Below are 71496 nucleotides of genomic sequence, written 5' to 3'. Positions count from 1 at the left end.
CCCATGACAGAATGAGAACTGACACCTGAGGGTTGTCCTTTGACACACTCATGTGTGCCCACACTCACGCACAAACAATCAGTAAATGGGAAAGACCGCTGAGGAATACCAATATCAAAAAGTTAGGACGTTTTTTTTCTTGATATCTTGAAGTTTATCTAAGTCTAATAATGCAAAGACGTCATGACGCAGATGATCTGTATTCCTGTCGCATAAGCACATGCCAGAGTGATTTACACAGTACCAATTTTAAAGCCTCAAATATAGCAAAAATAAGAGCTTAACTGAAAGTTTATGCTGTGTTACTTAAAAACCAAACTAAAGCAAAACAGCACACACAGCATCTCACTAGGCCTGGTGGGGCACAGGGTTACAATCCCAACTATTCAGGAGTTTATAGCAGAAAATTCACAAGTTCAAATCCTGCCTGGATGACCATGACTTCAAGGCCAACCTGGGCAATTTAATGAGCCCTTTCCTCAAAATATAAAGAGAGGGACAAGGATGTGGCCTGCAGGAGAACACTTGTCTAGAATGTGAGGCTTTCAGCTCAATCCCAGTACAACCAATCAATAATAAAACAATAATCAATAATAAAAGCAAGAGCTGTCTGAGTTTATCCCCCACTGTTTTTTTGTTTAGTTTTGGCTTTTTGGTTTTGGCTTTGGCTTTGGTTTTGGTTTTGGACACATGGCTTCTCTGTGTAGCCCTGGCTGCCCTGAATTCACGGTGTAGACCAGGCTGCCCCTCAAATATGGGAATCTGCCTGCCTCCCTAAATTTTCGAGTGCTGGGAATAAAGAGAGGAGACACTATGACCAGCTTTTATTCCCCACTTTTCTTTAAAGAATTAAATGTAAATGTTCTTTATTGCTTTTCTTATTGTTCCAAAATAACAATTACATGACAGTGAGTTGCTACATATTATCTTGGTGAATGAATTTATTTCTATCCTTACCTTAAAATAAGCCCAATCAATCTAGTAAACTAGTCCATTTTCATCCAAGTGGCACGATATCCAATGGTGATTTTTCTTGGTATTCCCAATGTTGGGGGCTGAAGAGAGAGATAGGGGTTAAGAGCACTTGTTATTCTGGCAGAGGTCCAGATTGGATCCAGAACTCACATTGCCTAGCTCGGAACAAACTGCAGCTCCAGCTTTAGGGAGACTGACCGCTACTTCAGAGGGTCAAGAAAACAGGCACGCACGTGAACACACACACCCAGAGAGACACATATACATGCAAATTACATGTAAAACATTAGTAAATGAAATTAAACCTTTGCAAGGTTGGAAAGGGCCTTACAAGTAAATGAAGTTGAAATAAAGTAGTCTTGGGATCAGTTCAACTAATAAAATCGTTCTTCTATGGGTATTACTGATGTGAAGGGAAGTAGTATCCTCCATGTGAATTATATCACTGATGTAAGGTTTCATTGGATGTTACTTTTTTTTATTGGATATTTTCTTTATTTATATTTCAAATGTTATCTCCTTTCGAGGTTGCCCCTCTGGAAACCCCCTATCCCACCACCACCCCCTGCTTCTATGAAGGTGCTACCCCACCGGCCCACCTACCTACTCCCTCCCGCCTACCCCCCCTGGCATTCCCCTACACTGGGCATCAAGCCTTCCTAGGACCAAGGGCTTCTCCTCCCATTGGTGCCCAACAAGGCCATCCTCTGCTACACATGCAACTGGAGCCATGGGTCACTCCACGTGTACTCTTTGGTTGGTGGTTTAATCCCTGGGAGCTCTGGGAGATATGGTTGGTTGATATTGTTGTTCTTCTTATGGAGTTGCAAAGCCCTTCAGCTCCTTCAGTCCTGCATTGGAGATGCCATTCTCAGCCCAATGGTTGTCTGTGAGCATCTGCCTCTGTATTTATCAGGCTGTGGCAGAGCCTCTCAGGAGACACCCATATCTGGCTCCTGTCAGCAAGCACTTCTTGGCATCAGCAATAGCGTCTGGGTTTGGTGTCTGTATATGGGATGAATCCCCAGGTGGGGCAGTCTCCCCACTTTTAAAGCCAAAAATAAGACTGGATATTCTCAATTTGCCACCTTTCTAAAATGTATCTTAGGGAATCAGAAAGAAGTGACTCGAACCTGGAATTTACTTTTCTAAACCTGTGGGCAGTCTGTTGGCATTCTCAGGGTGGGTATTAATCAGAACTGGTTAGGGCACACTTCTTCATGTTACTAACATACTGTTAACACCTAGACGGTGACATTACAGCCCAAACTCACAGTAGTGGCACCATTTTGTAAGTCTCGAGTGTTGGACTTACATGAAAGTATCAGGGCCCTTCTAAAAGAGGGTGTAGGGAGTGTGTCATCCTCCCCCTCTTCTACAACATGAGGACACACCAAGAAGGAATAGACGCCCAGCCAGCACCAAATCTTCATCCTGGACCTCCCAGGTCACTGAACCATATAAAATGACCTGATGCTTCAGCTGAGTTATATAGAAGATATTTAGTTACAGACCCAGGAACAGGCTAAATATACAAATCGGAAACAGGTAGCTTTGAAGAATTATTCAAAATGAAGGTTGGTGAGGTTGAATCATTGATCTGATAGCATAGGTAGGCCATGACTTCAGCTAACATGTTTTCAAGCCTCTCTTTCTTAATTATTTATTGATGCTCATAAGCCTCTGTTGTTCCTTATAGTGTTGTCCATGTTACAAAGTCCTCTACAGTTTGGTGGTGTTTCGTTTTCTTTTCCCTCTAAACATTTAAACATCCCTTCAGTCCAATGCACGGAGGTACCATGGTCACAGCCCCTACACGTCACTTGGCTGTAATCTAAGACAGGGAGTTTGAGGTGAGGCAGATGTTGATGGGTGTTGACTGAGAGTTGAGAAGCCACTTGGAAAAAATTACAAAAGATATAAATACCTAAAAATATCAGACAGAGCAAAACAAACAGAAAACCTTAGATCCTCAACATGTTTCCCAGTGCAACTGACACCTTTCACCAGAAGGTGGCAGCAACCAAGGCAGGAACTTCTGGGTGAACCCTAGGAAAATAAATATGCTAAGACGCCTAGATCCTTCTGGGCTCTGGAATCACCACAGCCATCTCACGGGTGAGGGGGCCATCAAAGGATACTTCTTCACTGAACGAATCCCAGGATTTGTCTGCTGACACCCCAGAAAGGATCTGACAAAAGGTCTCTAGAATTTCTGCCCAGTTTACTGCAGAGGAAGCAAAGCCAAAGCACTGTGACAAAGGGGATAGATAAAACTGAATGAGTGTTTAGGCCACAAGTCACAGAATAGGGCAAGACACAAATATGACTCAAGACCAAAATAGCTGATGAGGTGCCGGTGTTGATGAACTAACCTGGGCTTCTGGGTCACGCCAGTGATCAAAGTAACAGCAACTCAGGTGGCCCAGCGGCGAAAAGCACTTAGGGACCCTGGGTTTGATCCCCTAAACCAGTGGTTCTCAACCTCCCTAATGCTAAGACCCTTTAATACAGTTCCTTGCGTTTTGGTAACCCCAACACCTAAAATTATCCTTGTGGCTACCTCATAACTGTAATGTTGTTACTGTTACGAAGCATTATGTTAAATAACTTTTTCTGGTGGTCTCAGGTGGCCCCGGAGAAAGAGTCATCGCACTCCCCCTAAAGGGGTTTCAACCCGCAGGTTAAGAACCACTGCCCTAAGTTTCCCCCTGAAACTTCACAAGCCAGTCCTCCACTGCCCGCTCTGTTCTCAAAATTCTTACCTTGCAAGCTCCTACAGAAGAGTCCACTGAACTCTCGGCAATCAATGACTTTTCTAGTCCGGAGTTACAAATTCCATAATCTGGCCAGGCAGCGATGCCACACGCCTTTAATCCCAGCACACAAGAAGCAGAGACAGACAGATCTCTTAAGTTTGAGACAAGCCTGGCCTACAGAGTGAGTTCCAGGTCAGCCAGGGCTACACAGAGAAACCCTGTCTCCAAAAACAAAAACGAAATAAAAATTTTAACAAAACTCCATAATCCTCCCCAAAACAACATGGTTAAGTGTATGACAGCAATACCCCATTTTTGGTGCCAACTTCTGTCCTAGTTAGGGTTACCATTGCTGGGCTGAAACACTCTAACCAAAGAAGCAACCTGAGGAGGAAAAGGGTTTATTTCAGCTTATACTTCAGGTAACTTCTTCTACTCCCATCATCCTTAGGTTAGATCTTCTCATGACATCCCAAATTTCCTGGATGTTTCGCGTGAGGAATTTTTTTAGATTTAACATTTTCTTTGGCCGATGTATCAATTTCTTCTCTCTTATCTTCTACCCCTGAGGATTTCTCTCCCATTTCCTATATCCTGTTGGTGATACCTGTGTCTGTTGTTTCTGTTCTCTTCTCTGGGTTTTCCATCTCCAGGAGTCCCCCCAGTTTGTGCTTTCTTTATTGCTTCTATTTCCATTTTCAGGTCTTGAACAGTTTTTATTTATTTATTTATTATTTTCCTGTATATCCTTTTTATAGTTTACAGCACAGAAGACAGACAACATTAAAAACGTGTACTTGCATGTAGGACAAGTCCATTAGAAAAGTATAGTGAGGGGTTGGGGATTTAGCTCAGTGGTAGAGCGCAAGCGCAAGGCCCTGGGTTGGGTCCCCAGCTCCCAAAAAGAAAAAGAAAAAAAGAAAAAAAGAAAAGTATAGTGAACGGATGGAGCCTATTGTATGATAAAATGCTACACACACCATTTAGTTGCCATCAGTAAAAAATTTACTTATTTAAAAAAAAAATCCAAATGCTGGCATTGTCCAGAAAATTTTAACAGGCTTATTTACAATTGTTATAAAGTTGAGCTGTTGAAATGCATTCGCTGAAACATTTCGCTTGCATTAATGCTTTACATCTTGCATTTATATTAAAAACTCACACACAAATGAACGTGGAGAAACTGCCAATACCTGATTCTGTCCCCTATGTTCCCACTCGCAATCATAAACTTAGGTACCTTTGACCCCATGGAAAACATATCTAACATTCAGAACTACTGATAACAGGAAGAAGAGAAAAAATAATTTTTAAGAATGAAATGTTTCCTCTCATAGTGGACTCTTAAGCATGTTCTCCACCTATGCGTCATGCTACCTGGATATCTTTTGGCATAATTGTTACACGTTTGGCATGGACAGCACACAGATTGCTATCTTCAAAAAGGCCAACCAGATAGGCCTCACTTTCCTCCTGCCTTTGCAAGGAAGCGCAGATCTGTTTTGAAATCCTGAGCAATTTTTCTCACCAGCCTCTGAAAGGGGAGCTTGCGAATCAGAAGTTCGGTGGACCTCTGAAAGTGTCTGATTTCGCGGAGTGCCACAGTACCAGGCCTGTAACGATGAGGTTTCTTCACTGTCCAGTAGAGGGCGCACACTTGCGAGCAGCTTTTGTAGCCAGTTGTTTCCTGGGTGGCTTTACCACCGGTGGATTTGCGGACAGTCTGCTTTGTATGAGCCATGGTATGCGCACCTCCTTACTTACCACCACCCCCACCCTTCTCCATCAGCAGGAGCTCAGCAAAAGAGAGGCGGCGCTTGGCATTAACCGCAGCGCGGCGGAAGCTGCGAACACGATCGAAAGATCCCTGTATTTTTTTGTTATTAATTTAATAATTTTTTCTCCATCTGTATTAAATTGGGTATTTCTTATTTACATTTCAATTGTTATTCCCTTTCCCGGTTTCCGGGTCAACATCCCCTTAGCCCCTTCCCCTCCCCTTCTCTATGGGTGTTCCCCTCCCCATCCTCCCCCATTGCCGCCCTCCCCCCAACAATCACGTTCACTGGGGGTTCAGTCTTGGCAGGACCCAGGGCTTCCCCTTCCACTGGTGCTCTTACTAGGATATTCATTGCTACCTATGAGGTCAGAGTCCAGGGTCAGTCCATGTACAGTCTTTGGGTAGTGGCTTAGTCCCTGGAAGCTCTGGTTGGTTGGCATTGTTGTTCATATGGGGTCTCGGGCCCCTTCAAGCTCTTCCAGTCCTTTCTCTGAAGCTGCGAACACAATTGAAAGATCCCTGTATTTTTTAAGGGATTCATATGTTTCCTCTTTAAAGGCCTTTACCTGTTTGTATTTTCCTGTATTTTTAAAGGGATTTCTTCCTTTCCTCTTTAAAGGCTTCTGTCATCTTTAAAGATTGGTTTTAAGGTCATTTTCTTGCGTTTCAGTTGTTTTGGGCTAACCAGTGCTTAATGTCTCTGAAGGCGCCATGTTGCCCTAGATTTTGTTGGTTGTGGGGTTTTTTGTGAGACTTTAGCCATCTGGTTGTCCCTGTCCCTGGATGTTACCGTTGTAGCAGATATTGGGAGGGGACCTAAGATGATCAGGCTTCTGGTCGGAATCCTTGGGCTGAACAATGGGACCCAGGGAATGGTGCAAGCCTTCAGCGTTGGTTGTGCCCCTGAGGACACAAGAGGAAGGGAATTAGGGGGTGAGGTCGGTAGAGGTGGCTGGACAGTGGAGGTCCAGGGAACAGCAGGCTGCTCCCGGCAGCTAAGCAAGACCTGAGAATTCGGCGGGTAGGGGAAACTCCTTTTTTCAATTCTTTGTTTTGTTTTTTAGAGCATGGTCTCACTGTGCAAGCCCTGGCTTGCCCGAACCTACCTGTGTAGAGCAGGCTGGCCTCAAGCTCACCGAGATCCTCCTGTTTCTGCCTCCCTAGCTCTGGGTTTAAAGACGCGTCACACCATGGCTGGCTGTTCTTTCAGTTCTTTGAATAAGCAAGAATCTGGAAACGCCTGGTCCAGACAGGCTTAACGACAGGTCCCGTTGCTGAGAAGTGGGACACTAAACTTCAGAGCAGCAACTGCTAGCATTGGACGTCACGCAGCCGCAGCCTTCCTTCTTTACAAGTTGGGCTGTCTAAAGCCAACCTCCAGCTCTTCAGTCAAAACAAGAACCTGAACGATGCATATACATCAGGTGAGAGTAGCGCACTTCAGTCCATCGCGTAGCTGTTAAGACAGGAGAAGCCAGCCTGCTGTGGCGGCCCATGCCTTATCTCAGAGGCAGGAGGCAGAGGTCAGCCTGATCTACAGCGTGACTTCCAGGACAGCTAGAACTAACTACACAGAGAAATTATATCTGATAAAATAAAAACAAAAACAGACAGACAAAAGTCAGGAAAACCCTAATGAGAATAGTGCTTTGCCGGTTACTCTTCGTGGATCACTGAAGCCCGAGGGGGGAAATTCAGAACTAGACATCAGTTCACTGGGGTAGAACCTGGAAGGTCACAGATGGGGACTCTAGAAAAATGACTCTTACCACTTCAAGAGCACTCGTGGCTCTTGCCCATAACCACCCACACTGTGCCTCACGAAGATCTGTAATTCCAGTTGTAATGGATCTGGTGCCCTCTTCTGGCCTCTATGCGTACTGCATGCATCATAGGGCACAAATAAATAAAATAAAACTAAATACATAAATCTTTTTTTAAAAAAAGAGGAACACTGAGACAGATTGTTGAAGAATTTATTAAAGAGAGCTATTAATGTCACGAAGAGACGAACAGACGGAGACAGCATGCCAGGGTCTCTGAAGAGAGACGGGTGGGAGTTTCTTCTTACATATTTATGACGATGGACGTGGTTTCTCAATGCCTGCCTGATTCCCACGCAAGTGCGAAGGCAGAAGCAGGGAGCAGGATATATGTCCACCAATACCCACAGTGATGCGAATTTACTTTCAGACAACTCCAGTTCAGAAGCACAAGAGCCACAGGTTTTTCCTACAATCAGCCCCTCCCTACGAATAAAAGAATCAGAAACCTGATCTTGGTTCAGAGTCCTGAACCAAAGGGAAACAAAGGCACAGAAAACTTCAGACCAGGTAATAGGGTTGGACGTTGGTATTTTGGGAAGCAATTATAAAAAGATGGTCGGTCATCCCAGTCCTTTAAAGTTGGGGTGGCTGCTATTCATCACTTTATGGATTATTGATATGTTGTCATTTTAAGGGATGATTACAAATAATTATGGTTATTTTTATAAATAATTATAATTTATAAATAATTATAGGGAGGAAACAAAAGAGCTTAGACTCAGGAATTTCTATTTTTCTTTCTTTCCTGTGTAAGGGAAAGGGGGTTGAAAGGAAAAAGGGGAAATATTATAATACAGAAATATTATAAAATTAGACAAATAATGAATTTGAATTTTGAACCTACTCTTAAAGGCATTTTATAGCCATAATCTTACATTGGTACAGAGTTTTGTATGTTGATACAGGTTTCATTGCTATAAATCTTTGTATATTGAGACAAAATTTAAGATTAATTTTGTTACAACATAATATATGTATGTTTCAACTCTTAAATAGGTATTGTGCCCATGCAACTCATTTAAGAGCACAGTCCTTTTAATGGCCGTTATTACAGACTGCTTAGGAAAATTAGTAATGGAGGTTAACAGCCAATTAAACTCATGGTTTTGTCAGATACTGGCCTGTATTATCACAGAAATATATACGCTGGTGTCGCGCCCACCTCGGCCGGCAAGGAAGACACAACATGGTTGGATTCTTCTCAACAGCCTTTACTGCAGGACACCTTCATTCTTGACACAGGGAGGCGGCGGTGGCAGCTCCAAGAGTGTTACAGCTCCAAGTGTTACAGCTTCAAATGTTACCACGTGCCTTATACACACAACAGTATGCTAATATTCTTTCAGGGATTGGTGGGGCACCAGTCACCCCACTGTCATCCCAGCTACTTGTCCTCCAGAGATTGGTGCGGCATGAACTGCCATTAGCATAGTACCGCCCCAGCCAGACTGACGTCAGGTGCAAGACCCCACGCATGCGCAGTACTGTTGTTCACCACAGGAGGGCGCCAGATTCACCTCATTATCATACAGCTGCCCTGACAGGGGACAAGCCTGCGCATGCTCGGCAAGTTATTCACATTCGGACAGGTCTGGCTGTCGGTGCCATCTTTACTTCGCCGCGCTGCTCCCTACATCTCCCCCTTTTTTGTTTAATAAAATGACTGGTCTAGATCTGGGTGTCACGTCAACCTTGTCATTGTTCCTGTCTTAGGTCGTTCCTTGCGATGACTCGGCCTTACCCGTCGCTAGGTCACCCTATCGCCACCGGGCCCCGTGTCTTAGGTTGGTTCGAGTTCGAGGAAAGTTGCCCGTCCCTGGATACAATGACCCCACATGACTGTGACAAAATGATCTAGGGCGAACTCTTAATCTTTCAAAGAGGCCAGCCATATATTGGGAGAAGCACCATCGTCAATAGCGGTCATAGCCTGGTAAACAACCGCTTTGTGTCTGGCATGTTCTCTTTTTAAACGGCCAATAAGCCAGAGACATATTCCGCATCCCAGGAGGACAATAGCTCCCCAGGCAAACATGCCTGCCCACTCCTTAAAAAAGGAGAAAGCATTGATAATCCATGAGGTAAAGTCTTCAATTGTGATGTGGTCCAGCCTAGTGCTGTTGAGGACAGCAATCTGCATCAGCATTACCATTCCCAGTAGCAATAGTAGGGTTTGTAGTCTCATCTTCAGGAAGACCAGAAGGCAATTTTCGAGTTAAACGCTCAGGTACCCAAATTGGATTTTCTTGATTCTGCGGAAAAACACAAACAGCTCCCCTAGATCTCGAAATCACGGGATCTGGGCCATGCCATTCATCAGTTAAGACATCCTTCCACTTTACTTCTGCATTAGTTATAGGTGTAGTAGCAGCATGGCGATCCGCAGCAGAGCGGCCATGCGCATCCAAAATTAAGAAATTTAGAGTAAAAAGAGCTAAAGAAAGTTGTTCTTTTGGTGTTCGGCCGCTGGCAATTCCCTCTTTTTGTTTTTTTTATAAGCTCTTTTAAGGTACGATGTACCCTTTCCACAATTCCTTGACTTTGGGGATTGTATGGCAATCCTGTAGTATATTTGACCTGCATTGTCTGGCAAAATGTCTGAAAGGACTTTGCAGTGTAGGCAGGCCCGTTGTCTGTCTTGAGACTATCAGGCTTTCCCCAGGCTGCCCACGCCTCTAAGCAATGGCTAATGGCATTACGAGCCTTTTCACCAGTCATCAGAGTAGCGTGTATAATACCGGAACAGGTATCAACAGAAACATGAACATATTTTAAATTTCCAAATTGAGATATGTGTGTGACATCCATCTACCAAAGTTTTAGCGGGATCAGACCATGAGGGTTAATCCCCACATGAGGAGGGTGGTGAAATTGAACACAATTTTGGCAACGTAACACCACATCACGAGTTGCAGCTCTAGAGATTTTAAATTTTTGTTGAAGAGTAAAGGCAGGTACATGAAACTTTTCTGTCTCCAGGAGAAATGGCAGTGACTCCCTGTGGGGAGGCTACCAGCACTTTTACTGTACCTAAATAATCAGGATCAATTACTCCGGGCACAATCTGTAAACCTTCCAGGGCAGAGGAGGAGCGTCCCAACAATAATCCAACTGTATCTTTAGGGAGGGGTCCTCTAAAATCTGTGTCTACAGGCTGCACTCCCATTTGGGGGGTTAGTACGAGTCTGGTGGTGGAGTGGAGGTCCAGTCCTGCGGAGCCTTTAACGGCTCTCCTCGGTCCTTCGGGTGGCGAAGGAAAGGCCAAGGCCTCTGATTGTCCTGTCCCTGTCTGTCGCCCTGTAGAGCCCCATATATTTGAGGGCCCTGGGGACGTGGGCCCCGTTGTCCGTTTTTTGGCCGTGCACCACCATATCCTGTCGCTAGGGGTCGGCCATCCAAGTCCTTCATAGATCTACACTCACTTGCCCAGTGGCTTCCCTTTTTACATCATGGACATAGTCCAGGCTGCTTTGGTCTATCACTAAATCTTCCCTTATCCCTTTCAGGACACTGTCTTCGATAATGCCCTTTACTGCCACATTTGAAACAGGTATCCATGGTGGTATTTTTCCCTAACTGTACTACAGCTGCTGCTAGGCCAGCATTAGTCAATGGTCCTCCCAGTTCCCTGCAGACCTTCATCCAAACTTCTAAACCTTTATGTTTGTATGGTGTTATGGCATTCCTACATTCTTTTGTACATTGCTCATATACCAGCTGCTTAATGAGAGGCATGGCTGTATCAGGGTCTCCGAAGATCTTGGTAGCAGCCTCTACCATACGGGCCACAAAGTCTGAAAACGGCTCTGTGGGCCCTTGTAGAACCTTGGTAAGGTTCCCGGAGACTGTACCCTTGTTAGGCAGTGCTTTCCATGCCTTGATGGCTATTTCATTTACTTGGTTATAAACTTGCTCTGGATAACCAGTCTGGTCCACAGCGAATCTCCCTAGACCCAATAGCATGTCAGCGTCCCAATGTCTCTGAGGGTCTACTCCTGAGGCCAGATTAATGGCGGCCTGAGTATTAGCGTATTCAAAAAGATAAGATTTCCAATCTAAGTATTGACCTGAGGAGAGGCAGGCTTTAGCCAGACTTCCCCAATCCCCAGTGGTGAGGCAATACCTAGCAACAGCCTCAACTTGAGCCATAACAAAAGCTGCACTGACCCCATAGGTTCTGATTGATTCTGCCAATTGCTTCATAGTCTTAAAGTCAACGGGTTCATGATATCTATGCCCGTTAGCATCCAGAAACACTGGAAAAGTTAATCCCATCTCTTTCCACACCTCTGGGCAAAAGGAAGCAGCCCCTGCTGGCTTCACCATGTTTTTATATTGAAGGTTATACAGAGGTGCTGTTGGTATAACTGCTTTCTGGCCTAGTCTCTCCCTCTCACACTGAGCAGCCTCTTCCTCGAGATCAGCCTCATCATCCTCACATCGTTTATCCTCTAAGCAGGCAGGGACCATTCGCCAAAGAGGTTTTGGTCTGGGCTTAAGCTTGCCCTCTGTGGCTTCTCTATCCCACACAAAGAAGAAAAGAAACAAAATTATAAGCCCTACCCTCAAAGGATCAATTGGAAACAACATTGCCATAGTTCCCAAACCTTTCCGCCTCTATACCAAGGCTTTTATCGTCTCTGCTTACCTCCAGAGAACTTTATTTATCTTACCTCCCTTATCTGGGAACTTTCCGACGTCGTTTGTCCTGAAGCTGAAGAGTTCTGAGATCCACGAGGATGTCCTCAGTTCCCCGTACGGACCACCACTTGTCGCGCCCACCTCGGCCGGCAAGGAAGACGCAACACAGTTGGATTCTTCTCAACAGCCTTTACTGCAGGACACCTTCATTCTTGACACAGGGAGGCGGCGGTGGCAGCAGCCAGCCCTAAGTGTTACAGCTCCAAGAGTGTTACAGCTCCAAGTGTTACAGCTTCAAATGTTACCACGCGGAGCGGCAAAGCCACTCGCCTTATATACACAACAGTATGCTAATATTCTTTCAGGGATTGGTGGGGCACGAGTCACCCCACTGTCATCCCAGCTACTTGTCCTCCAGAGATTGGCACGGCATGAACTGCCATTAGCATAGTACCGCCCCAGCCAGACTGACGTCAGGTGCAAGACCCCACGCATGCGCAGTTCTGTTGTTCACCACAGGAGGGCGCTAGATTCACCTCATTATCATACAGCTGCCCTGACAGGGGACAAGCCTGCGCATGCGTGGTAAGTTATTCACATTAGGACAGGTCTGGCTGTCGGCGCCATCTTTACTTTGCCGCGCCGCTCCCTACACGCTGGGTTGTACACACTATAGATAGCTGGAGACAGGCAACATTTGGATATGCCATGAATAGATAGATGGTCTTCAAAACCTCAGATATTCACAGAATATGGCATTTAAAGTTTTTTTTATTAATTTAAGGCTTTTTTTTTTCATTGAGACATATCAGCCCCTGGCAGCAGCCCCATTCAACTTGGAAAAGAGTGATGAGCGTCAAAGGCCTCCATATCAAGTCACTTCAATTGTGGCAAGCTAATCACTGGGCACAGAAGATGCTCTAACTTTATCTGCAGTCGGAATGCCATCCAGAAAGGACAGACAGATGAAGGGAAGGCGACTGGCAAGCTGTGCCAAGACAGGGCAAGTCCTTCGTAATTCCTGATTCACAAGAGATCTGTCAGATATTCTGGGCCAGAAGATAGGTGCTCCAGTGTTACAGAGAATATTGGGGACTGTCCAGGCGGTTGGCTGTCTCTGTCATTTCTAAGGTTTTGGAAGCTGCATCCTGTGCTTCCTGCACACTCGGGGAATAATTATTCCTTCTCAGGCCTCCGATGGGGCTGAAGCCTAAGTGAATAGACATGGTCTTACTATAATCTTAAGTTGTTTAGGATTTAAAAGGATGTTCTAGATCTAAGACGGTGATTTTAGGAGCATAATACAAGTTAGGATAGAAATCGATTTAGATACAGAACTCTGAACTCACCAGGATAGGGTAGATAGTAAAATACTTTCTCCTGAGTTGCCAAATACAATCAGACTGGGTTTTTTTTAATGTAACTTTTAGTTAATAATTTTCATAATGATTTTATAATTGTTCCTAGGTCATGTTGCTTATTACTAGGGGAGAAAGAGCCTTTTTATTTGGACAAAAGAGAGGAATTGTTAGGGTTTGGTCTATTGCTATGGATTGTAATGTTAAACTCTATGAAGGTCTAAGACCACAAGTGACTTTGAAGGATTAAAAATTAATAATAAGCCGCCTAGCTACCCAAAAAGAAGAGGTAGGGTCTGTGAGAACATGAACTTTTCGCCCCTCCCTTGCTGTACAATGGTTCCCGGAACATTCTTGCATGAAAGGTTTCCTGGAACAGCCACAATGACCCATAGCCTCCGGCCACAATGGTCCAATGGCCCTGTAAAATGTCACTACCCCTAATCACAATGTCACAAAGTCCTAAATTGTATGGGCAGTTTATGGTTTTGGAATTCCCCTCCTCCCTCCCTCTTGATCCCCCTGGTTTGTGGTTTTTTCCTTTATAAGCTCTGTGAAAATTCAGGTCGGGGTCGAACTCCTCTACTCCCTGTGTGGCGTATGAGTCTCGACCCCAGCATGCTGGCCTGAGCTCTCGTTTCATCTCGCTCACAATAAATCTTCCTCGTGTGATTACAGCAGGTCGGTGTCTGTGTCCTACTGGGTGCGCGTCTTTCCCGAGACTTGAGTGGGGGGCTCCCTTCGGGGGTCTTTCAACTTCTCATGTTTACGAGCTTTTGTTGGGCAAACTTCGTTCCTTGATTTAAAAGTATTAATTAAAGAGAATTGGCTGCAGCCAATTACTGGAGGGATTAGAGGTAAGAGAGTTTGGATTGACAGGGTTGGAAGAGACAAGAGGAGGAGGAACAAGAAGGAGAAAAGAGGAGGAAGCCGCCATGAGGGGAGAGAGACCATGAGCCTATGGCCAGGAGAAACAGCAAGTGTCTGAGGTAACCACTGAGGAGGTAGCCAGGCAAGAAGTTAGAAGAGTAGATTAGGGGTGACCCCACCCCCACCCCTTCCCCAGTAATCGTCAAAGCCAAATAAAATAACCAACCACGGTCTGAGTCTCATTTATTTGTAAGCTAGTCAGGGATTAAGCTTATACTGGATGTGCTACGTCTCAGAGTTGTTTTGATTTGCATTTTACTAACTGCTAGAGATGATAAAAATTTTAAAGATATTCCTTAGTCATCTTTATCGATTCATTTGAGAACTCAATGTTCAGAAAACAAGCCATTTTTTTTTTAATGAGCTGTTTGGGTTTATTTGTTTGTTCATTCGTTTTTATATGACTTTTTTGTTTGTTTTGAGATTTTAATTTTTTTCTTTTCATTTTGTTTTTTGGGGTTTTTTGTCATTATTATCATGTTTGTTTGTTTTTAGCTCTTTGTATATTCAGAATATTAAATCTCTGTTAGCTACATAGCTGGCAAAGATTTTCTTCTAGTCTGTGGGCTTCCTCTTAAGCCAACTGATAGTTTCTTTACCTGTCTAAAGGCTTTTAGTTTTACAAAGAATCCCTTGTCAATAGCTGGCCTTAATTCTTGGACAAATGAAGTCCTATTCGGAAAAATCCATTTCTAGGCACCAGCTGTGTTTTCTTGTAGCAGTTTCAGGTTTCACACCACACCTTTGATCCACGGAAGTGAGTGTTGGGAAGGTGACAGATATGAGCTAATTTCACTTCTCTACAGACACACACACACACACACACACACGCACGCACACACACAGGCACATACACTCACACACATACACACTCACACACACACAAACATACACCATACACATACACACACATACACACACACACACATACACACACACACACTCACACACACACATACACACACACACGCACACACACAGGCACACACACACACGCACACACACAGGCACATACACACATACACACACACTCACACACACTCACACACACACTCACACACACACTCTCACACACACTCACACACACACGCACACAGGCACACACACACATGCACACACACACACACAGAGGCACACACACGCACACAGGCACACACACAGGCACACACACGCACACACACACTCACACACACAGGCACACACACACTCGCGTGCACACACACACACACAGACACACACACACGAGAAAGATGGAAAATCTTGAGTTTTAATTGTGGTTCTGGATGACTGAAGTCAGTTACGTCATTCGCTTTCTTCAGAGATCTTACCTAACGTTGGTTTACTTCAAGACATGATATCTTGTAAAATCAAAAACATATAGAAATAAGCCGTTTGACAGATCAAATCATATGCATTATTGCTTCTATAGTTTAAGGCTAATTATTGTAGTATCTAATACTTTTAATTTTGTGGCTTATTTTATTCATTAATTTTTAAAGAATTATTTATTTCATATATATGAGTACACTGTAGTTGTCTTCAGACACACCAGAGGAGGGCGTCAGATCTCTTTACAGATGGTTGTGAGCCACCATGTGGTTGCTGGGAATTGAACTCAGGACCTCTGGAAGAGCAATGAGTGCTCTTAACCGCTGAGCTATCTTTCCAGCCCCTTATTTTTAAAAAATTTGTTTTCTTTATGTTTTTCTCTTCCTTCTACTCCTCTCAATTCCCCAACACACATCCCAGTCCACCCAGATCCCTTTCTGTATCTCATTAAACAACAGACTTCTAATGGATATTTAATAATGAAACGAAATATAGTAAGATAAAAATAAGATTAAAAAACGCATTCAAATAGGACAATACAAACATACAGACAGAAAAGAGCCCAAGAAAAGACGCAAGAGACAGGTACAGATGCACAGACATACTCATTCACATACCCAGGAACCCCCCCTTTGTGGGGAGCCATAATCTATACGCAAAGAACCTGTAGGGTAGAGAGAGAAGGGGGAGGGGGGAGAGGGGGAGGGAGGGAGGGGTAGAAAGAGAAGAAAGGAAAAATAAGAAAAGAAAAAAAGAAAGGAAGGAAATTAAGTAAAACAGAAAAATAAATAAACATAAAATGTAAAAAGAAAAGCCCAGCCTTGATGTTATCAGACAGGGAAACTCCAAAGGCACTACTGCGCTCTGTTCCCATAGGGTGAGGGCCTACCCATTAGATCAGTTTGTCACAGAGGCCTGCCTGCCACCTTGTGGCAATGAACAAGTATGTGATGGAGAGATGGGAGAGAAAGAGAAGCAGAATAGTCTGTGCTCTATGAAGAGAGGCAGAACTGGAAACACCATGGCTGTGAGACCAGCTTGATGTGAAAGGCCTGTGCTGTCACCTGAGGCCATAGTGATGTCCAAACCATGCTGCCACAAGGGCCACATATGTCCTTACCACAGCAGGCGCCTGTGCCAACATCCGTGACCCGTGTTACCACCAAAGGCCATGCAGATGTCTGTGCTCTGGGCTGTTGCCTGAAGCTATGCTGATGTCTGAGAGCTGCACAGAGCTGGCTCTGCTCCTCACCGGCCACTGCATAGGAGAGCTGACAGGCCGACCATCCCAGACACCACCCAAGCCTAGATCCGGGCCTTTGAGCTAGCCTATACCAACATTTACCCCATCTATGAGCTGCTGGAGCACATGAAGGGGCTGGTCCAAGCAGAACCAAAGCTTCAAGATCTCCATGCTTGAGGGTAACAGCAGGTTGTCCGGGAGGCATCTCAGGGAGGATCCAGTGTTGATAATGAGGCAGAAGCAGAGGCCTCGAACCAGACTGAGGGAATAAACGTTGCAACGAACATTTGCAAATAAACCTGTTTGGGCAAAGGGGTATATTGTGTGACACACCATGGCACACTGTAGCTTCCATGGAGAGATGCTTTAATTTAATTTAATTTTATTTTATTTTATTTTATTTTATGGAGAAAGATACAAGAGTGGAGGATGTATATGGAAGGACTGGGAAATGAGTGGAATCGCGATGGGCGATATGAAATTCACAAAGAATCGATTAAAATTATGCAAGAAAAAAATCAGAATAGTTTGTTTCCCCAGTGAGACTCCCTCGGAGAAAAGTAAATTCCGTTTGCAGTTGGTTTTAGTTGGAGATCACTTCTGAGTTAAGGACGAGGCGTGTGTCCACTTCTCCAAGCAGCCAGAGCTTAGCAAAGTCAGCAAGACAAAGAGGCTTGACACACATCATCAGGTCGCTGCTGCGAACCTGAGTAGACCTTAGCAACTCATAAACCTTACTCGTCAAACATATGCTGTCCCTCATTTAAAATCTTCAGAAGCTTAATGCTGATCAATGAGCAAAGACATAAGTGGTAATATATACATTGCTAAGTCAGTTCTGCTTATACATTTATAGCCTCAGGAACTCATAAGGCTTCTTTATTACTCTCTTTTAACCTTAGCAAAGATGGCTGCTAGCCATATGGTTGCTTCTATCCTAATTAGGTCATCAGCCAAGGTGGAGGCAAACCACATGGTTGCTATTTAATAATATAGATTTTGCTAAACAAGAGTTGAATCACATATATAATACATCATAGCTAATTAATAACACCTATGAATAGGTTTATAAATTATCAAGCTTGGTTACAAGTTTTAAGAAAACTTTTGGTCTTAAACAGATTCTTAAAGATCCTTGTTTTTAACCATGCCTAATGAACTTACAAATCCTGAGACAGTTTACAGCACAGTTCTAAGAGACTTGTTTTTTAGAGCAGAGAACAAATAAATCATAGAGATGAAAGGTTTTTAAGAGTGGAAAGTAGAAAATAAGAGGCTTTTGGGAGTGTAGAGCAGAGAAAATTTAGATATACGGGACTTTGGGATCATTCGTTTGTGCAGTGGTAGGAGTTGTTACCACATGACAGAACTGAAAATCGAGTGTGCCAATTTTGGTCACTGAGTTATACTGGGGCCAAGCTGTTTGCAGTAAGACAGTGAAGCTTGAAGAAAATCTCTGAGTCTGAGGAGAAAAGAGAAAGGGTCGAAAAACAGAGCTCCACCAGAAGGATGATTCTCATAAGTTCCAAGAGAGAGAGAGAAAGAGCAGGATAGCAGATAGGGATTCCTCCTGAGAATTCCAAACTCATAGAGGCTCAGGAGGGCAGAGAGGAGTTGCAGGACTTAGCGAGCAGCACATATGGGGAGGCAAGGAAGCTCCCGAAAGGAGCTGAGAACAAAGGGAAGCGAGGAAGTAAGTGTCCTGGTGACAAGAAGTGTAATCCCAAGCAGACTGAGAAAATGTCCCAAACCGTAGAAGAGAGGCATCCCTTCCCATGTGACAGGGTCCCACTGGGGCAAAGGGAGCCTCCTAGCACAGAGGTGTGGCTTAATTAAGGTGGGAAGCTCCAGGCTAATGTTTATCCAGTCGCAGAGGAAAGGAGAGGAGAGAGCAGCTGAAGAGACAGACTGGGAAAAGCTTTGGGCAAAAGGGCAGGTTCCATTAGAGAGATGAACACATGGAGAGTGTAGCAGGCTTTGGGAGCTAAACAGACACTAACGGAGTAGATGAGGAGACACAATGGTTAGAGCAGGTGAGGAGAAGAAGCAGTTCAAGAGGAGAACTCTAGAATTTGGAGTCAAATTTGGGGGGTGGCAAAGGCCAGCAGAAACAGATGATCTATACATACCTTAGGAGAGGCAAATCAGCACCTTGGTTCAAAGAGGCCATGTCCTTTAGAAGGGAACTCATAGATGCCACTCCCAGGTTTGGCATATATGAATAAGTGAAAAATTACATAAATAAAAATGAGGTCATGACTGCTCCTATGTATGGTTGAGAAGGTTTTTATTGTAGATATGAGGGAGAGGACAGCTAGAGGCATCTATATGAGTCCAGACTCACACGGCCAGCAGAATAGACTGTGTTATGAGAAGAGAGAGAGGAAGAGAACAGGGGGAAACCAAAAGGGCAAAGAGACATCCAAGAATCCAAGAGCGAAGCCAAGAGAGCACATAGGCAAAATGGCTGAGTCGTATAGGAAAGAGAAGCTGGGGGGGGGTGGGAATGAAGCCCAGGAGCTGGACGGTTTAGGGTAGTGGGTGGGGTGAGGAGTGCTGGGAGGAGCCAGGACCCTGTAGCAGGTGCTTTGTGATTCTGAGAGAACCTGGTGGCCAGAGTCCACATTATAGGCATGATGTTTCTGTGTACTGTGTAGAGATTAGCCTTGTATTATTCATATGCTGGTTTCTCGGCCCCAGATCTAGTTCCAATCTGGACATGGCGTCGTAAGTCTCACTCTAAGCATCCTCTGTCCCAAGTTTATGTAAACATTGCTCCTACTTATTCTCTTGTTTGTCATTAAAAACTGGCTAGCCAATAACTGAGAAGAGAGAATAGGGCAGAACTTCCGCCGGCCACAAGGAAGAGGAGAAAGAAGAGGAAGAGGGAGGGAGGGAAAGAGGGAGGGAGGGAGAGAGAGAGGGGGAGAGAGAGAGAGAGAGAGAGAGAGAGAGAGAGAGAGAGAATTGAGCCACGAGGAAGGGGTCTGGAGAAACGCCATGGAAAATCACCTGAAGCACAGAGAGACAGGTCAATATTAAAATGCAAGTATAATGGGAATTCTGGGCGGGAGGTAGCAAGGGTAACCTAGAGGAATAGGAAAGGTTTTATAACTGCCTAGTTATTGTGTTGTCAAAATTATCAAATAAATCTTATAGACTCTGTCTCATCCTAGGAGCTAGTCAGGGATAGAGAAAAGCTGCCACTTTTTAAAAATGCATTTACATCACATTGATATGTTAACTATCACCTCCCTTAGTCATTTGTGGGAAGGTCCTTTGAGACTTCACAACCCCACCTCCTACCCGCTCATCCCCTATTCCCAGAGTGCCCTTGGATGACAGGATATTCTCGAAGCCCCTGTCCAGCTTGACTGCCCGAACCTTCTCATTAGTTTTGAAGTTAGTCCCTTTGGGAAGAGAGAGGGGGTCAGAAACAGCAACATGGGCACGGACCCCCTAGAAGCAATGCTGGCCAGACACGGGCCCCGTTGGAATCACTGGCACCTAGCTAGGTCGTGTCATAGTCTTGCCACCAGCCCTGAAGTAAGCATTTTACAAGTGTTGACTCTTCCAATCATCATAAACATCCAGTGGTAGGGCAACCTCACCTCCCTACTTCACAGAAGTGGAAACTGAGTCATGAAGATGAGGAGGCAGAGGTAATGGTGAAGCAAGAGTTGCAACTGCACCAGGCAGACTTTAGAGGAAAAGCATTCTTTGGGAACTGAGATATTATAATATTTACGTGCGACTTTTTAAAATCTGTGTAAGGGCTGGGGAGATGGCTGTCAGTAAAACATCTGCCATTTAAGTATGAGGCTCTGAGTTGGATCTCTACAACCCATGTGAAGGTGTGGTTGTACACTTAATTTCTAGCACTGGAGACGTGGAGACAGACAGACTTCCTGGGGCTCACTGGCCAGCCAGCCAAGTCCACAAGGAGATTTTTCGGGCCAGTGAGAGACTTTGTCTTAAAAATAAGGGGGTGGTCCCTGACGTCCTAGGTTGTCCTCTGGCCTCCATACACACCCGCAACCACAACAAAAGGATGGTCCAGCAGGTAAAGGTCCTTGTCACACATGCCTTATGACCTACACTCAATCCCAGAATTCCAAGGTGGAAGGCCTACACTCAATCCCACAATTCCAAGGTGGAAGGCCTACATTCAATCCCAGAATTCCAAGGTGGAAGACCTACACTCAATCCCACAATTCCAAGGTGGAAGGCCTACACTCAATCCCACAATTCCAAGGTGGAAGGCCTACACTCAATCCCACAATTCCAAGGTGGAAGGCCTACACTCAATCCCACAATTCCAAGGTGGAAGGCCTACACTCAATCCCACAATTCCAAGGTGGAAGGAAAGAACCAATTTGTTGATTTTTTTAAAAACAAGAATCCCAAATGTTCGATTTGCCAATGGAGACTCGGGAGCCAGATACGAGGGTGAAAGCCTGCTTGCTCAGAGAGGCAGAGAAAGCACCCAGCTGACCTTCCAACTCTACAGATGTCCCACAAGGAAAACGCTCCCTCTCCGTGCTGTCTTAACTACCCTTCAACTCAAAGATCCACTTTTCTCTTCCCTGGGTTTTCCCGTGTTCACTCCCTGTCGACTGGTTGCTTCTCCTCCTATTGACCCATCAGTGACTTTACTTAATCCTGATTACAGAAAGCTTTTGAGATTAAAGGTGTGTGCTAGGGCCGAGTCACACCACAAGGTTCTTCCAGTTCATGATCTTGGGGTTCCCAATGTTATCAAATACCAATTACTTCGCCTTAAAAATACCTGTTTGTTTGTTTTAAAAAAGATGTTTTGCCCTCTAACCCCACACACACAGGCTGTGGCACACATTCCCACGTATGTAGCAAGAGTAAAGGTTTTAAGCCACAGGAAACAGGGTCTTCGGTCTGACGGTGGAACTGAGTGGGTCTTGTTGGGACTCAGGCTGTGTACAGTGTCCTGGGTCTGGGTCTGAGTCTATAGCACTGGGCAGTGGGCAGGCTACCTACAGCTCTTTCCTCATCCACAATGAATGTCACCAGAGGTTTAGGACTTTTGACAGAGACCTTTCCGGCCATGCAATGACACAGCGGACACACGTGATGTGCAGGAGTGCGACTCCTCTGCCCTCTTCCCCGGCCCTCCAGTGGAACCTCAATGTGGCATCTGCCTCAGAAATGATGACAAGGTCCTGGACATGGGAGGGTCCTGGAAGTGAAGGAAGCTTGGGCTCTGATTGGCCATATCACCTCCCTCTGCTGATACCTGCCAATCCCCCTCCAGAGAGCAGAACCTCAGCCACCCAGTTACAAAAGCCTGGAGAACAGAATGCTTTGAACCCAGTGTCCCTGGTTCCTTGCTGTGCAACGTCAGGCAAGCAACACTCCCTCTCTGTGCCTGTTCTCAGTCCTTCTGTGACGCTCTGCAGAAAAGATCCAATGAGAACACAGGTCAGAAGCCAGCATATGCTTAGGGAATAGCAGGTCTTCAGCAAAAGGAAGATCCCTTCCCTCCCAACTACTGGGAGCCTTTATTGTTGAGCTGCCCGCAGGCTCACACCAGCCTCCAGCAGGCCATGACGCAGGCTGAAGATTTTCTCCTGAATGACAGGTTCAAGGAGGCAGAACAGACGAGTACTCGATGTTCAGAGTGTGGGCCTCTCAGAAACCCGACTCTCGGGGTTCGTTTGAGAGGCCAGGGGATTGGCACGAGGTTCTCAGGTCAGCCTCAGCCTCTCCAGGAAGGGCAGCCTAACATCTCATTCTACCCTGTCCTAGGTGGAGATGTCTGCAGGGGAAGTCTTCCTGTTAACCTCATTCTCGTGCCAGAATGGTGGGAGCAGGGAGGAGTAGAGAGAGAAGAGGGAGGAGGGAGCATGGAGCAAGGAAGAGGGGAGGGAAGAGGGACATGGCGCTAGCCGGTTCTGGGCTATGCGATGGAAATAGTCGATTTGTGCTCAGCTGGGCCAGCGGGACCTGCCTACCACCTGTGTGTGGATGGTGTCTGTTGGGATGTGATTTACTCAAAGTCCCACATGAAAGCCATGTGATGGTGGCAGTGAGCTAGACTCTAAGAGGACACGCTGGGGAGGACGCTTTCCGGTGTAGCCACGACAGTGACCGTAACAACGGGGAGGAGATCACTTCCATATTTCGTTCTACAAAAGACATGACTGAGAAAGTGCCCAAGAGGCTCGTGCCACACTCAGACCCAGGCCATGTGTGGCCAAGTGCTAGAGAGCAGAAAAGTTGGCAAGGTACTCTCCCCACACCCCAACACAGTCTAGCCTACTTTGCTTGCAAATGACCCTATGAGATTGTAGTCCCCTCGCTGGGCTCCTGGCCCTGTGGGTCCTTTGTCCCAGTCTCTGATCTCCATCTGCAGGCCCTGGCAACCTGCTGTGCTCAAAGCCACCTGCCAGGCTGAAAACCTTCCTCCCAGACACACCTTGGTCCCAGAACCCCATTCACATGTCAGCTATGCCTCTTGGACAAGCAGTTGAGCTCTGTGCCAGCTGAGAACACACGGGTCACAAGGTGTACCATGGAAATGGACGACAAGATGGGTTAGCAGCAGCCATCTGCCTTCCCCTCTGCTCAGGGAGGGGCACCCAGGCACATGAAGTACCACCTGTGGGGTCATTCTGGCTCCAGCATCCAGTGTCCCTGCCTCTGACAACCCTGCCTCCAGGTGCTGTCCCTAACCACATCCCATCCCTTCTCACTTCGATTCTTCCTGCCATTCAGAAAGCCGCCTGCCTATTGTCATACACTGAGGAGTGCTAACCTTGCCCCTAGCTGGCCTTCTAGGCGACAGTGCCCACCATCCCTATGGAGGAGGGTCTGTCCTGTGACTTGAAAGGTGTGGGCAGCATCTCTGCCCCCCCACCCCCAGCAGAGATCCAGCACAATCCCAATCTTCTCCATTACGTAGAGGCAGCACTCATAGTGCCAGGCTGGTCACTCTATGTGCCTCCTGCCACCGCTGTTAAGTAGCCAGGACAACAGACACATGCCACAATGCCTGGCTCTCCAGTCTTGAGGATCAATGATCAATGCAGACGCTGCTGCTAGTAACCACTCCCGGCACACACACTTAACAGGCCAGGCCCAATCTCCTTATTTGGGTTTCATCCTCCAAAATTTCCACTGTTGTATGCAAGGAGGCCTTGGCCCAGGGAGAGGCCCATCCCAGGGAAATACAGGAAGTAAGCATCAAAGACACTGCTGCTAACAAACCAACTTTAATTGATAGTGTACACAGAGGTCCACGCAATGGAGCCTGACTGGATGGGGCCAGGCCAAACACCTGCCTGGACAAGTACCTGGTATACTCTCGGGGTTGAGGCTGGGGTCACTGCAGGACAGAAGCAAGCGCTGAAGCAGTTGTGCTGGGCGGCAGCTGTTTGAGGTGTGGAGTCAGGGCTGGGCCTGGTGTGCGTTAAGAAGAGCATTGCACAGCATCCACAGATTACCTCAGTGATTGCTCTGGGGGAGGGGTGTGTAACATGATCCAAATCCCTGTCGTCGCAGGGAGCTCCAGCGCAGGGTGTGACCTGGTGTGTGTGGAAGGCCCATGGCTGGCCTCGCCTGCGGTGAGTGACTTGGGCCTTGAGAGAATGCACTGGTAGATTCCTATGGTTTCTGATAACCGCCAGCCTCACCACTCTGTGTGCATGTGCAGAGGTCAAAGGATGGCTAGCAAGTTACTCCTCTCCTTACTTCATGGGACCCTGGAACCGAACTCAGGCTGAAAGCTTGGCAGCACGTGTCTTGGCCCACGGAGCCATCTCAGTGGGCCAGCTGCAGTACTATGGAGACGAAAGCACAAATGTATTAAGAGTTGGTGAACGGGACCTTTGGTTTTCAGGGTCATAGTCGTCCCTCAACCCCACTCCCGTGTACCTAGCATAGCCTGAACGCTAGGAGAAGTCCCACCATAAGTCTTCCTTCCAACCTGTCCTGGACTCGGCTCTGGCTCTCAGCTGTTCCACATCCTCTAACAGCTGTGTGTGCAGAAGGGGCACCATGGACGGGCAGAGGCTGGAGCTGGGGGACACATGAGGCCCCTCGCCTACTGTTGCCTAGCACACAAGTGACCGAGTATCCAGTAGGTACTCAGCAGATGTTTAAGGGACTACAGCGGAAGAAAGCTGCATCCAGTCAGAGCTCTGTCCTGAACTAGTTACCGGAAGGGTTTGGAGTCACATTCTCAAAGCCCCATCATCCTCTCCTGAGGGCAGGAGGGTCCTGCGGTGGCTGTGGCACTGTGGGCTCTTTGTAAGCTGATGAACACTGGGTAGGACCCAGCTGCACAGCCTGCCTGGGAGCAGGAAGGGAGACCCCAGCTAAAGCAATGGATTTGAGTAGGGAAACCCTGTCAAAGACAAGGCATTGGGCTCTTACAGTACAAGGACTTCATGTCTACTGCAAACAGAACAGGAAACACACTTCAAAACAACGAGAAATGTTATATGGACAGGCCTGGGAATGTAGCCAAGAGGCAGTGGTCTGAGGGACACAGGCACGTGTCTCTCCATCTCTGTCTGTCTCTGTTTCTCTGTTGGCTCAACGTCAGAGTGGCCAGGGGCTAAGTTGGAGGCGAGGGGGTACACAGCTGGGCCAGAGGGCAGGAGCTGAAGACCCAGGAGGGTGGTTTCTCCAGAGGCATAGAGACCAAGCCTGTCTGCACAGAGGGAGCAGAGGCCACCAGGGAATCTGGCTGGGACATCTGGCTAAGATGTTCTCATCCTGTGACTTGTACTGAGCATCTTGCTTCTGACGCAGGATTCCTGGCCTTTCCCCCATCCCTCCCGCTCTAAGGTCACTGGGAGATTGTCTTGGCGTGAGTGCTGACATACCCCCAGACACATCTCTGTCCTCCCACAAAGGAACCGCAATCATAGCTCACAGGTGGTGGCCAGGAATCAAGAGAATGGGCACAGTGTACACACCTAGGGCCCTCTGTGGGATGTGGGCAGTGGGAATCCTCAGCCACCTCCCTTAAGGCACTGCCCAAGCCCCCTCCCCGAAGTCCCTGCCTCTCACTGGATGCTGCACTTGTCCCTCTCTCGGGCCTGGCCCTCCCGTAGGACCTTGGCCTTGATATACTTGAGGTCACTGTTGACACTGGGGCGGCGGGCGAAGGGCGAGACCATGCCATAGGCACCTGCGACCTTGGTGCGACGCATGCAGAAGGGCCGGGGGTGGAAGGCGTCACCGTACTGCACGGAGATCTTGTGGTGCAGTGCAGGGCTCATCTCGTGGGGCAGCTTGGCCATGCTGAACAGCACGTAGAACATCTCGTTTACGTTCGTGTTCTTCTTGGCTGACACCTCGAAGTAGGCGCAGTTTTCATCCCCGGACACCAACAGTTCCGCCTCCATGGCAGGGACCTGGCGGCACAGCTCACTGTGGTCATTCTTGTTCCCACAGATCACCATAGGCAGCTCTGCGGCCTCCTTGGTCTTATTCTTCAGGCAGGACTTGACCTCCAGGATCTGTTTCTGGAGGCGCTTGACCTCGTCGAAGGACTCCCGGCTATCCAGGCTAAACACCAGGATGAAGACGTCTCCTGTGGAGGGGATGAAGTAAGTGAACAAGGGCCAAGACGGCCTGGCGTCCCACTCGACACGGGCTCCCGTCAGCTTCCAGGAAGCCTGCAAGCCTCAACATGAAGGCTCTTCTGGGAATCTGCTATCGCTGTCCCCACTTCCCAAAAAAGGGGAGGCAAGGTTCAGCAGGGTTTGTGGGTAGTGAGGCACCCCGTGGTGGACTCATCTGCGGTCAGTCCCTGTCCTGTTTTCTACAGGCCTGTGGAGGACCAAGGCATCCCCGTGGCGATGCACAAGAGCTATGAGAGAATTCCTGTGCACGTGGAGGGGTGGCCATCCTTACTCAGCCACACCCCCACAGCCTTCGCCAGTACCTCGTCCACAGTAGGAATTCAGCGTGTGCTGGTGTCTCTTGGTAAGAGGGGGCTTGGGGTTTGCATCTTACCTCAACTTAGTAACCTTAAGGTCTATGGAATCTCTGAGCTCCTCCATTTCCCCTCCCACGTCATGTCAATTAGGCTGCCTGGCAGGAGGGTGACTGGAGCGAATGCTCACAGTGCGCCATGCACTCAGCCGTGTCAGGCATCAGTAACGCTCACGGGAACACAGGCACCTGCCGAGAGCACAGCACTGAGCACACCTGCTGTTTCCCGGGCGCCTCATAATACCCCCGTGGGGAAGGCTTTATTAATCTCCTGCCACTCGTGACCCAGCTAAGGCTCTGAAAGGGCAAGTAACCTGCCCAAGGTCACACGATTCGAATGTGGCTAGGCCGTGAAATCTGATGGGGTCCTCACCCAGCCCATGCCTGGCTTACGGGATTCGCTCTCTGATTCTAGGACAAACCGTGGGGGTAAGTAAGAGACTGCGGCCCACACTGCATCCGCGTGAGTCTGATTATTAGGGTGCGCCCTGGAAGCTCTACAGGTACGTGAACCAGCTTCCAGCCGCAACCCCAAGCCAATTGCCACAGAGAAACGATTTCCTCCTCCGAGACCCTTCCCACCTTTGCCCTCAACTTTACAGCCCAGAGTGTGGGTCTGAGGTCCCTGGTGTGTAGATAAGAGAGCCAGCCATTGGGTCCAGCCAAACATCACAGTTTGGAAGTCCAGAGAAGTCTGGACTCTGCGAGCACATTTTGGTCCCCTACGGTGACACAACACACCCAGCATAAACTAGGAAGAAGGGCCCCAAAGCACAGGGCCCCCCATTCCAGCCTGGCCACCCGTCCCCTGGACCTGGGCCTGGGCCTGGGCACACTGGTCTTCAATGAGGTCCGTGAAGGGCTGGGATGATGAATGCCTGACTCAGGACCTCGACTCTGCCAACTGCTCTAGTTCCTGCTGCCAAGCCTCATTCTGTCGCATTAGACAAACCCTTGCCCCCTGCAGCCTCCAAGTGTTCAAATCTCGGACTGCAAATGCCAGGTATTAGAGCCTGCCTGGCTGTCTGGCAGCTGCAGGAAACGCTGGTAGGAATGCATCTTCTGTGCCCAGAACCAGGCTGGAAAATGAGGCCTGGACTAGGCCACTGGGCAAGTAAAGCCACAGACAGATGTGCTCAGGATGCAGGAAACAGACCCAAGCCCTCGCCTTCATGGGGTACAAAGTGACGTCAGTGCATTGGCTAGCTAGGGATTGGTGGTCACCTGTAAGCCAAAGGCCTGGGGTGGAGAATGTGTCCCTAGTACGCACTGTTTAATCAGAGTTTGCCTTTGATCGCCTTTATAATTGAAGATTAACACTGAAATATGCCTATTTCTACCAGGGGGCATCCAGTCCCCTCCCAAACAGGAAGACCTCTTCAACGTGACATTTATCTTTTGTGGGCTTCTGCCCTACACCCTCATGTCCTCACAGCCACCTGGGGAACGTGGTCACAAAGTCACTGACGATGACATCACTATAGACAGAATCAGGATCTGAACCCAGGCCCACCTTGAGTTCCTTAAGCAGAATATTTCTTCTCAGAATTGGGGGCCCCCACAAGCAGTCTGGAACAGAAAGGGTGAAAGGAAAGAAAGGGGGAACTATATGGAGTTCTTGGTGGGAGTGCCTCGATGTGGAAGTTTTATAAATTGTCATCTGTGTGTACGTGTGCGCGTGTTGTATGCATATGCGTGTACTTGTGTGAGTGTGCAGTGTTGGCCAACATTGCCTGTCATTCCTGTGTCACTATCGACCTTGGTTTCTGGGTCTTTCACAGATCTAGAACTTGCTGACCAAGCTAGGCTGGCTGGCCAGTGAGTCCCAGGGATCCACCTCCCAGTGCTGAGGTAACAAGGCGCTCACCAACACACCAGCTGTTGGTGTGGGAGCTGGAGATCCGATGCTGGCCCGTGTTCATCAACGCCAAATGCTTTCCTGGCTGAGTTATCTCCCCAGCCCCATGCTCCCTTCTCCTATCTCCATCCAGGGATATAGCCGAGGGCATGGCTGTACCCCACAGTGTTCACACCAGAGACCAGCAACCGACTTAAGAATGGCTTCAAGGAATGACCATGACAGCCAGTGCCATATGGCCAGAAGGCCCCTGGTGACCCACAACCTGTCCCTCTCCGGATGCTGCTCCTAGCAGGGCAGACAGTCCACAGGGTAGAGTCCCTGAACAGCAATCGTGAGCTTCCCCCTGGACGAAGGCACTTAGCCTCTCTGCCTCAGTTTCCTAGACATAACCTCCTAGACACGTCAGATAGAGGAACATGGATGCAAGCCAGCTGTCCCATTCCCTCGGTCGCCTCACCTGTGAGGATAGACAGCCGGCGCATGGCAGGGAACGGATGGTTACCAGAGGTGTCCAGGATGTCCAGCTGGTACATGTCCCCATGGATGTTGTACACCTTGCGATGAAAGTCCTCGATGGTGGGTGTGTACTGATCCTCAAAGCGGCCATTAAGGAAACGGGAGACAATGGAGCTCTTGCCCACCCGGGAGGCACCCAGCACCACCATGCGGTAGGAGTTCTTAGCGGGCACGTTGAGTGTGCAGTTCCCGCTGGACAAGGTCTTCATCATGGCTCTGGGCTGTGGCAGAAGCAAGGAAGCAGGAGTCAGGGGCCTCTGGCCAGGTTTCTGCTTTCTATTGTAAAAGAGAAACCATTGGCTAGGGTCCTTGAGGGAGCTCTAGGTTGGAGCCGCTCCCTTGTTCCTTTCTTTCTTTCATGACCCCTAACCTCCTTATTCTTTTTCTCAACTCGCTCACTTATCCATCCTCACACTCATTATTAGGGGCACAAGACCCCCTCGCTGTTCAGTGGGGCAGAAAGCTACCCTGTTAGCCTCACTTTTCCTACTCCATTCAACTGTAGCTCAGGGCTCCACACCGGTGAAATTCCTAAGGCAGACACGACCACTAGGGGACAGCCTTCTCTTAGAGCACCACTCCTTACTCCTCAGCTCCTAGTGCGTGGCTCAGTTCTTAGCCTACATTTCTTAAACTTCAGGGGTCCTATGGCTCTGCAGCTCTAATGGGAAGGAGGAAAAGGCAGTCCAGGCCACTTCCATACCAACCCCCTCGTGACATCCCAGGATACACCCTGGACCCGAGGTTTGTATCATGGTAGGCTCCTTCTCACATAAGGCCCACCGCTGGCTTCAGTAACTTTTGCCTCTGAGCAATCTGAGCTTGAGTGAGAAAAGGAAGAGTGTCTTGAGTATCAGACTCCAAAGACTGGGGGGTTCTGGGGTTTGGAGGGAAACCCAAAACTTTCTGTGGGAGTTTCTCATGTAAAAGTCTCTAGATCTTCGTGAACTATGAAGGCTTCTGCTCCAACGGGACTATCAAAGGGCCGTCCCCAGTCCCCTTCCTCTGTTGTTTCAGGACCCTAGGATCCCTCAGGCCCAGGTGAGTCTGAGTTATGCCTCCACACCTTTCTTACCATCACCTTCTGCCTAACGCCATTCTCCTCTAGCTGTGAAGCCCACCCCAAATGCTACCCCTCTAAAGATACAGAGGACAGCTTACCAACCCCAGGATTGCACATGGACACAGGCCTGCAGAAAATGGCTGTTCCTTGCTGGCTACTACAAGTTGTGGAGGCTGGATATTGCACAAACCACACCTTTAGTAGACAAGTGGGGGCTGCATCCCAGTGCAGAGAGTGTCTCTGAAACATAGGGGCTGCACAAAGGTGCTATAGACTCAGACCACAGCCTTATCTGTATACCCCAGCCATCTTTCTACTGTCATTATCAGATTATCATGGGACTGGGGTCTGAGATGGCCTCTCAGGGTGAGTGACACCCGACTGGATGCGTATGCACTCACTCTGCGCCTGCCTGCCTGCCTGAGGCTCCGTACCTTTCCTTAAAACTCGGCTTGGTATCCTTTGTCAATTTCCACAGTGCAAATGATCCCAGCTCCCAGCCTGAAACACGGCCTCCAAGAATGAACGTCAGAGATAAACACATGGGCCAGCTCAGAATACTGTGGACCCCAGGCCTGGCACCAGAACCATCACTCCTGGGCCAAGCCCAGGAGTGTGCCAAGCGTGGGCTAAGTATAGAACAACAACACTGCTGTCTTTTATTTTGCAGCTAATATCTATCACGGGGCTGTGAATGCCAGGCCTACATCTGCTCCATCCCTCAATGACCCAAGGCCAGATGATGAGGGCACTGAAGCACAGAGTGGCCAAGGTCCTGGGAAGGAGCACGCTGTCTGTCCTGCACTCTAGGGACCACTTCCCACAATACACATGCTTTTCTGCCGGGTCACTGTGGGCTGTGTCAGCTGCCCATGGCGGTTCTTACGGGTGGTGGAGTTCTGGAAGGCCCTGTTATTCCCCTACTGAATGCACACCCGTGAGCCTGTGCTTTGGGGTCGCACTGCTGTGCATACAGAAAGTGCTCAATAAGTGATCCCCGATAGGAGAGAAACTGCAGACGATTCTGCAGGCATCCGGATCGCCCAACCCTCTTACTCCTCTGGCCCCAGTCCCACCCTGGCCATGAGGCTTTCTCCCTCCACCCCAGTCTACGTGCACAGCCCCTGGCTGTGCTGAGAAGGAACCACTGGAGACCTGTGGGTTAGTTTCACCCACTCAGTCCTTCTGTAGGGAGGAGGGCTACTGATGGCCTCTCATCAGATGGAGGGCAAGGAATGAACCAGCAGTCCCAGAGATGCTGCCTCCGTGCCCCAGCATCTAGCCAGGCCTCCAGTGACGGAAAGGAGGGAGTCAGAGAAACAAGGCAAGAGAGTCAGAGTGCAGCAGGGAATGGGGGGGGGGAGTAAGAGACAGGAGTGAAGGAGGAGAGAAAGCAGAGGAAAACAGAACGAGGAGGACTCGTGGAGGGATGGGGCGCAGCGTGGAGTTAGAAATAAGAGCTGGAGGATCAGAGAGGGGAGGAGACAGAGGAGGAGAACCTGAGGCTTTCTCAGCTGACAGAACTAGTCTTTTCACATGGCTTCAGCCACGTGGGGCTGTGTGAGGCACCCAGATACCTGGCAGCCAGGTGACAGGGCGTCTGTGGCTCCACCCCCATAGGAGACTGAGGGAAGCCCTAAGGCCCTGTGGGCAGAGCCTCCCCTGCTGCCTGCCCATCTCCCTCCGTTTCCAGTCAGGCTAACCCCGCATTAGGGAAAGACAGAACCTAAATGCCAGAGTGGGGTTGGGAGCAGGGGAGGGAGAGGATTGGGTGAGCCTGAGGCCTGCAGAATCGTCTGCAGTTTCTCTCCTGTCGGGGATCACTTACTGAGCACTTTCTGTATGCACAGCAGTGCGACCCCAAAGCACAGACTCACGGGTGTGCATTCAGTGGGGGAACATCAGGGCCTTCCGAAACTCCACCACCCATAAGAACTGCTATGGGCAGCTGACACAGCCCACAGTGACCCGGGCAGAAAAGCACGTGTATTGTGGGAGGTGGTCCCTAGAGTGCAGGACAGACAGCGTGGGGCAGACCCTCTTTCCCAGTATTCAACCCTGGGGGTCTAGGGAGGTAAGGAATTGAATGTAAGAGGATGTAAGCAGGGTGCTGGGAGGTACCTCAAAGACAGGAGTGGGGCTGTCCCCAGAAAGAGCACTCATCATCCCCAGGAATCTGTCATACAGGGGCTGCCTTATTCCTATGAGAAGCCCTCCAGGGACAGATGGGGACTCTGGTTCTCAAAAAAGTTGAGTCCAAACAGCAGATGCCCGAATGGGAATACAAACATGGTCCTCAGCTGTAAAACCTGACCTCTCACCTATAAAAAACCACCGCCACCCTCCAGCGGCTTGAACTAGTCTTCTCCTAACCGCTCTGACTCAGTGGAGCCCCAGCTGGCACTGGGCAGGGAATGACCCTGTGAGCCATGGAAGAGTCCCTTTTCCTCTCTCCCTCCAGGCAGCTGGGGTGGGCACCCTGCCCGGGATTCTGCACACTCTTGCCAGCAAGCTCGCAGGCAGAGCAACTGTGGGCCATTCACCTTCTTCCCGCGTGTATACCCCAGTGCTTGATGGGAATTGAGCAGGTACAGATGGGTAAGAATGATTTCCTCGGGTGCACCCCAGAGCCAGGTTCGCCACACCACCACCACCACCACCACCGGCCACATCCCAAGCCTCTTAGACCAGACACACTGTAGTCCTGACTCCTCCCCAGTACTCTGCGGAGTCCCGGGGGCTTTACAAAGTCACCCTTCCCATCCTGGGGAGGTCAGGATGGCGGAGAGCAGGGGACATCTGCTTCTGAGTGATCTGATCAGCTCTGTGCCAGCCCAGAAACTCTGTGTGATCTGTGTGAAACAGAGTGATCTGGTCTGCGTCCTCAGCCCACCTCTCCGTTAAACACTGAGTAGAAACAAACCCAGTACTAACAGGTACCCAGAAGCCTTTCCAGTACAGGACTCTTTTCTTTGGGCAGTCTCTCTGAGCAGCTGTGGGCCACCAGGCTGCTCCCAGCCCAGTGGAGGACTTGTGAGGACTCCATCTTGTCCCTCTGAGGCTTAGGAGGAACCTAAATCTGAGTCTCCAAAGCGGGTCGTTAACCCTAGCCTGGCTCCCAGGAGGTCCAGGACAATCAATACCCTTCCTCATCCTTCCTAGACTGGTGGCAGGGTGGGTGGACAGGAGAGTGAGGCTCAGAGGTCCCACACACTGGCCATCTGAGTACAGGAAACCCTTGTAGCAAGGAAATTTTGCAGGAAATGCTCCGAAGCTCATTGGACTCCAGGATAGGTTAAAGGACCCCTGATCTTTCTTGATCCAGGAAGGTTCTGCAAAGGAGGTTTTATCTAGGGGAGGTAACTGCTTCTTCCTCTTTGAGCCTCAGTTTCGTCCGTTTCAAGTGGATTGGCTCTTGGTCTAAAAGAAAGCTCCCAGGGGCAAACGGAGCACACAAGAGCTCAATCAATCCACTTTCCTATGCTATGTAAGGGGCTAGCAACCACCAGATGTAGGCGAGCTGTCTAGTGAGCTTAATTCTTCTCTACGTGGGTAAAGAAAGCGTCTCAGCACGTAGAGGGTACAGTTTAAGTTTCCCTTCTCATAAAATGCCAGCGTCACCGAGCCTGCGTTCCTCTGCTGACCCACTCCACCTAGCCAGCTCCCCCGTTCCATTGGGATGTCTCCCTTACCTGGGAACAGCGGGACGGACCCCGAGCACGGCTTGGAGGGCTCCCTGGAAGCTCCTGGAGGTGTGGGGAACCGCCTGCGGCTCCCGCCGCCGAGTCTCCCGGCGTCTGCGGGGGCTCCAGGGTCACTGCGTACAGATCCTCCTGCGCGCGGCGCCCGGAGCTGGGCTGAGCGCGACAGGGCGAAGAGGCCCGCAGAGCAGGGGATGACCCATGGGTGGGCTCCGAGGGCTCGGCAGAGCCGGGGCGCTGGGCTGGCTCCGGCTCACCGCCGGCGGCCTTGCCCTGCCCTGACACGGGGGACTCCGGTTGAGCCAGGTGCACGGAGGTTTGGGAACGTTCAATTCGGGGTGTCCCCGCCTGGGGCTCCGCGCTGAGGGGGGAGGGGGCACGACTCCGGGGATGTAGAAGCGAACCCTGGAGACTCAGGGGGACCTTTGGGGGTGACGATCGGTGTGTGTCTCCAGCCTACGAACCCGCCTGGCCGCTTACGTTACCTCCTTCTCCCGCCGTGGCCGCGTGCAGGGTAGAGGGACTTGCGCGCCGGGCCGCGGCCTTCCTGGCTGCCCGAAGTCGGGCTGCTGACCCTCGCGGAAAGGACCACCGCTTGCTCCTCGCCCGACGCCGCTAGCTGCGCTCAGCGCGCGTGTGGGAAGGAGCCTTGAACGCCGCCCCGAGGCTCAGCAGCTCCAACTTCGTCCGAAGCCGCCGTCGCTCAGCACTGTGCCTCCTCTCCCCAAAGGGGGGAGAAGTTTCTTAGGGTGGGCTCCTCCCTCGTCCTCTCCCGCCAGCGAACGTGGAGTCCACCCGGGATGGCCCAAGCTCGAGCTCCGGATGCTGCACCCTACGCCTACCTCCGGCCCTAGCGCGAGCGGCGTCCTGAGCCCACCTGCCCAGCGTCGGCGCCAGGGCTCTGCCGCCTGCACCCCGCCCCCGCCACGAGCGGCCAATCAGCGGCGGGTCCCGCGGACAGGCCCCGCCCCCGCCCCACCCCGGTCTCCGAGCCGCGGCAATCCGCGGCTACGCGTGCCCGGGCGCGTGGGGCTAGGGCAGCGGAGGAGGAGGGATGTCCCGAGGCTTCGGCCACGCGCACCGTGACCGGAAGGCCGTGTAGCACGGGCCTGGGAGGCTGACACTGCGCACGCACTCGCCCGCACTCCCGCCCAGGCCGTGGGAACCGGCTCCTGACCTCTCAACATACCCGCTAGCGAACCCCCACCCCGCTCCGATGCCCACCTATGTTCGCCCAGAGCCCGGGACAGGCCGTCGCTTCCATTGTGAATGCTTGGCCTGCGGAGCACATGGGCGGCGCACGTGAAGCCACGCGGGGCCCTGAATCACCTTGGGCAGTGGATGCAGCTCAGAGTGCACTCTGTGAGGAGACCTCCCCTAGCCTCCGGTGGGACCCTAGCCTCTCCTGTCCCGGAACAGAGCCAGAGCGTACTATCCTTGGGAGCTCTTTGAACCAAGCCAGACACCAGGCGTTCTTGCTTCCACGGTTCACATATTTCTTAATGTTTTCTTTAATCCAAGACCCGCTACCCCCAACACATTTTTCAGTCTCATTAATGTCTTTGCCTTACATGGGAAGCCTGTGTCCCGGGCCATAAATAGAAGGTTAGTATAAAACAAGCCCGAAAACAAAGCAAGGCCTCTGAACTGCAGCTGGAGCCTGTCTTTATCCAGGGAGATGGGCGGGCGAGGCCTGGAAGGGGTGGAGGTTCTTGAGGCCGAAACGGACTTTTTTTTCTACTGACTTCTTTATGTGGACCAGGAAGGAGTAGGTGCTGTGTACCCTTCAATTCCAGGGCGTGGGCGTGGGGATGTCCCCTTTGTGGGACAGCCTTCTCTGGGAACTATGTGTGTCCAGGGAGGCCTGGATGAGCTCTTTGTTCCAACCCTTTCTCTCAAATGTTCCTCCCTGTACAAGCTGTAGAAGTCTCTGGACCATGCTTGGGTTATTTCTAAATGGGCATCAATACTGCCCAGTCTGTAGATTAACAAAACTATTAACATGGCCTTGGGCTTAAAACATAGGAAATGGCTTGTTCCGTCAAACCTTAAACCATCTTGATGTCCCCCAAGGGATACTGTCAGAGAGAAGAAGCAACAGGATGGGGGAGGGGCCGAGAAAAGACCAATAGTCAGCCCCTTGGGGCTGTGTTTAAAGCTCCAGCCCAGGCTTCAGTGTGGCTAAGGGACATGCCCAAGGTCACCAGTAGCAAGCAAGTGGCAAGATCCTAGCCCTGTGCCCTTTTCCAAACCAGACTTGACTTCTAGGAACTAGCTTTAGCCTGGAGAGTTTGCACCGGGCCTGATGTGCACAGAGCCTGTGAGCTTTGCAGCAGTAAGCAGGTAGAGTGGCTTCTGCTGGAAGGCTGCAGCCAGGAGGACGGGCGACCAAGCCAACTTTCCACCCTTCTCTTGGGAGTGTGGCAGGTGGCCAGCTCTGAGCTGGCACAGGAACCCAAGCCTTAGGCTTTGAGCCAAGTCCTCCACGATGAGTGGGTCACAGCCCAGTGACCAGATCCACATTGTGCTGGCAGTGCACATGTTGTTGGCTAGCCCTGGGGACCCACCTGGCCCCGCTTCAGCCTGGTTTTAAAAGTATATATATTTCAGCTAACAGGCAGGTGCACAGAAGTGTTGCACATCCAGGAACATTTCATGGAGCCATGGAACCCCACCCACATGGACCTGATTTCTTATTCTTCCCTATACTGGGGTATCTCCACTTGCTGAGGCCTCCTCCCTCCATTGACCTCCCTGAGGCTCCCTCTTTTCCCTAAACCATGACCCCTAGAACTTTTTTTTAACACATCTACATTTTAAATTTTATTTATTCTTCTCTCATACAATACATTCCAAACACAGCCTCCCCTCCCTCCATATTATTCCTCTCTCCCCAGATCCACTGCTCCTCCATTTCCCTTCAGGAAAGAGCAGACAGGCTTCCCAGTGATAGCAAATGCCACCCTTGCTCGAGGATTTTCAAGAGCTCCCATTACCTGAGATATAAAATCTAAGTCTCTCCACCTGGCCCACAAGACAAATCATATCACTCCCTGTTCCTAAATAGAAGCAGGGTGTCACTATTGCAAGCTTTGTGTGCGTGGGTCCTCACCATCACTACAACACTTTCCCAAGGTGGAACACTATGCATCCGCTAAAGCAGACTTCTGGGGCTGGAGAGATGGCTCAGTGGTTAGAGCACCGTCTGCTCTTCCAGAGGTCCTGAGTTCAAATCCCAGCAACCACATGGTGGCTCACAACCATCTGTAATGAGATCCGATGCCCTTTCTGGTGTGTCTGAGGACAGCTACAGTGTACTCACATACACAAAATAAATAAAATCATTAAAAGAGAGAAAGCAAACAAAAAAAAAAAAGCAGACTTCTGAAGAGTTTCTCCCACACGACTTTTTTCTAGTTTTTCTGATGGTGTGAACCTCCTGGTCCTCTTAACCCCTTCTCCTTCAAGATCTGATTTTTTTTTTTACTTGAGCAGAGTTGAAGGAGTCTTTTTGTTTGTTTATTTGTTTGTTGTTTGTTTGTTTGTTTAAAGACAGGGTCTCTCTATGAAGTCCTAGCTGGCCTAGAACTCACAGAGAGCTGCCTGCCTCTGCCTCCTGAATGCTTGAACTAATGGCTGCACCACCACACCTGGTGATACCTGTTTTTTAAACCTCACTTCTTTATCTCTGCTATGGGTGTTAAAATAGTTGAGACTTCATGGGATTAGATTAGAATAAATATAGAATGGACTGCACCAAGCTCCCTTCCTTATAGACTGAGTCTCACCCCTCATTTTGGACACATGCCTCATCTCCACACACACACACACACACACACACACACACACACACACACACAGCGTGCATGTGAGTACTCTGGTGTGACTATGAAGCCTGATTCATTTTTATGTCACATGGTTAAGGGAAGATCTTGCTATCATGTATGGTTTGGTTTGGTTTGGTTCGGTTTGGTTCGGTTTGGTTTTACAAGACTCTGTTTCTTTGTGTAATAGCCTAGCTGTCTGAGAACTCACTTTGTAGACTTATAGGTCTTGAACTCACAGAAATCCACATGCCTCTGCCTCCCAGATGCTGGGATTAAAGGTTTGTGCCACCGTGCCTGAAAACATCATGGGTTTTTAATAGTTGCTGAATTACACTGGATGCACAAGCTCTCCTTGGAAACAAAAGGAACAGGGCACAAAGAGGCAGATCCACTGTCTCTTCCCAACAGCCTCCCAGACAGGAAACTGGAGGAAGCTGTTCTAACCTGGTAGCCAACAAGAGGCTGAGCTGGGAGCCAAGATAAACAAGAGAGAAACAAGTCATTAACCAAATGTACTATGTACACACACGCAGACACAGACACAGACACACACACACACACACACACACACACACACACACAAACACACACACAGACACACACACTAGCCCCGGTTGTTTTTTCCAGAACAGTGGTTCCTAACCCTAGGAACTTTCAAATGAAGAAGAGCTTGGCTCCACCTCCACACTTAATTTAACTGTCCTGGCGCTGGGCAGATCCTGCAGTGACCGCAGTGCATAGCCAGCACAGCCAGGGTTGCTGGAGCAGCCTTTATAAGATGCAGAAACCTGCAACAGGTGGGACATGCTAGAGAGGAAGGATCCAGCCCCACAGGCCTGCTTGCTGTGAGGGACCTGCCTTCCAGGGGTCTCAGACTGAGAACCTCTGGTCAGGGAGAACCACAGTGCCTTCTTGCTCTGCAAAGCCCTTGTTTGTAGTTTGACCCAGTTCATCACCTGCTGAGAGCTAACCTCAGAGGGCAGGGCTGACACCCAGCACAGTGTTCCTTCCCACTGACTACCCAGTCTTCTTGCCGGACAACCATATGGACAGTCATTCCTCCTGGTTAGGCATATGGGGCAGTTTTAAACTTGGGCAAAGGTAGATAGATTGATGACCACAGCTCTGGGTCAGATGTCAGGACAGAGAGCAACTGGCTGCTGGACTGGCTATGCATGACCTTGTAGGTCCCTCACACATTCCCAGAGAGGAATACAAATGGCAGAGGAGTGCCCTGCACCAGGAAGCAGCCAGAAAACTGTGTGCCCTCCCCTCTATTCCAGTTAACTGTATAGGGAATCTTTCCAGCCCCTGTGAGTCTAGTGGTTCCTACAAACTATAACTCATCAGGATCCCAGCAAGACAATATTGCTGTGTACTCCTTGAGTCAGCTACTTAACCTCTCTGGTCATCACTTCCTAGCATGTATGCTGCCTGTTGCCTGTGCTGCTGATTTGTAGTTCCAGAGCCTTCTGGGCTTCCGCAGCCGGCTTTTGCATGCAGATAGGGACCAGTGTTTCCTCCCCTCTGTGCTGAGAAACTCAGCTTATGACATCCCTTGCTTTGGGGCACACCTTTGATATCAGAGCTCCTCTCACTTGTCCCTGAAACACACAGGGACAGTGTGCATTGTCCTCCTAAGGTTGCTATCAGAATACCTGGTGTTCGGAGTCACTGTCCACACAGATGATGATCTGACACACCTTGTCTTGAGAGCAGAGGACATGCGTTATTTGTAAGCATGCAGGAATAGCTGAGCAGGTGGACACCCAAAGGCTTCCTCCTCTGTCCAGCAGGCATCTAGAGCCCTATTTTGGTCTTCATGAATGAATCCCACTACACACAGTATAGTTGTTTTTCAGCCCCTCTGTAACGTCTGCGCAAGGCAGAAAGTGCACTCATCTTGAACAAAGGCAGCCCCACTTTGAGGCTCACAGCTCTGAGGGGACACCAGCCGAACCCACATTCTGTCATGGGTGCTCCTCCTGTCCACATGGCTCTTGGTGCCACCTAGCCTGTTTCTGACATGAAATCTTTCCCAAATCCCCATAACCAGAAAATGCTGATGACCTAACACCAGCCCAGCCCTGAAAACTCTGCTAGCCAGCTGGGCTGCTGGCCTACCCCTCTTGCCTGCAGACCAGGTACCCGTAAGCCCTCAGTTCCAGAGAGACTACGCTATCTCACTCACTGGGTGCCTTGGTGGCCAGCCCCAGGCTTGCCCCACCTGTAATGTCACCACCTGTAAATAATGGGACAAAGGCTAGCCTTGGGCTTCCCATCAGCATTTCCAGCCCCTTTTTTTTTTCTTTTCTTTTTTCTTTTTTTCGGAGCTGGGGACCGAACCCAGGGCCTTGCGCTTGCTAGGCAAGTGCTCTATCACTGAGCTAAATCCCCAACCCCCAGCCCTTTCTTTTATCTTCCTTTCTCACTAGTCCCAGGTTCCCTGGGCATAGAGCACACACAGGGTTCTCTGCCCCAAGTGCTAGCTGAAGAGTGGGGATCAAGGCCACAGACCTCACATCCACTGACAATAGAACCCAATATTCCTGGGGCTAATGACACAGCCTTGGTGTGGTTTCTTTCCTTTAAGTAATGCCCTGCTGCTGGGGGTTGCATGAAGAGCAGGAAAGTCAGGTGGAGGCAGCGAAGCCCTGTAAAGTCCCATGTCAGGGCAGCACTGGCTGCGCTAAGCTGCCCTGGGGCTGAGCCCCTTGGCTTTGGAGCAATTCACATCTCAGTCCCCACCTCAATTCCCGAAGCCTACCACTTCCTGTGGAAATTCATCTGCAAATATGGCCGCCTACGGTTCCTCTGAAAGCTGGAGCTGACTTCCTCTGCCTGGAGCCCTAGAGGCTGCTGGACTTGGCAGGAGCCATGGGAAAAAACAAGACTGAGGCTGAGAGACCTAGGATCCCTGAATCCAGTCACCATGGGGAAGGCAAGCAGAACCTGTCCCACCTGGGGGAGAAAAGAAAAAAAAAAGACCATATTGTGAGAAAAGGACTCAGAGAGAAGCCTTCTAGAACCTTCCAGAATCTTCCAGCCAGCAGCTGAACATAGTTACGTGTGTGTTTAACCACCTTGTCTGCCACAGAACAGAGGAAACTCACAAAACATTGGTGTTTGAAGCTGAAAAAGCAAAAGGCTTGTGCTATGGCTAGGACACTGAAGTTCCCCAGAGGCCCAAGTGTCAAAGGCTTGGTTCCCAGGGTGGCACTATCAGAATGTGGTAGAGCTGTGGGAGGTGGTACATTACGGAAAGTCCTTAGATTATTGTTGGTGTGGCCCTGAAGGGAACTGTCTTCATGGCTGGAATTGGTTCTCTGTTCCCAGGCTTGTGACGTAGGTGCTTTGCACATTGGGTCACTATACTGGGCCTTTGCTTGAGGATCCAAAGCCACGAGTCTTAAACTATACCCTCCAAAACTCTGAGCTAAATAACCTTTTCCCTTTCATAAGTTCACGGCATCAGCATTCCATTAGAGTGAGACCAATACAGTTCACCCAACCAAGCGATGGAGCTGAGGGCCTCTGTGTTGGGTCCTACAAGGGGTCACTCTTGCTCTGAAGTGCTCACCCAATGCCAACCACAACCACCATTATTCCAGGCACCAAGCTGCTGACATTTTGTGTCAGCTCTTCCTTAGAAGAGCCCTGGGGTATCTTCGACCCTTTGGCTCATCCTTGCTTCCAGTACCCCAAGGATCCCTGTAACCCTCTTTAGCCATACTCACTCAGCATCCTGGCTGGACTTTGGTGAAGTTGCACAAAACCCATGGGTTTCTGCTAATCATCAAGAATATTATTAGCGTGTGTTCTGAGCAGAGACCTGAGGCCTGCCCAAGGCTACAAGAGCCTGGAGTGATTCTTTTGCTGATTCTCACCACCTGGCAAGAGTGCAGTCCTAGAGGGAACATAGGATGGGGGCAACAGGAGACATCCTTTTAGTCACAGGAACGACTGTGAAGGGCATCCCTCGCAAGCTGGTGGCCTCCACCCTGCCCCTTAATGATCCATTGCTGAGGAGACCAGTACATAAATATGTTGCCCACTGGGGTGAGCTGAGTCCATTAGGCCTGCATGCATGAGCCTGTGTAGCCTCACAGGGGCCTTCTCCTAACTCCTGCCCAGTCCCATAGCACCCTCCTGGTATCATAGCACCCGCCTCCAGGAAAGCTTGGTGGGCAAGCATCTGGGTGAATGAACTTGATGAGAAAATGAGAAGACCGAGCAGTTAGTAAGAAGTGGATGAAGGAGACAGTGAGTGGATTTGTGGAAAGGAGTAGCCAGCCACAGCCCACATGGCCCATGGCCTCAACCTGGGAATGAACCACAGCTTGCTCCTCTAACAAGGATTAGGGCCAGTTTATCTGCGGGAGATATCTTCTGTTTCCACATAATCAGTTATTTAATTACCAAACAACACTGAAGGAGGTCAGGGAGTAGTAGTGACTGGAGGTAGGAGGCCTGGCATCCCACAGGAGAGAGACCCAGTTGTGGTGGTGCCTGCCTCTAATATCAGTGCTGGGAGCCAAGTGGATGAGAACATTTGCAAAGCCATGGATTTGCGAGCTAGGCCTGGTGAGGCACTGCTTACCCATGGCCACATCTCAAACAGGATAGAGATGAGAGGACAACTCAATATTCACTTATTTATTTATTTCTATAATCTTCCTAAGGTTTCTGAGCCTACCTGGCCCTCGCTGTGTGTCTCAGGCAAGCCTCGAGCTCATTATCCATTAGCCTTAGTCATGAGCCTCCTCCTCCAATCCAGGTTCTAGGAACCTGGGGAAAGTTCTAGAACAACCAAAGACTGGACTTGTAAGACACTGAGTTTAGAAGCTGCAGCTGGGGGAGGGGATGTTAGAGTTCAGTGTCCCGACAGCAGCTGACTCATCAAGGATACTTCAAGAGCTGGGTCAGATGTGGAGACCCACACACACACCCGGTTAGGATGCAGTCCACACCATTCCAGGCCACGTCTATGCATGTGAACACCTGACACTACCAAGTCGCCACAGCTCCCCAGGCCTTGGTTTCCCCATGTACAGGGATGCTTGGGGTAGAGGCCCCTGGAGTCTGGGACTGTGCCACACACTCACGCCAGGCCCTACAGCTCACCACAGAAGGGACTTTCCCCCGCCATCCCCACTATCATGGACTCCTTCATCAGCCTCTAAAGCTCTGAGAGGCCACCTGGTCCTCTTTATCTTGACACCAGTCCAGAGCCTGCTCTTCTCCCGTGGAACCTACAGTGCCCAGAGGTGCTCCTGGCTTCTCTCATGCTTCCTCCTGTTCACTGGGAGTCCTTCATTTCCCCCGCTGCATCATAAACACACACACACACACACACACACACACACACACACACACACACACACACAATGTACAAACGTCTGCCTCGTAGGCAAGCTGGAAATCGGGGTTACTCTTACATAAAGACTGGATGAAGCCCACGCCTGCCAGGGGCCATCTGGATGCTTGGGATGCCACCTTCCTCCTTCTGTGCAGGAACCGCCCCGCCGTTACTTCATGATTGAGAATTACAATGGAGCTGCAGTCAGAATAGCCTCGGGAAGCCTAATGCAGATGAAGGGCCCATCAACTTAGTGTGGGTTGCCCTGCACACATGCACGGCTCACCCACCCTCCCCTCAGCCTTGCAAGTGCAGGGTCCTGACAGTGGCACAGTAGCAAGAGTTGCAGAGAAATGGAGTGGCAGAGCTGAGGGCTGCTCTCCCAGGGAGTGGGGACAGACCACCTGGCAGTGGCTCTTGGCCCCACTGCTCCCTGCTATTACAACTCTAAGTATACACAGACATACACGGAACCTCTCTTGGCTGTTTCCTCACCTTCAAAGTGAAAACAACACTGATCGCATTAGTTTGTCGTCCCAATTTGTTGAGATCTTGCCTGCAAAGTGCCTAGCTTAGGACTGGCTCAAAAAGAGGGTAGGGACTTGGGCTCAGTCATTAAAGGGTTTGTCATCCAAGCATCAACCTGAGCTTTGATCCACTGAAACCATGTAGGGAAACTGGTGTGGTGACGAACACTTCGTAATCCAGGGCTAGAGAGGTAGAGACAGGCAGATCCCTGGGGCCTACTGGACAAGCAGTCTAGCTGAATTGGCTAGCTCCAGGTTCAAGTGGAAGACCTGGCCCTAAAAACCAAGGTGCAGAGCAAGGAAGACACCTGATGCTTGCCTGTGCCCTTTATATGTGTGCGGGTGCACCTGTTTACAAAGGTTGTTGTCATCAGAGAAACCAGAGTGGCTGACCTGGGAGGGAGTTGCCACGCAAGCCAAGGGAGCCGATGTGATAAAGAAAGGGCATCAGGGGGGCTGGGGATTTAGCTCAGTGGTAGAGCGCTTACCTAGGAAGCGCAAGGCCCTGGGTTCGGTCCCCAGCTCCGAAAAAAAGAAGAACCAAAAAAAAAAAAAAAAAAAAAGAAAGGGCATCAGGTTCCACTGTGCCAAATGCAGAGTTCCTGGCTTACTGGTCAACCTCTAGCCAAATGCTATAAACTGTAAACGAAACAATCATTAGAGTAGCATGTTCGAAGCTGCTCAGGGCAGCCTGGCTGTGCATTCAGACTTACAGCTCAAGGGACCGAAGAAGCCTGTTCTCTTCTAGCCACGGGAGGAACATGAACTGCCTTGCTCAGTCCTCAAGGCAGGAAACCCTCCTCGGGGCCAACTAATGGCCATGTCCCCACATTTCAGGGTCAGGGTGTCAATGCTGAAAATATGGGTGTGAGCAGCTGAGGAGGTGACACATGTCCTCAGATGCTATCTGTGCTCTTCGGACAAGTTACTTGGAAGATCTGATCCTGATTTAAACTGAGGGGATGCGGTGGTCTTCCCACTGCCACCATATTCTACGGGTGTGCAGATTCAGCAGGAACGGTTCTGTCAAGAGCTTGGCAGCATGGGTCTGTCCTGAGACCACTAGAAGGCTCGCAGAGAGAATGTCTAGGGTAGTCCAGGTGCTGGGATCCAGGGCCACCAGGCCCTCTATTTACTGTCCCCTTTGCAGTAGGCAATGCATGCCGGACCCTGCTGTTCTACCTGGGGCTCAAGACAAGCTCTCCTTCCATCCTTCAAGCAGCTCAAGGAAGGGTAAGATGCTTTCTCTGGATGGCCTTTGCCCCACATCTCACATCCCCAGGTCAGATAAACAGGCAGGAACTCGGCCCTGGCTAAAGGCCAAGGCCAGCACTGGCCCCGGAGTACAGGTGTCTAAGGCCGTTGAATAAATTATGATTGAGTCCAGCCAAGCATCTCCCAGAGGAGCTAGCCTGTCTCCCAGATGCTATCTCCACCCCAGGAAGCCAGGTGGCATGTCTGTGACCCTTCTCCCAGCAGATGGTAAGCAGGGGCAAGCCTTCTAACCGGTCAGGCTTACATTTCCCAAGTGGGAGCCAGCTTCTACAGGTCTAGATGAAGCCCAGCCTATGGATCCCTGACACGGTACCCTCCACTCTCCACTCCAACTGCTGCCCTGCCTCAGGAGGATGGTACTCACTCCCACACCAACCAAGATCTGTCTCTATGGCTCTTGTATAGCCAAGACCTATAATAGGGTGAACTCTGGTCCCAAATGAAAGAAAGAACAAGGACAGGTGGTGTGGCTCAGTTGGTAAGGCCCGCTTAGCATGCCAAGTGCCATGCCCAGTAGCACAGAGCTTAGGCAGGGTGCCACATGCCAGTGATTTCAGAACTTGGGAGGTAGAGGCAGAAGGATCAGCAGATCAAGGATCGCCTCAGCTACATATCAAGTTTGAGGCTACCCTGGCCTACATGAAACCCTGCCTCTAAAAGCAAACACTAATGATCTACAAACCCCTCCCCTTCCTCTCACCTCCACGAAACCCCCCAGCCAGCCCAGAGTCCCGTGATGGCTTTCTTAGACTATCTTGAGAGCAGTCTTGACTGAACCCATAAAGGACAAGTGGCCTGTCACCCAGGCAAGCGGGGATAAGCACCTCCTCTGATGAGCTAACCTGCCAGGTTCTGTGGTGTCGACTCAGCCGTGTCAGGCTGACGTGGCACTGCACTGATCCAGCAACTTCTTTCATGAGATGACCTTTAGGAGGCAACCCACTTCCGAGTGAAAGAATCCGTCTGCATGTAACCTGCCTTGGATGTTAACTCCTCTGTGTTCCGCTGCCAAAAGTAACAAAACCTGGGACAGCCGGATGAGGACAGGGCTGGAGGGCTGGACCATTAGCTTCTCCTCATAGTTGAACTAGGGTTGGGGAAGCCCAATTGACTTTTGGGAGGGGGAGACACGGGGAGAAGACACAGCGAGTGCATGCATGCGTGCGTGAGTGCGTACGTGCGTTTTCTCCCTGCCCCTGTGCTTCCGGCCCAAGCTATGGATTATCAAGAGCAATCCCCACAATCCCACGCCCAAGTCCATTGAGTTTTTACGTCTCACGGGCTTTGCATGCATCCCAGTGGGTCATGAGACCTCTGGGCTGCAAACACATAGGCAGGCCTAGTCTTATCTCCTCTACTCCCAGGTAGCCCACCAGCCCAGGAGTGTCAACCATGGTCATGTCAGGGTGGAAGAGTAGAGAGCGAGCCTAAGGCTCTAGGGTCAATCTGAACTATGTCCCAGCTCTGTACCCTTGAACATGAACTTACCCTCTCTGGGCCAGGTATTGGAGACATGGAGGGAGGAGTAATGGAAGCATCTCCCAAAGACTGTAGATGCTGGCTTGGAAGGTGGCAGAACCAGATTCTGCTGATTAGTGCCGTTTTCAAGAGTGACTTGAGGCACACAGCTGAATCTGGATGAGCCTCAGTTTCCAGTTTTGAATGCGAGTTGGACAACAGCACCTCTCCCAGGATTTGGTGTGAAAAATAAAAAGACTCCAAGTAGCTCAGGGCCGAGGGGACTTCGCACGCCTAATGAGTGTGACTTGTCAGGATTTACGGATTAAATGCTTACTGTTTGCCAGGCTCTGGGCTAGAACTATTGGGCGGCATATGTGGATGTGGTGAATTCTGGACCAGGGAAGCTCTGTTTCACCCCCATTTCGCAGAACAAACCGAGACTGGAGAAGAAAAGGATCACATAGCCATTAGGAGTGAAGCTGAGATTTGAACCTAGATCACTGCCTCCCAAAGGCTGCCCTGTGTCCTCACACTGGCTTTATCATCTCTCAGCAAAGGCCAGACGTGTCAGCAAGCACTTTCATTTGGTTCCCAGACACATGGCATTCTCTAGATCCATCTTCCTACCACCCTCGGAGAGAACGGAAATCTGACTTCATGTGTCTACTCATTTTGTCCCCAGGAATTGTCTCTAATCACCGACCCTGGAGACTTGTCAGAGCCACTCTGCTGCCTGGAGATCAATTAGCTGATCTCCCATGGTCCTCCCAGGCTAATTTTCCTCCCAGACTCCCAGGGGGAGCTGTGCTGATGGGCCATTCATAACTAAGTGTGAATAGCCCCATCATGGAGGGGCATGGCAAGGTCGGTGCACAGCACAGATCTAGAGCCTCAGATTCACTACGGAGATAAGACTGGTCTTAAACTTCTGATCCTCCTGCCTCCAACACCTAAGTGCAGGGATCAAAGTTATGTATCACCATACTGGTCTCAAAGCCCAGCCTCTTATTTTTCTTTATCAGACAGGCAAGACAAAGGGCCCCTACCTTCTTTTGACAGTTCCTGTAGACCCTCTCCGGCTTTGCTATGTCCAAAGAGGACCCCAGTGTGCCTTGTAGGCAAGACTCCAGTGTTTGTCCCCCAAAACAGTTATGGCAGCTGAGGTCCAGAGATGGAAATGACTTGCTTAAAACCACACAGCAAATCCTTGAGGAGCTGGTCTGGAAATCAGTCCCCAGCTCCAGCCTTCCACCCTCAAGAAGACACTTCTCTAGGTCTGAGGAGAAAGGCACAGAGCTTTCCTGAGGGAAAACTGGTCTTCATTTTTCTTGGTACCCTGCCCCATCTGGGATCTGCAAGGGCTGCCCGATGGACACCAGCCCCAGCTTCCCTCAGGACTGACACAGTGGGAACACCTGACATCCTCCCCCCTGGCCAGGAAAAACATACAAGCTAAAAATATCCCTGCCAAGTTAAAATTAGGCTTCCTCCTTCTGCCCCATAAAGAATTCTCAAGTCATCTGGGAAGACTAGGGGGTGCTGGGGTATCGACTATGGGGCTAAGGGCTGCTGTTCACCCTGACCTCATCTCTGCCCCCCCACCCCCCCCCAGGCAAGTCAAGCACTTTGTGCTGATTTAATACTAAACAGGGAGAGTCTCTCTACCACAAGCCTGGCCACTAATGAGTGTGGAGTGGTTAAGGCTCAGCACGCGGCCAGAAGGCAGCAAGGCCTCCAGTCACGTTGCCTGAGGATCAAGGGCATTATCGGGCACAGCCATAAGAGGAAAGGGCCCTGAGAGGGGCTGAGGGCCAGTCCCAGCCAGCGGACTTTGAGCCCCTTCCCCCTCCCCATCCTTTGCCTCTCATCCATGGATTGCACTCAACTGCCTGCCTGCGTGGGGTCAGGTGATGGGGAGGGAGGAGAAGGAACCCCTTAAGTGGTTGCTATAGAGACACCAGCCAGAGCCAGGAATTGAAAGTCATGATTTCGGGCACCTCTCTGAGAGGTGCAGGGCATGTGATCATTCCCAGTAGGAAGAAGCTGAAGCCAGAGCAGGAACACTGAGCTGGTTCAAGCCTGGCATTCAACCTTTGTAAGGCCCAAGCTTTCCCTAGCTGCCCATAGACCATATTTGCTTTCCTGGATGTGTGAACACCAGGATTCTTCCAGAGATTGCAGCCCCAACCCAGGCCCCACCTTCCCTCGGCAGAAAACTCTGCAACTTCTCGCAGGATCAGGGCCCTCATACGAAATGCCTTCTGCATGCCAGCACCCAGCAGGCGGGAGAGTCCCCCCAACCCCACGCTAATGCAGAAACTTCTCAGAGAATGACAGGGAGAAGGGGATGGCAGTTTCCATAGCAACGTTGGGTTTTTACATTCCCCACACATAAAATGTCAAGCCTGGTTGGAAAGGTATAGCCCTTCTCATTGGATAGGGTTCCCTCCACCCCCACCTTGCTCTAGCCCAGACAAGGACACTGCAGGAGGGGCTAGGGACCCTCAGACCAAACAGGCAGCTACATAGGACTCTGTGTCAGAAGGTCCACAGAGGACTCTGTCACACAGTCTGCCAGTGTCCCTGCCTGCACATGGTTCATGCAGGAGAGGAGAGGGAGAGGGAGATTGAAGTGCATGGAAGGGAGGAGGTGGACAGGACTATCACAGTGTCTCCCCCAAAACCCAAGAGAGACACACCCATAAAGACCAACTGTCAGGCTAGGCATGGTGGGACATGCCTTTAATCCCAGCACTTTGCAAGCAAAGGCAGACAGGTCTCTATGAATTAAAGACCAGCCTAGTTTACATAATGAGTTCAAGGACAGTCAGGACACCTTAGAGAGACTCTGTCTGAAAAAGCCATACGTGCACACATGTATATATACATACATGCATGCATACACACATACCAGCTCCCATGCATGCTCAGGTGCTGACAGGCACTTAAAGATACTGGCTCTCACTGTGTTCAAGGGCAGAGTGTCAGCCCAAACCCTGCCACAAAGTTTGTGCCTCCACACTCAGAGCCTCTGTTTCTCGTAGGAAATGGGAAAAGTGAGAGGCTGCACCTAGGAGGGTGTGGTAGAGGACCAGAGCTGCTGCTGCTGATGCTACTAAAGACTAGCATCATCCCCATCATCAGGACCATAGTCTCCATCATCATTATCATCACCACCACCATATCATCCTCCTCCCAACCATCACTCTCATCCTCACCACCACCATCATCATCCCAACCACCACTCTCATCACCACCACCATCATCCCAACCATCACTCTCATCACTACCACCATCATTATCATCCCAACCATCACTCTCATCACCACCATCAGTCTCATTACCATTACTCCTATCATCAGCATCAAGCTACTTGTGTCTCTGTGAGGAAACAGCCTCCTCTCTGCTCCCTTCCTCCACCCTGATCTCGTGCCTTTCATGGGGATTGTGGTGCGGAAAAAGAAGAGAAGACCATAGGTAGATAAAGAAAATGACCGGCCATGAGCAGGTTGCTGAAGGGACCAGATGTTAAAACTTAATAAGGCTGGTGTCTGTCACACATGTACACAAATACAGATCAAGCCTAGTACAAGCCCTTTTGGCCTTTTGTAATTAAAAAAAAATTAAAACAAAATTGGCCTAGGAGGGCTGGAGAGATCGTTCTGTGGTTATGAGTACGGACTGTTCTTCCAGAGGACCTGAATTAGTTCCCAGTGCCCAGGGTCAGATAACTAAAGTACCATCTGGAACTTTAGCTGCAGGGACTTCGATGCCTCTGGACTCTTCAGGCATACCCACACACAGACACAGGAATGTGTCTGAGTGCACGTGCCTGCATGTGTATGTGTGAGTTTCTGTGTCTGCTACTCAGGGCTCTAGGACCTTGCACGTCTGTGGAAAGGTCACCCATGTGTAGCACCTGTGACAGGAGAACTGCGGTCCACCATTTTGTGTATAAGGTTCATCTGCAATTCTGTCCTGAGTCTCCCCAGCTAACTTCTTTGGCTCATTCTAGTTGCACTGGCTTGTAAGCCACACATCTCTAACCTGTAGGGTGCCCAGGCACCTGAGTCTTGCATGCCAAGTCACGTCTTCCGTGACACCTGCGACTGAGTGGAGTCCCATGGGAGCTCCCTGATGGCATCGGCTGGCAAGTTAGGATTCCCATTCTCGTTTGCTGTATTTTTCTAGGCCAGTGTACGCTGGGGACATCAAACCTGGCCTTACCACCTTCTCAACCAGAGAATGCTGGGAGTGGCTAACCCCAAGGCCCAAGCTGGGAACCTAGAATTGCCCTTGACTCTGATCTCATCTTTGCTCTAAACATTTGTCACCAGCAAATCCTATGAAGCTTGCCCATCTGTCACCGCTTGGACACATTGTTTCCAAGTTGTGTGACAGTAGCAGTTCCAAATATTGTCAGTGCCTCCAAAAACCCCTTAACAGGAGTTTCTCTTTGAAAATAGAACCCAGATGGCGTCACACTCCAAATGCTTCCCAGTGCCCTCCATGGAAAGCCCAGCTCCTGCAGCTGTCCTAGTGGGTCTGCCCATGCCTGGGCTCCTGTCTTACCCTCCCAGGCCTTTTCCTCCCTCCATCCTGCTTGCCGGTTGTTATGATGCTGCTCCCCCAGCTGTCCCCTGAGTATATCACCTTCACTTCCGCTCAAGCCATCTCCTGGCTGCCCTTTTCACCTGGAGTGTCCTTCTAGACATAAACCCTACTCGTACCTCACTGTGCTTTTACAGTGGCCACCCTCCCTGAAGTAGCATCGCCCCCTCTGCTCTGATGCCTTGACGCTTATGGTCCTCCTTTTATTTAGTTAGTTTTTTTTTTTTTTAATGAAACAGCATCCCCTGTATCAAGGATAGTCTTGAACTCTCTTTTGTGGCTTTGAACTTTAGACAATTGCTGCCGCTTCCAGAGCGCTGGGGTAGCCACCACACCCTGTTTATTTAGTGCTGGGGATCAAATCCAGACCTTTGTACCTTCTAGGCAAGCGCTCTGCCCACAAAGCTACATTCTCAGCCCCCTATTGAACTGCTGACCTGGGGTCATCACAGGCTAGGACGTCAGCTATGCACAGGATGTCAAGGCTGAGACCGAAGCGATTCACTTGGGCAGTCAGTTGTTTCTCAATTTCTCAAATGAATGTGTATCCAGGAAGACATCTTTTTTAAGCGATTGACTGGGAGAGGGGGAGAATTTTAAAATAAGGCACATGCTAGACAGGGGGTTCGGTGGCTAAAAGAGCGTCCTGCTCTTCTTAGAGGACTTACATTTGGTGCCAGCACCTGTATCAGTCACAACAGCCGGTGACTCCAGCTCCAGACCGTCTGGTGCCCTCTTCTGCTTCCACAGACACTGCACGCAGGTACACACACCCACCCCCCAACACACAGACACACAGACACACGGACACATAGACACCCATGTATATACAATATCTAAAGTAAATCTTTAAAAAAAATAAATCAACATAAAGAAATGAACAAGAGCTCTGTAGTTGCAAAGAAGACAAGTTGTTTGAGACTCTGAGCTTTAACTCAGAAACTCACTGAAAAGTTCCCACCACAGAGGTCCTAATGCAGAGCCCACAGCATCTGCCACTCTGCAGAGCCCAGAGCCCTCCTCACTGCTCAGACAGGCCCAATCCCCAGACCAAGGACGACTCACTGATGCAACCAGGCACCAGATGGACACTTGACGCCGTCTGTCCTGGGCCCTCTATGTCAGTTGCCGAAGGTCTCGTTTCTGAGGAAAGCCCCACCCCAGTGTTAATGAGTTGTTTCCGGTGTGAGGAACAACATAGAGCCAGATAGAGTACGTGGAATTGTTCCGAGCAAGGGAGGGCTTGTTTTACTCCTCTCGACAGTTGCTCTGAATATTTTAAGAACTTGTGGAGAATGTTTAAAGTCAAAATAGTATAAGAACTGACAAACAAGCAGCACACGTTAGCCCTCGGGCAAGTAAAACAAACATTCCCTGCCTCTTCGCTTGTGTGGGTGATGACAGGCAGGCCTGAGTCCGGTGGAGAGATGGCACTTACCTCTAGGGACAAGAGCAGGGGGACAGAGGTGCAGGCCATCCCACCCCGTGTCACTAAGGATCCTAAGCCCCAGGATTACAAGACCCAGCTACATCCAAGGATGATTCAAAGCTATAGGAGGGCCATTTAGCTGTTAGCAGAACCACAGGGCAAGAGAGTTACTCCCGCTTAGTATAAGAGTCTCCTTAGCAGAGAAGACTCACATACCCCAGATTTTGGACCATGGTGTTCTCTCTTGAGACTGTAGCCAGTGAAGTGGAGATCTCCGGGAAAGTGTGCTGTTTACCATCTGCCTGCCCCTCTGGGTCAGTAGGCTTGCTAGCTGCCAGGGGCTAGCCAGAGGAACGGTCTCCACGTGCCTCTTTGGTGTCTTGCTCCCTCCGCAGGTGATGCCAAGCTCCTAGGGAAATTGTGTAATTCTGGGCGGTGAGAGTTTATTTCCTCTAAAAATATACCCTGAAACTGGGGCACGATGAAGGATGGCTGACAAATGGGGAAGAGGAGCTAACAAAGGCTCTGGGACTGTCTCATCTGAGCTGAGTCACCTGCACTCAACTCCAGTTCAGCATGGACCTCTCTACTGGTTCCTGTCACCAATCAAAGTTCAAAAAGTCTCTGGGACTTGTGAGTCACCCCTGCAAGGTGTCCCTGGTGTCCCACAACCTCTCATGTGAGGAAGGAGGAAGTGGATAGCAACAGTGGAGTTGGCTTTGCTCTAGGTGAATGACAGTGGAAGAGTGAATGATAGTGACATCCATAGTTGGTCGTCAGTGGAGGGTCATGGCATCCACATCTGGTCAGCTGTGGAGGGACATGGCATCCACATCTGGTCAGCTGTGGAAGGGTATGGTGTCTTTATGACCATCTTGGCTGATCAACAGTAAGAACTTTTCTGAGCCATCTGAAGAGCAAAGGATCCAGCTCTCTCCACCCTGCCATTCTGTCTTTGCCTCCTGTCACAGAATGGCTGCCACAGTTCTGGATATCAAGTCCCTCACATCCCTCCCCCGCAAGGCTTCATTCTTCGTGAGTATCCTTCTCTTCCATGAAGAAAGAAATGTTTTGTTTCTATTTCAATTAGTGGAATCAGGTCACATACTCACTATTATATCAATCAGTGACACAGGGCAATTAAGTCACCAGCAATGATATGACACAGATAAGCCCCTCCTTACTTCAGTGCCTCTCCTGTAGCACGGAGACAATCCATCCTACACATGGTCACACAATCGCCAAACTAGCTGTGCTAATGTGAGGCACGAGAGGCAAAGCCTATGAAAGAGACTTCTCTGATCATCCGAGAAGTGACTCTCGTGAAGAAGAGTGACTAGTCGATGAAGAGAGACACTTGTGCTCCCACGAGTGTCTTAGGTACACTGATTTCAGGGAATCAGAAAGGAACTCCCAGCAGGGCCCCTGTGCTGAAGAGAGAACAGGAGGAAGGGAGAGGGAGGGAAGGGAGACATGGCTTGACTCACTGGGGACGGGCTGGTGCTGGGGAGTGTGGGGCTGGAAGTAAGGGACTAGGAATGGAGGAAGCTTCTGGAGGGGGAATGGAAAGGTGCCCACTTTAGAACAGCTCTAGGGGACGTGAGAGGAACAGCAACCAGCAAGGCTGCACTACCCTCCTCAAAGGCTCCCTCACCCATGGTCTGGGCAGGTGGCTCCTCTCCAGAGGCCTCTGTTTATGAATGAGAGTCTATGCTTTGAACAAAAATAGACTGTGAGGCATGCTAACTGAAGCAAAACTGAACTCTGTGTGTGTGTGTGTGTGTGTGTGTGTGTGTGCGTGTATGTGTGCGTGTGTGTGCATGTACATGTACGTGTGTGCGCGTGCGTGTGTGTGTGTGTGTGCATGTACGTGTCCGTGTATGTGTGTATGTGTGCGAGTGTGTGTGCATGTACATGTGTGTGCGCGTGCGTGTATGTGTGTGTGTGCTGGGGTGTGTGTGTGTGCGCGCGTGTGCATGCATGTGTGTGCATGTACGTGTGTATGTGCATGTACGTGTGCGTGCGCATGCATGTATATGTGCGCGCGCGCACGCACGCGCGCGTGTGTGTGTGTGTGTGTGTGTGTGTGTGTGTGTGTGTGTGTGCTGGTGTGTATAGCTGAACAATGAGCTCATCATTTGGACAGCAAAGCCCAGAGGTCCTCTTGCCTCCAGGGTCCTGTGCTGAGGTTAGAGGTGCACATGGCTGAGTGCTGGGGACCCAGGCTCAGGTCCCCAGGCTTCCACACATGTTCTTCCCCTCTGAGCCATCTGCCCAGCCACAAACGCTCCTTATTGGCCATGTGTTGAAGACTGAACCCCCAGCCTGTGGTGCTAGGCAGAGGACATGGGGCTTTGAAGGGGTAGGGACTGGGGAAAACCTGGGTCATAGAAAGCTTGCCACCAAATGTGCCCTGACCTCTTCTCGTTTTTATTTACAGCCACAAACGGAGCAGGCCCAACACTATCACATGCTCTCACCATAGCGGGCAGACACACCGCAGACTCTGAGCAAGGACGGACCGCTGATCTTTGAAATCATCAGATCCCAAAGCTGCCCACCAGTCTCTCTTTTTTGTGTGTTTATTTTTTACTCTTGCGTTTTATGTTGTTTTGGAGATAGGATCCTGCCATGTAACCCAGCTCAGACTTCTGTGGAACTTTCCATCCTCCTGCCTCAGCCTCCCTCAGCTCTGAGATCACAGGTGTGTACCAGCTCAACCTTTTCTCTTTCTAAATAAGTCACCTGCACCAGGTATTTGTTATTTCTACGGGCTACTACCATTTGCGCACAGCATCTATATGTCTTCATATTAGCATATGCATAGGATCGTCCCTCCTAGAGCGAGGCTGGGGAAGGAAGTGGGAAGGGGATTTCCCTCTGGCTACCCTTTTGTACTTATTAAACCCAGCACCTGTGTTTGGCAGTTTCAATAAACAAGGGAGACAGCAGCTCCACCGTGGCAGAGGAGAGCAGTGGATGGGCTGAGTGGAGTCAGCAGGGCATGAGTCATCCTCAGGAGAGAGGAGCCTGGACCACAGGGGTGGAGAGGTGAGGGAGTGGAAGGCAGCCAGGATGGAGAGCTGAGCTCGCAGATCCTCGCCTGCCTGAAAGAGGGGCTGAGATGAGCTGTATCCCCCAGAGAGCTGTTGTCCAACACGCCTTTGTGCGTGGTGACAGCACAGACAGAGGCCGGAGCACAAACCGCCATCAATACAGACAGTCTGGCAGCCCTCTCCTTTGTGGCACTTCGCGCACGCACACACACACACACACACACACACACACACACACACACACACACGCCCCCACTGTTTACTCTCCTGAAGGTCTCTGGACACCCTCAGCAGACCTGTCCCACCATAGCTGCAGACAGTATCTGGTGCAGTGAGGTCCCACCTAACCGTCCACCTCACCTGGGCTGAGACAGCACCTCCTACTTGCTGGATACGGGGATCGTTCCCACAGAAACCAAGCCAAAGCCTCCGACCTAAAGCTTACATAATGCCTCTGCCTGAAATGCGAATCCTCAGCAGAAAGGACCCACGAGAAGGTATAACCCATGCTAGAGCTTGGCTCTGAAGTGTCCCGTTTAAGGCTTGATCCTCTACCCTGATGCTCAGGGGCAGTGGTGGGACCTTTAAGGGGTGTGGCCTGGTGGGGAGAAGTCCTGGGATATGAGGAGGTTTTTTTGAAATGTTGGACTCTTCTGTTTTCTGTTTTCCAGTCAGCTAACGGTCAACAAACCTCTGCCAAGGTGCTTCTGCCATGACGCGCCACCACCAACCCAGAGCTGGCCTGCTTCAGACCGAAGCCTACAACACTGTGAGCTCAGATAAACCCTTTCTCTTTGCAAGCTGACTGTCCTGGGTGTCCATTATAGTGGCAGAGAGTTGACTAGCACGGTCCGCTCGGTGTAAGGGCTGAGCAACGCTGACCTAACCACGAGCCCTGTGACGCAGCCTCACAATATCTGCCTGGGCCAGATGATGGGCATCGGAGCAGAAAAGAACCCAGGAGACTTCTCGACTGTGGTAGCCGCGTGACTATGTGCGATCCTCAAAAGCAATGGATTTGGGAGCTGGGAGATGGTTCAGTTGAGTAAAATGTCCACCATGTTGAGAAACCCTGCTAATTAAGGTCTAAGGCTACCATGTTGGGACGGCTCGCCTGAAGTCGGTGCAAAATGGAGGACTCCCTTACCCAGCAGGGCTTGCTCTGCTCTACCTTATCTGGGGAGTCCCAAACCCCACACTTTACCTGAGGAATGCCACATAATCTTTGGCAGAAATTACAGGTTCAACTTTCTGGAACATCTCTCTATGTAAATGAGGTACACCCAGAACCTTAAACCTCAGCCAATGAAACTTCAACCTAAAAAGAACCCCTCCCCATTTTCCTAGGTTTATACAGCCCTGGTCATGCCATCCCGAAATAAAGGTATACACAAGCTAGGATTGTCTCAGAGCTTTTCCATTAAGGTCCTTGGAGAAGGACTTCTCCCCCCCAGTCCCCACGCTCACTCCCAACCTGACTGGATTCTGCTTCCTCCTTCCAGTCCAGTGCACTTCTGCATCTAGACACCCTGAGAGAGAGAACCACAGCTGGACCCCAATTCGCATACCACACACCACAGAAGCATAAGAACCTGAGTTCAGTCCCCAGCACCCATTCAAGAGCCAGACACAACCACACCTGTTACCCCACCATCCTCACACCGAGGAAGCAGACACTGGAGGGTCCTTGAAGGGTAGCCTATGTGAACCACTGAGCTCCAGATTCAGAGAAACCTTGTCTCAGAAAATCAGGTGAGGAACAAAGGAAGACTCCTGACCTCTGGACTTCAACATACATGCTCCCGCAGGTGCACATGCACTCACACACATGTGTGCATTTACACATGTATACACATGAACTGCACTGATTTATATATGCACACGTATAACGTTTGCTCTATGTAAATGGCACTGCAACAAACTGGACTCAGAACCCACTGCTCTGGGCTCTTGGCTCAGTGATCTCAGACTGAGATGGCTGCCACTCATTACCTTCCCCCACCCCGTCCCTCCAGTGGGGTTCACACCCTTCCTGTTCTTTGGCCCCATCTCTGCACTTCAGAGAGATCCCCCCACCCCCAGGGAGGGAGACAGAAAGGTTTGAAAGGAAGAGCCCTTCCCTGCCAAGAGTGTCACAGGGTTGGGGGGCAGTTAGTAAAACTCTGGGCTCCCTTGAGACAAGGCAGCCAGCCCCTCCTCACTCTGCCTATTGGGAACTAGTACAATTCAGCTGAAATACAGTGTAGAAGGTCCTTCCTACTTAAATCCCCTTTGTGGAGCATAGTGACGTAATATAGGCTTGTAATCTCAATACCAGGATGCAGAGGCAGGAGGATTGTGAGTTCTAGTTTCTAGTCCAGCTTGGAATACAGAGTAAGACCTTTTTTTTTTTTTTTTTTTTTTTTTGGTTGGTTGATTGGTTGGTTATTTTTCAAGACAGGGTTTCTCTGGGTACCCTTGGCTGTCCTAGAACTTACTCTGTAGACCAGATTGGCCTCAAACTCAGAGATCCACAAGTCTCTGCCTCCCAAGTGCTGGGATTAATGGTGTGCACCAACATGACCTGATTGAGACTTTTTCTAATTCATTAATGAATCCACTTTCAGTTCTGACAGCCACTGGAGCCATGCCAGGCTAAGCAAGACTTGTTAAGTCTGCACCATATCTGTCAAGTTATAATTCTAATACAGTTCTAACACCCAGGAAATCTGGCTCAGAGAGGCGAAGCCCCTTACCTGAGACACACAGCATCCGTGCGTCTGCCTAGACATGGCCAACATTGCAGTGTTCCCAAGACAACATGCTTTATGAAGTACGGAAAGTGCGAAGGGCAGGCAGTGAGGAGATTGGTGGCTTCAGCTGGGATGGACAGTTCTCCAGACCTGAGCCTCTGGGTTGAGCAAGAGGCCCATAGGAACAGGGCCATTGTGGGCAGAACAAGAGAGGGGAACCCTAAAATGCCAGCAGCACATTATGATTGCCAGGGGGCACAGAGGGAAAGGAGCCAGTCTAGAAAAGCCACTCGAAGATGCTTAAATCAGCCTTCTTGGTGGACAGAGCTTGCAGATGCTCCACAGGAGAGGGGGGAGTTTCGAAATAGAGATGGAGGAGAAGGAGGAAGGGGAGGGAAGGAGCACTCCATGCAGTCTGTAATATGCAGGTTCAGACGGGCAGTTTCCAGCCCCCAAAACAGGAAGAGGAGGGAGCAAATGGATGAATTCATGAATTAGCAAGTGTATACCCAGGGTCTGTACCAGATGCCTTCTCTCATAGTCACTTATTTAATTTTCATAATGAGCCCATCAAATACGTGTGATTATTCTCCAGCCCTCGCTCAGCAAGCTGGCAGAGAACTTGTCACGCTCCGGGCCAAAACTGAGCCTTGGAAGTAGAGAGGAATGAAGTCCACAGAACTCAAAGCCAGGGCTTGAATCAAGGCTGCACTGAAAGCAATGGGGTGTGTGTTTTACACCAACCGCACCTCAGTGCCCTCATCTATGAAATGGGCATTGTAGTAGTACCAAGGCCTGGCTGCAGGAGGGTGACCTGAAACCTACTGCTAGGTGATTGATTGAGGGGGTGGTGCCCATCATGTAAGCAGCCAGCCCCACTGGTCAGAAACCTAGGCTAACAAGATTAGCTGAATCCTTTCCTCCTGGAAGGCAGAAGTGCAGGACAAAGAATGCCATTTGCGGGTTGGGGATTTAGCTCAGTGGTAGAGCGCTTGCCTAGGAAGCGCAAGGCCCTGGGTTCGATCCCCAGCTCCGAAAAAAAAAAAAAAGAATGCCATTTGCTTGCACATGAACAGAAAGGATGAACACTCCCTTACTTTGGGACACTACCTCTTTCACTATTGAAATTGTAACTTTAAAATACCCAGGGTCCTTCAGTGGCCAGTGTGCTCTCCCACCTCACACTCCGGGGAGGCAACTGAAGGGGGTGGACAGAAGATCTGTCTCCTTAAGCATGGGGAAACTGAGGCTCACAGAGCAGAGTGACTAAGGTGGCAGGAAGGTGACCCATGCCAGCCCGCTGTCTCCACGGCAGGTTTCTAGTCTCAAGAGAACGGGAGGGAGAAAGGCTTGTTCACTTGGCAGTTGAGCAAAAACATGTTTGAAGTTGAAAATATATGATTGTGGGGTTGGGGATTTAGCTCAGTGGTAGAGCGCTTGCCTAGGTTCAGTCCCCAGCTCCGAAAAAAAGAACCAAAAAAAAAAAAAAAAGAAAATATATGATTGTTACCCTTGAGATATGCTCCAGGTTAGAAATGAATGTTCCATTCCAGCTCTCTCTTAGTAGGTGGTTCCAATAAAGGCCACACACCAAATAGCGGGGGCTCTGTCTTGGTTCCCTTTGCCAACAGAGGGCTGCCAGATCCCAATGAGTAACTCAGAAACTGGGCAGCCTCAGAGCTCTGAAAACCATGAGAGGGTCTTTTTCAGCCTGTTAGCTATTTTAAGATTCCTTTAAAACTCATTTTTTCATTTGTTCTTCCCAAAGTGTATGTCATGGCTTTGGAGATCTTATCTAAACTGCTAAATACGGCCTCAAAATTCTACAAATAAGCACAACTCCTTCAGTCTTACATAAGCCAAGGGCTAGCCTACCCCAGCCAGAAGCATGCTTTCACATATTCGAAATGTATTCGACATTTATTGAGTACCTAGAAAGTGCCAGGTGAACATTTACTGGCTCTCAAAAGTTGCTAGGGTAGCAGATAAATGGCTACTAAGCACCTATGAGTAGCAGAGGGCCAGATGAAAACACCAGCGGGATCCCAGCATGCTAGGAGTCAGTGGCAGTCCCTGTGGTCCCTGTGAAGCACCCTGAGCTGAGGAGTCATGCTTGTTCATACAAATCCGTAAGCTGCTGTGAGTGGCTGAAAAGTGGGCAGACACTAGATAGGGACTTGGCTTTGTTAAGGGTGAGGCAGATGGAGAAAGATACTCAGAGAATGCCGGACTCCCATGCAACTTAACCATCTTCCTCCTGCTACCCATCACTGCCTGCCATGTGCCTGTCAGTCCCTTCCTTGAACCAGTGTGTTTTTATTTCTTCTCCTTCTTCTTTCTCCTTCCTCCTTCTCCTCCTTCTCCTCCTCCTTCTTCTGCTCCTCCCCCTTCTCTTCCTCCTTCTTCTTCCTCTTCCTTCCTCTTCTTCCTTCCTCCTCCTTCTCCTCTTCCTCTGCCTCCTCCTCCTCTTCCTCTTCTTCCTCTTCCTCCTCCTCTTTGTTCTTTTTCTTTTGGTTTTTCAAGACAGGTTTTGCCTGCGTGGCCCTGACTATCCTTGAACTCATTCTGTTGTAGAATAGGCTGGCCTTGAATGCAAAGATCAGCCTGTACCTGCCTCTGATCCCAAGTGCTGGGATAAAAGGCACGTGCCACCACCGCCTGGCCTTCCTTTTCTTTAGAATTGTTTTTTTGGGGTGTGTTTGTTTGTTTGTTTGTTTGTTTGTTTGTTTGTTTTTTGCCAGGCAATTGTGGCACACACTTTTAATCCAATTATTCCCAGCATTGAGAGGCAGAGGCAGGCAGATCTCTGAATTCAAGGCCAGCTTGGCCTAGAGAGGGAGTTCCAGGACAGCCAGGGATACACAGGGAAAGCCTGTCTTTTTAAATGTATATGAGTACACTGTAGCTGTCTTCCGACACACCGGAATAGAGCACCAGATCTCATTACAGATGGTTCTGAGTCATCATGTGCTTGCTGGGATTTGAACTCTGGACCTCTGGAAGAGCAGTCAGTGCTCTTAACCACCGAGCCATCTCTCAAGCCCAGAAAACCCTGTCTTGAAAGAACAAAACAACAACAACAACAACAACAAGTTTTTCAAGACATGGTTTCCCTTCTGTAGACCTGGAACTCCCTTTGTATACCAGGCTGGCCTCGAATTCAGAGATTTGCCAACCACTGCCTCCCGAGTGCCTGGATTAAAGGTGTGGACCACCCTCACCCAGCTCCAATTGTTTTTACTATCATTCGGGGCTGCACGGGGCCATTTTATGCCAGGATATAATGTATTTTGGCCGCATTTCCCCCGTACCTCACCACTCCCCTTCTTACCCTCCCTCGAGTCCTCTCTGTTCCTCAGACAGTTGCATTTCTACTTGCCTGGCATCAATACAGATGGCCTTAGCATAGCTACACTGGCAAGGACCCACAGATAAAGGAAAGCAAGTCATGACTGTCCCTGCAGGACCGACTTGGTTGGCTTAGTACACTCGTCTCTAGTTGCATCCATTTTCCTACGAAGGCTAGAACTTTGTTTACCTTCGTTCTTTCCTTATGACTAAAAGGATTGCACTGCACATGCACATCACACTTTCCTTGTCCACTCCTCCAACCTTGGATATCCTAGGTTGGTTGTGAAACTCAGCTCTTGTGAATAGGGCTGCAGTGACCTTGATATGCAGGTGTGGCAAGACAAGGCTGATGTTTCTTTTTTTTTTTTTTTTTTTTATTAACTTGAGTATTTCTTATATACATTTCGAGTGTTATTCCCTTTCCCGGTTTCCGGGCAAACATCCCCCTCCCCCCTCCCCTTCCTTATGGGTGTTCCCCTCCCAACCCTCCCCCCATTGCCGCCCTCCCCCCATAGACTAGTTCACTGGGGGTTCAGTCTTAGCAGGACCCAGGGCTTCCCCTTCCACTGGTGCTCTTACTAGGATATTCATTGCTACCTATGGGGTCAGAGTCCAGGGTCAGTCCATGTATAGTCTTTAGGTAGTGGCTTAGTCCCTGGAAGCTCTGGTTGCTTGGCATTGTTGTACTTTTGGGGTCTCGAGCCCCTTCAAGCTCTTCCAGTTCTTTCTCTGATTCCTTCAATAGGGGACCTATTCTCAGTTCAGTGGTTTGCTGCTGGCATTCGCCTCTATATTTGCTGTATTCTGGCTGTGTCTCTCAGGAGCGATCTACATCCGGCTCCTGTCGGTCTGCACTTCTTTGCTTCATCCATCTTGTCTAATTGGGTGGCTGTATATGTATGGGCCACATGTGGGGCAGGCTCTGAATGGGTGTTCCTTCAGTCTCTGTTTTAATCTTTGCCTCTCCCTTCCCTGCCAAGGGTATTCTTTTTCCTCATTTAAAGAAGGAGTGAAGCATTCACATTTTGATCATCCATCTTGAGTTTCGTTTGTTCTAGGGATCTAGGGTAATTCAAGCATTTGGGCTAATAGACACTTATCAATGAGTGCATACCATGTATGTCTTTCTGTGATTGGGTTAGCTCACTCAGGATGATATTTTCCAGTTCCAACCATTTGCCTACGAATTTCATAAACTCGTTGTTTTTGATAGCTGAGTAATATTCCATTGTGTAGATGTACCACATTTTCTGTATCCATTCCTCTGTTGAAGGGCATCTGGGTTCTTTCCATTTTCTGGCTATTATAAATAAGGCTGCTATGAACATAGTGGAGCACGTGTCTCTTTTATATGTTGAGGCATCTTTTGGGTATATGCCCAAGAGAGGTATAGCTGGATCCTCAGGCAGTTCAATGTCCAATTTTCTGAGGAACCTCCAGACTGATTTCCAGAATGGTTTTACCAGTCTGCAATCCCACCAACAATGGAGGAGTGTTCCTCTTTCTCCACATCCTCGCCAGCATCTGCTGTCACCTGAGTTTTTGATCTTAGCCATTCTCACTGGTGTGAGGTGAAATCTCAGGGTTGTTTTGATTTGCATTTCCCTTATGACTAAAGATGTTGAACATTTCTTTAGGTGTTTCTCAGCCATTCGGCATTCCTCAGCTGTGAATTCTTTGTTTAGCTCTGAACCCCATTTTTTAATAGGGTTATTTGTTTCCCTGCGGTCTAACTTCTTGAGTTCTTTGTATATTTTGGATATAAGGCCTCTATCCGTTGTAGGATTGGTAAAGATCTTTTCCCAATCTGTTGGTTGCCGTTTTGTCCTAACCACAGTGTCCTTTGCCTTACAGAAGCTTTGCAGTTTTATGAGATCCCATTTGTCGATTCTTGATCTTAGAGCATAAGCCATTGGTGTTTTGTTCAGGAAATTTTTTCCAGTGCCCATGTGTTCCAGATGCTTCCCTAGTTTTTCTTCTATTAGTTTGAGTGTGTCTGGTTTGATGTGGAGGTCCTTGATCCACTTGGACTTAAGCTTTGTACAGGGTGATAGGCATGGATCGATCTGCATTCTTCTACATGTTGCCCTCCAGTTGAACCAGCACCATTTGCTAAAAATGCTATCTTTTTTCCATTGGATGGTTTTGGCTCCTTTGTCAAAAATCAAGTGACCATAGGTGTGTGGGTTCATTTCTGGGTCTTCAATTCTATTCCATTGGTCTATCTGTCTGTCTCTGTACCAATACCATGCAGTTTTTATCACTATTGCTCTGTAATACTGCTTGAGTTCAGGGATAGTGATTCCCCCTGAAGTCCTTTTATTGTTGAGGATAGCTTTAGCTATCCTGGGTTTTTTGTTATTCCAGATGAATTTGCAAATTGTTCTGTCTAACTCTTTGAAGAATTGGATTGGTATTTTGATGGGGATTGCATTGAATCTGTAGATTGCTTTTGGTAAAATGGCCATTTTTACTATATTAATCCTGCCAATCCATGAGCATGGGAGATCTTTCCATCTTCTGAGGTCTTCTTCAATTTCTTTCCTCAGTGTCTTGAAGTTCTTATTGTACAGATCTTTTACTTGCTTGGTTAAAGTCACACCGAGGTACTTTATATTATTTGGGTCTATTATGAAGGGTGTCGTTTCCCTAATTTCTTTCTCGGCTTGTTTCTCTTTTGTATAGAGGAAGGCAACTGATTTATTTGAGTTAATTTTATACCCAGCCACTTTGCTGAAGTTGTTTATCAGCTTTAGTAGTTCTCTGGTGGAACTTTTAGGATCACTTAAATATACTATCATGTCATCTGCAAATAGTGATATTTTGACCTCTTCTTTTCCGATCTGTATCCCTTTGATCTCCTTTTGTTGTCTGATTGCTCTGGCTAGAACTTCAAGAACTATATTGAATAAGTAGGGAGAGAGTGGGCAGCCTTGTCTAGTCCCTGATTTTAGTGGGATTGCTTCAAGTTTCTCTCCATTTAGTTTAATGTTAGCAACTGGTTTGCTGTATATGGCTTTTACTATGTTTAGGTATGGGCCTTGAATTCCTATTCTTTCCAGGACTTTTATCATGAAGGGGTGTTGAATTTTGTCAAATGCTTTCTCAGCATCTAATGAAATGATCATGTGGTTCTGTTCTTTCAGTTTGTTTATATAATGGATCACGTTGATGGTTTTCCGTATATTAAACCATCCCTGCATGCCTGGGATGAAGCCTACTTGATCATGGTGGATGATTGTTTTGATGTGCTCTTGAATTCGGTTTGCCAGAATTTTATTGAGTATTTTTGCGTCGATATTCATAAGGGAAATTGGTCTGAAGTTCTCTTTCTTTGTTGTGTCTTTGTGTGGTTTAGGTATAAGAGTAATTGTGGCTTCGTAGAAGGAATTCGGTAGTGCTCCATCTGTTTCAATTTTGTGGAATAGTTTGGATAATATTGGTATGAGGTCTTCTATGAAGATTTGATAGAATTCTGCACTAAACCCGTCTGGACCTGGGCTCTTTTTGGTTGGGAGACCTTTAATGACTGCTTCTATTTCCTTAGGAGTTATGGGGTTGTTTAACTGGTTTATCTGTTCCTGATTTAACTTCGATACCTGGTATCTGTCTAGGAAATTGTCCATTTCCTGAAGATTTTCAAATTTTGTTGAATATAGGTTTTTATAGTAAGATCTGATGATTTTTTGAATTTCCTCCGAATCTGTAGTTATGTCTCCCTTTTCATTTCTGATTTTGTTAATTTGGACACACTCTCTGTGTCCTCTCGTTAGTCTGGCTAAGGGTTTATCTATCTTGTTGATTTTCTCAAGGAACCAACTTTTGGTTCTGTTGATTCTTTCTATGGTCCTTTTTGTTTCTACTTGGTTGATTTCAGCTCTGAGTTTGATTATTTCCTGCCTTCTACTCCTCCTGGGTGTATTTGCTTCTTTTTGTTCTAGAGCTTTTAGGTGTGCTGTCAAGCTGCTGACATATGCTCTTTCCTGTTTCTTTCTGCAGGCACTCAGCGCTATGAGTTTTCCTCTTAGCACAGCTTTCATTATGTCCCATAAATTTGAGTATGTTGTATCTTCATTTTCATTAAATTCTAAAAAGTTTTTAATTTCTTTCTTTATTTCTTCCTTGACCAGGTTATCATTGAGTAGAGCATTGTTCAATTTCCACGTATATGTGGGCATTCTTCCCTTATTGTTATTGAAGACCAGTTTTAGGCCGTGGTGGTCCGATAGCACGCATGGGATTATTTCTATCTTTCTGTACCTGTTGAGGCCCGTTTTTTGACCAATTATATGGTCAATTTTGGAGAAAGTACCATGAGGAGCTGAGAAGAAGGTATATCCTTTTGCTTTAGGATAGAATGTTCTATAAATATCCGTTAAGTCCATTTGGCTCATGACTTCTCTTAGTCTGTCTACATCACTGTTTAATTTCTGTTTCCATGATCTGTCCATTGATGAGAGTGGGGTGTTGAAATCTCCCACTATTATTGTGTGAGGTGCAATGTGTGTTTTGAGCTTTAGTAAGGTTTCTTTTACGTATGTAGGTGCCCTTGTATTTGGGGCATAGATATTTAGGATTGAGAGTTCATCTTGGTGGATTTTTCCTTTGATGAATATGAAGTGTCCTTCCTTATCTTTTTTGATGACTTTTAGTTGGAAATTGATTTTATTTGATATTAGAATGGCTACTCCAGCTTGCTTCTTCTGACCATTTGCTTGGAAAGTTGTTTTCCAGCCTTTCACTCTGAGGTAGTGTCTGTCTTTGTCTCTGAGGTGTGTTTCCTGTAGGCAGCAGAATGCAGGGTCCTCGTTGCGTATCCAGTTTGTTAATCTATGTCTTTTTATTGGGGAGTTGAGGCCATTGATATTGAGAGATATTAAGGAATAGTGATTATTGCTTCCCGTTATACTCATATTTGGATGTGAGGTTATGTTTGTGTGCTTTCATTCTCTTTGTTTTGTTGCCAAGACGATTAGTTTCTTGCTTCTTCTAGGGTATAGCTTGCCTCCTTATGTTGGGCTTTACCATTTATTATCCTTTGTAGTGCTGGATTTGTAGAAAGATATTGTGTAAATTTGGTTTTGTCATGGAATATCTTGGTTTCTCCATCAATGTTAATTGAGAGTTTTGCTGGATACAGTAACCTGGGCTGGCATTTGTGTTTTCTTAGGGTCTGTATAACATCAGTCCAGGATCTTCTGGCCTTCATAGTTTCTGGCGAGAAGTCTGGTGTGATTCTGATAGGTCTCCCTTTATATGTTACTTGACCTTTTTCCCTTACTGCTTTTAATATTCTTTCTTTATTTTGTGCGTTTGGTGTTTTGACAATTATGTGACGGGAGGTGTTTCTTTTCTGGTCCAATCTATTTGGAGTTCTGTAGGCTTCTTGTATGTCTATGGGTATCTCTTTTTTTAGGTTAGGGAAGTTTTCTTCTATGATTTTGTTGAAGATATTTACTGGTCCTTTGAGCTGGGAGTCTTCACTCTCTTCTATACCTATTATCCTTAGGTTTGATCTTCTCATTGAGTCCTGGATTTCCTGTATGTTTTGGACCAGTAGCTTTTTCCGCTTTACATTATCTTTGACAGTTGAGTCAATGATTTCTATGGAATCTTCTGCTCCTGAGATTCTCTCTTCCATCTCTTGTATTCTGTTGGTGAAGCTTGTATCTACAGCTCCTTGTCTCTTCTTTTGGTTTTCTATATCCAGGGTTGTTTCCATGTGTTCTTTCTTGATTGCTTCTATTTCCATTTTTAATTCCTTCAACTGTTTGATTGTGTTTTCCTGGAATTCTTTCAGGGATTTTTGCGATTCCTCTCTGTAGGCTTTTACTTGTTTATTAATGTTTTCCTGTGCTTCCCTAAGTGTGTTCATGTCTTTCTTGAAGTCCTCCAGCATCATGATCAAATATGATTTTGAAACTAGATCTTGCTTTTCTGGTGTGTTTGCATATTCCATGTTTGTTTTGGTGGGAGAATTGGGCTCCGATGATGGCATGTAGTCTTGGTTTCTGTTGCTTGGGTTCCTGCGCTTGCCTCTCGCCATCAGATTATCTCTAGTGTTACTTTGTTCTGCTATTTCTGACAGTGGCTAGACTGTCCTATAAGCCTGTGTGTCAGGAGTGCTGTAGACCTGTTTTCCTCTCTTTCAGTCAGTTATGGGGACAGAGTGTTCTGCTTTCGGGTGTGTAGTTTTTCCTCTCTACAGGTCTTCAGCTGTTCCTGTGGGCCTGTGTCTTGAGTTCACCAGGCAGCTTTCTTGCAGCAGAAAATTTGGTCTTACCTGTGGTCCCGAGGCTCAGGTTTGCTCGTGGGGTGCTGCCCAGGGGCTCTCTGCAGTGGCAGCAACCAGGAAGATCTGTGCTGCCCCTTCTGGGAGCTTCAGTGCACCAGGGTTCCAGATGGTCTTTGGCTTTTTCCTCTGGCGTCCGAGATGTGTGTGCAGGGAGCAGTCTCTTCTGGTTTCCCAGGCTTGTCTGCCTCTCTGAAGGTTTAGCTCTCCCTCCCACGGGATTTGGGTGCAGAGAACTGTTTATCCGGTCTGTTTCTTTCAGGTTCCCGCGGTGTCTCAGGCAGGTGTCCTGCTGCTCCTGGGCCCTCCCCCACGGGAGCCCAGAGGCCTCATACAGTTTCCTCTTGGGCCAGGGATGTGGGCAGGGGTGAGCAGTGTTGGTGGTCCCTTCCGCTCTGCAGCCTCAGGAGTGCCCACCTGACCAGGCGGTTGGGTCTCTCTCTCACCGGGTCTGGGAGCAGAGAGCGGCTGCGGGCCGGGATCCGCGGGTGTGGGACTTCCGGTAAACACAGAACGTGCCCGGTCCTAGAGAAATTCTGCTTCCGTGTGTCCCAAGCTCACCAGGCAGCTTTCTTGCAGCAGAAAATTTGGTCTTACCTGTGGTCCCGAGGCTCAAGTTTGCTCGTGGGGTGCTGCCCAGGGGCTCTCTGCAGCGGCAGCAACCAGGAAGACCTGTGCCGCCCCTTCCGGGAGCTTCAGTGCACCAGGGTTCCAGATGGTCTTTGGCTTTTTCCTCTGGCGTCCGAGATGTGTGTGCAGGGAGCAGTCTCTTCTGGTTTCCCAGGCTTGTCTGCCTCTCTGAAGGTTTAGCTCTCCCTCCCACGGGATTTGGGTGCAGAGAACTGTTTATCCGGTCTGTTTCCTTCAGGGTCCGGCGGTGTCTCTGGCAGGGGTCCTGCCGCTCCTGGGCCCTCCCCCACGGGAGCCCAGAGGCCTTATACAGTTTCCTCTTGGGCCAGGGATGTGGGCAGGGGTGAGCAGTGTTGGTGGTCCCTTCCGCTCTGCAGCCTCAGGAGTGCCCACCTGACCAGGCGGTTGGGTCTCTCTCTCACCGGGTCTGGGAGCAGAGAGCGGCTGCGGGCCGGGATCCGCGGGTGTGGGACTTCCGGTAAACACAGAACGTGCCCGGTCCTAGAGAAATTCTGCTTCCGTGTGTCCCAAGCTCACCAGGCAGCTTTCTTGCAGCAGAAAATTTGGTCTTACCTGTGGTCCCGAGGCTCAAGTTTGCTCGTGGGGTGCTGCCCAGGGGCTCTCTGCAGCGGCAGCAACCAGGAAGACCTGTGCCGCCCCTTCTGGGAGCTTCAGTGCACCAGGGTTCCAGATGGTCTTTGGCTTTTTCCTCTGGCGTCCGAGATGTGTGTGCAGGGAGCAGTCTCTTCTGGTTTCCCAGGCTTGTCTGCCTCTCTGAAGGTTTAGCTCTCCCTCCCACGGGATTTGGGTGCAGAGAACTGTTTATCCGGTCTGTTTCCTTCAGGGTCCGGCGGTGTCTCTGGCAGGGGTCCTGCCGCTCCTGGGCCCTCCCCCACGGGAGCCCAGAGGCCTTATACAGTTTCCTCTTGGGCCAGGGATGTGGGCAGGGGTGAGCAGTGTTGGTGGTCTCTTCTGCTCTGCAGCCTCAGGAGTGCCCACCTGACCAGGCGGTTGGGTCTCTCTCTCACCGGGTCTGGGAGCAGAGAGCTGCTGCGGGCCGGGATCCGCGGGTAAGGCTGATGTTTCTAACACCCACACTGACCGCGCCTTTCTTCTGTGAGTGGCAGGGGCCTCTCTTGAAGTGAAGTTAAAAATCCCTCCACACAACCTTCCAAGCTGAGCACCAGGGGTAGCATTACCAGAAGCTAGCATAGCTAGAGAAAGGGGGAGGGTGGGAATCCTCCCGAGGGAGGTGGGCCCCATCCCACACGTGGCCCATAGATGGGCTCAGTCTGTGAGCCACCATCTTGGTTGAGACTCGTCACACCATCTCCTCTCACTGCAGCAGCCACAGTGCTCCAAGGCCACCAGTGCACTGTGCTCATATCTAGCCTCTATTTGGAAGCTCCTCAGTCACCTGCTTCCTGGCCTTAACCTCCCTCCAGCTCCTTCTTCTTCTTCATTCTGCAGGAAACAGTCTTGAGTCATAAGGAATCCTTGAAGCTCCCCAACATCACATGGTCTACCACCTCCCTGGAGGTCGAGCCTCTGTCCTTGCTACTGCCTTTGACAGTACTTCTCAGACCTCTTCTGAAAGCCCAGACCATGGCATGTGGTTCTCCTGTGTCCTCGCAGCACCCATGGCCCCTCATTCACCCTGATGTAGCATCATTCACTGAATCCTTGTCAATTTTTCCAGACGGTCTGTGGCATGCATGGGGGCAGGGCCTCAGCCACCAGAGCAGCCACAAGGATTGGTGCCAATCCTGGCTATGCAGTGGTCAGCGAGGGACTCACGAACAGGAGAAGGGAACTGCTGCTCCAGTGGGCATAGGTGGATGCACCATGGAAGATGGGTGACATTGGTAACAAGGCAGATGAATGCTGACTGAAAGGATGCTGGGGCAACAAATAGCATGGCCACCACTAGCCCATCCCTCCATCTTGTGAATTATTGACCTTGGCCGTTGCTGTTCAATAGCTCTGTGCCTGTTTCTCCGTGGCAGGATGGAGGTGATGGTAAAGTTTCCTCTTGGGACACATGCTTAACCATTGCCTCCATATGAGCCACACTTACTGTTATGGGCCTGTGGCATCCAGGCAAGACTGAACCAGGATAGTAAGCTTCCTTAGAGGAGGGCAGAGCTGCCGAAAACTAGACAGAGTGACCAGCAATGGAGATGGGTGTATTTATCTACAGTTATAAACAGTTATGATTCTCCTGCCATTTACTGGTGCAGCATAAGTGTCCTAGCTGGATTTAGGTGCTGTGGCAGGCAGAGCTGCCTTCAGTCACCACACAGTGTCTCCAAGTGAGATTCTGACCTGTGTCAGGCATCATCATAGCACCGGCTGTCCTTCAGTTCCTAGGCTGTGTCTCCTCCCTTGTTCAGGGATGCTGAGCTGATGAGGGCAGGACTCCCTGGGAGGCAAGCAGGAGTATGGGGACAGAGGGGAGATGATGGGCCTCGTGGCTGTGTGGCCAGCCATGGGGAGTGGCCTACTCTTTAGCCAGCAGCTTCCGAGCTGGAAGAGACTTGAGAGAATGGTGCCAGGGTGAGGGAAGCATGGAAACCAGATCTAGACCTTGGCAGAGAGAGGCTACGGCTACATTGTAGATTGGAACTTCTGGGGACGGTGTGATAGATCAACCCACTGATGAGATGTCAGCCGCAGGGCCAGGCCAGCTTCTCCTCATCACATGTGCTGATCAGGAAGCCAAGGAGACAAGTCTGTTTTCAACACCAGACTCCTTGCAGATAGGTTAGCTCCACACATCTCCCTACCCCACCCAGTGAGCACAGTCCTCCAACCTGTCCATGAGCTGATTAAGGATGGGGTTTTCCCCCAGGTTTATGCTCTGCATGAGGAAAAACTAGGGCTCAGAAGAGTTTAGTTATGGGGCTTTGGGGGAGCAGGGAAACGCAAGTCTGCCTATCACTTTACCCTCTTCCAAAAGATACTACAAGTTCCTTAAAGTTGG

The 71496-nt window shown here is 49.3% G+C and overlaps 1 protein-coding gene across 1 annotated transcript; it reads right to left on the bottom strand.

Annotated features, from left to right (window-relative positions):
- Nucleotides 1-24070: 24070 nt before the first annotated feature.
- Nucleotides 24071-34796, bottom strand: Rasd2 (RASD family, member 2). Its single transcript, NM_133568.2, has 3 exons — nt 33955-34796; nt 29141-29420; nt 24071-26418 (listed from the first exon to the last, which is right to left on the bottom strand). Exons 2-3 carry the CDS (start codon nt 29409-29411, stop codon nt 25889-25891), a joined length of 801 nt encoding a protein of 266 aa, NP_598252.1. The 5' UTR covers nt 29412-29420; nt 33955-34796; the 3' UTR covers nt 24071-25888.
- Between the last annotated feature and the right edge of the window lie 36700 nt (nt 34797-71496).

The sequence above is a fragment of the Rattus norvegicus genome, chromosome 19, assembly GCF_036323735.1.
Source record: "Rattus norvegicus strain BN/NHsdMcwi chromosome 19, GRCr8, whole genome shotgun sequence".
NCBI lineage: Eukaryota > Metazoa > Chordata > Mammalia > Rodentia > Muridae > Rattus > Rattus norvegicus.
The sequence above is the reverse complement of the archived record's forward strand: the minus strand, read 5'-3'. Positions and strand labels throughout refer to the sequence as shown.

Excerpts from the sequence above, each read along its gene's own strand:
- Rasd2 (NM_133568.2), bottom strand. The coding sequence starts at position 29,411 with ATGATGAAGACCTTGTCCAGCGGGAACTGCACACTCAACGTGCCCGCT. Across the intron at positions 26,419-29,140 it reads CCGGCTGTCTATCCTCACAG|GAGACGTCTTCATCCTGGTG; the intron begins GTGAGGCGACCG and ends TCCCCTCCACAG.